Genomic DNA, 72,089 nt, shown 5'->3' with positions numbered 1-72,089 from the left:
ATCCTTTGAAACAGGAGATATTGTTAGACACAATGTGCCACTAAGAGGGGGTGAATCAATGATTTCTAAATTCTTAACCCTTTTAGCCCCAATAGAGATTACCGGTTACCAAGCTAAGGACCAAGCAAACCTACCGGTAAGATAAACCAAGACAACACAATTCCACAATACAAAGGGTACATAACATAACACCAGTATATATGAGGAAAATCCAAGATGGGAAAAACCTCAATGATAGATGTTGCTAGAGTCTACTGCTCTGATCCAACCTCACAATGAAACATTGGTTACAACATTTAGGGCACCAACCCAAGGAGCACCACCCTTTCTTTAAGGCACCAACCCAAGGAGCACCAACCCTTGATTTAGGGCACCAACCCAAGGAGCACCAACCCAAGGAGCACCAACCCCTTCACCGAGCACCAACTCAATGTTCACAATACATAACAAATTGATACAAAAGTAGTAACCCCTATTACAAGGGAATCTTATAACGACAACATACGCTTCACCCTACCGGTTTTGCACCTCCTCTGCCTCACCAGTCCACTCCTCCACCTATCACTCTTTCATTCCTTGTCTGATCTCTGCTTATTCTTTCTCTCTCTCTCTCTTCTTAGCTTGCTGCTACTACCTTACCGATTCAAACACTACCAGTTCACCTCTTCTCTAAACTCTACTTGTTTTCTGCTCTTCCAGTCTGACTCTCCTCCTGCTCTACTTATCCCTTCTCAGATCTCCTTGGAGCTGAAACTTCACTGCCACATTATCTTCTACCTCCTTGTCGATTCCAACATTACTGGTTTCTTGATTGTCTCAATCTTTGGCAACTTACTGGTTGCATCACCTATTTCGATCTATACCCAGACATCCTGCATCAATCACCTTTGTTTGACCTTCCTCGAGCCACACACCTCTGTAACACATCCCTTGATTTACGGGGTCTGCATTTAAAATCGACCAACTTTGTAACTACCTTAGTTCACACTCCATCTACCGCTTCATGCATGTTTGCCACCTCAACTCCACATGGCATTCCTATCGGTATCCATCTTAGCTTAGACCTCTATGTCGGTTCAGACAAGATCACCGACAAAACACTTAATCGGTGCACACCTATCAGTCCTCTACTCTTACTGATACATCATACTTTACCGGTTAACCTTCTTTCCATTGCCTTCTCTATCTTGCCAGTTTATCACATTTGCCCGATCATCAACCATGTCGGTCCTCATCAACTATCTAGGGTGACTCACCATGTATTGCTTCATCTGATTGGGAGCACTTCATTTTTGTTTCTCAATTTATTTAGCTGCATGTTGGTATCCTTGTTTATCAATTGGGACTCTTGATGACTTCATGATATCAACCTCGAACTACTGTGCATCTAAGGCAACACCTTTCTCCAACTGCATCCCAACAACTCCATGTGTGCAACTGCAGAGTCTCATCTTCATCTGATCGGTTCTCCTCTCAACCGGTTTGCCAAGATGGAAAACACATCGTCTCAACTCTTCCTTCTCTATCCCTGTAGTACATCATGCCTTCTCTGTTGATCCAGTACTCATCTATGATCTCAAACTCTGGAGGCTTCCTCATTATCCACTTTAGTCATTCAATCTATGCATCCAATCACTTGCCTTTGCTTACTCTGACTATCTTATCCCAGAGAGTTGTGATGTATTCCATGTATACTATGGGATAAGCAAGGTATACCACTTACCGGTGGGAAGAGTAGACAATTGCACTTGAATTGCCAAACACTGGTGGAAGAGGATCTTTGTCACTTGCCGGTATTACTGTGACATTCCTAAGGACTAGATACATCTTCAACTTGACATATGTCCCTGTAGCTTTTCCATATGTCATATTTTCTCACTGAAGCAACACACTCTTTGTCAACCTTCTCTTCATCCAATGGGAGTCCTGCTAGTTGAAAACATACTAGCATACCGGTTGCAATGTTGACCCTTCGTTAGTTCATACTGCAACAAATTTTATCGGTCACAGGCTTGCTGGTTCATATCACTCACCGATCTTTTCTCTCGCAAGCTTGTTCAGTATCAACTGTCCACTCTATAGGTTGATAACACTGACAACTATACCGGTGAACACCAAATACACCACAATGTCGGTTGACATCAATGACAACATATCAACTACTCTCTCATACCAACTATCTTTCTATACCAGTAACATGCTATACCGATTGACATCAATGACAACACAATCCCAACATATATATTATGAGAGGGATCAAAGGCATAGAGTGACATATGTAGGGATAAGTCACCATCACAAGCATGAAAAGGAACATCATTAGCACTTTGAATAAAGCTAGAAACTAAGTTAATAAAAGAAGGTAACATATGCATTTTGAAATTAATAAACTTAAACTTAAGAAAGAATGCATAAACACGTCGGCCAAAGGCTAACGAATCATTAAAAAAAAAATTAAAAGGGGAAAGATTTAGAATTGTCCTTTTTTTTCGGGGGGGGATATTGAATGATGGAGGGAATGATAAAGAATGCTCTAAGAATATTACAAAAGAAGTGTTCACAATGGGTTCACCAAAATGTAGAGGTAGGGATTTGTTACCTCTAAGATGATGAATCTCAGAGAACAAACTATCTATCGCTACCTCACTTAAACTAGTGCTAAGGGTGAGTCAGGGGATACAAGATATATAACTAAGCTAATACAAGACATACAAACATTCTAGAAAGTTTTGGTAGTTCTCTGTGATGAGGATGAACGTGTGAAACTAGGACTCTAGTGCGACGTGCTACCATCCTATATAGATAGAGATAGAGAACCATACATAGAAGGGACTGACAGTTGTGTAGATAAATGAAATAAGTATGATAATATAAAAATACATACAACAGGAAAATAAAGTGAAATAAGAGAAAAGGGAAGAAAATAGACGAACAATAGGTCCATGCCATGAAGCCTCCAGCCAGAAAGGAAAAATGTTTGGGGCTGCTTGGGGACTTTCCTCAGTCAAATGCTTGTCTTGGTGTTTCCACCTCCACGAACAATCAAATAGATTGATAGAATAAAAGATAAATGCAAGATAAGATAAATGACAAATGATAAATGATAGAAGAGGGATGTGATAAATCCCAAGATGCTCAAAGATAGAATAAATAGATAGATATTGCCAAATAGGCTTGACAAAAGCCAAGTTAGATGCAAAGAGATTACCCTGAGAGCTTTAAAGTAATGTAGCAAATAAAATATTGGTGTAGCGAGAGAGAGAGAGAGAGAGAGAGAGAGAGAGAGAGAGAGAGAGAGAGAGAGAGAGAGAGAGAGAGAGAGAGAGAGAGAGAGAGAGAGAGAGAGAGAGAGAGAGAACAAATATAATGCATGTAGGAACTAGAGAGATTGAAAGGAGAGAAAAGATAAATTTAAAATGAGAGAATAGGAGGGAAAGAAGAAGCCAACAAGCCGTTTAGAAGATTCGAAGTCATTTCCACTTACATGTGTAGGTGACAAGTGGAAAGGTGCACTCAGAACCGACATTCGAATGTTGAGATCTCGCAAGATGAATATGCAGTGCGTGGACATCTGCATAGTGCGCTAGTATCCAAATGAATCACGCTCGAAAATGACATGAGACAAGGGAGACACGCGACTAACAAGACTAACGCCATGAGGGAGTTGCCAGAAAGGAAAGTCTTGAGCATCCTGAGAAGAAAAAGGTTGATGCAAGGGATGAAGTGAGCCTACTCAGGTGCTAGGAGAATGGACACCAATGTGATCACAAAAGATGTAGGTCAAATTACAAAGGGGTATGCAATTTTTGACACTACAGTGGAATACTTCTTTAAATCATTTATCATACTCATTAACTAATTCTCTTTTCCTTTGTAATAATTACCTCTTCTTGCTTACACCCTCATATGGTACATTTAGAGTGTCAAAATTTGATAGAAAGTCTTTATTTACCTTTTCCTAGTCGGGCTATCATGTTTAGGATATATCTTCTTATACCAATCCAATGAATCATTTCTCAAGAATTGGTGCAGGAGCACCTACAGGCTCAAGAGGATCATAGTCTTTTGTTTTTGTGTTGTTTCATGTTTTTGTGATGTAATAAGGTCCATTGGACCATTTCCTGATGTTTTTTACAATGATGAAGGTATTCATGCCATTTGATGCTTTGTAACCTACCAGGACCTATTTGGTCAGCTAGTGGTCAATGGTCACCCAAGTGTGTAAAAATGGGTGAGATCAATGTATTAGTAATATTTGATCCATATGTGGCCTTTTTTTCATGCTTGAAATGTGTCTAGGTGAGTTTGATAGGTTAGAGTACAATATTGTCAATGTTGCAAAAAGTGCATGACAACTTTTGCATTTTTGTTGACAACTTTTGCAAAATTTGTATTTCAACGGCCTTATGGTTCAAAAGGTGGTTATGTCTGGTTGGTAAGTTGTAATTGGTCTATATAAGCCTCTCTTTGATTGAGGTAATGGTTGTTAATGCATATTTTGGAGGATTGGCAATAAAAACTATCATTGTTTTCCCTGCAATTCGTTGCAAATCATGTGTTCCAGACCTCTATGCCTTCTTGTACAGATTGGTGGATGGAAAATATGTGTGTGGGATGTTAGATAATTGAAATAAATTTCATTCCCAACCATTTTGAGGAGTTTTAGTGCAGATTTGAAGGAGCTCCAATCAATTTTGTCTTATCGGGTCAAGAAAACCCCTAAACCTAGGGTTTTGAACCAAAATGCTAATAACTTGACATTCCCCTATCCAAAATTCATGTCAATTGGGTGAATGTTAGGGATACATGTGTAATATAAGATTCTAAAGGTTATAGGGATGGCCATGAAGGGAGGAGTGAGATCCAAGCAGTTTTAACTTGGCATCTCTATGTGACAGGTTATCATTTGGCTGCAAATTTGTAGAGTGGACAAAAAATTGAAGGGGTGGACCCCAAATATTGTGGAATTCGGTGGTTTGGAGGTGTTACAATAGGTGGTTAGGTTATTTGATCAAATTGGAGGGTAGTCCCTTTGTAAAATAGGCCTAATTGGGGCTCTAGGCCTAATAGGACAGTCTTCATTTTAAGGGTCTATTCAAGGTGTCAAGGTCTGAGGTTGTAACATGTTTTATGCCTTGTTAAAAAAATTCATTCCATGTATGTAATTTGGGCTCATGCACCTTGTGGTTGTGTGTGTTGGTGTTGTCCTACATTGAAGGCTACTAGGCCTAGAGGTGGTCTACAAGGTGTCAAAGTTTAGATTGGAGGTTGTGACCAAACCAAACCTATTTGGGGTCTACAAAATTCATTTCCAACATGATCCAAGGTTCTTGGATGTCCACCCAAGGTATTCCACATCATACTCAAGTTTGTCTTGTGATTGAGTATTGAAGCCTAGAGGAGATTAGGCTTGGTATTGCATGATAAGTTGTCCATCATACTTGGTATGTCGTCACTGATGTTTAGGGCCTTGTGAGAGGTATGTGGTCTATTGAGAGTCTGATCCAAGTGGATCCAATCAAGTTTTGAATTTGTGTCCAAAGATTGTCTTGTCTTACTCAACCCTCTCAAGGCTCTGCATCAAACAAAGTCCAATAGTTTTGATCTTATCTTCATTAATGTATTTTCTCTGCCATAGTGATTCAAGGAGGATTATGTGTTTTGTAGGCTCAATATTGTCTAATTCAAACACTAGTAGCTTGATTGATGATTCCATTTTGTATTTGTCTTTCTCCTATTTTGGTTTGCAAAGGGGTTGAGTCTCTTTCTTCTCTTTCTTGGTACTTATTACTATAGCTAGTTTATTTTCTTTACTCTTGTCTCTTGATAATTTAGTGTCAAAGTACTCTTTGCCCAAAATCTCTTAACAATATTATATAACTTTATCTTGTGGACTCTTTTCTTTTTCTCACAATATCTCTTCAACTAACATTCACCTTGTTTTAAAGGGCATAAGGGATGAGTTATGTTCTAGGGGTTGCAACTCTTCATAACCCTATTTCATTTTGGTTGATGCTTTCTTAGTTTTAGATAACATTTTGTTATATAGTGGCAACATTTCTTTCCCCAAATTAAACATGGCTTTGTTATCTTTTTCTATCTCCTCTCTCTATAACTTCCTCGCATTTTTATTGGCCAACTCTTCCAAATAATATTCTTTGATAGATATAATCTTTTCTAGAGTTTGTAGATATTCAAGAAATTGATCATCTAATTGATTGTAATGCTAGACAAATCTAGTCTGATTACTAGGCTTTTAGAGAGATACAGTAGGCATGGAGCCTCATTGCTTCTATAGTCCTCTATTAATCTCATCTTAGATTCTCCATATTCCTCCATGATCTTTTCCAAATTTGTTAACATTTCTTTTGCTTTTTCCCAATGTAAGGTTCATTGTTTCAGACTTAGTCATCGCGTTTGCCGAATTTTTTACTTCAAACTCAAAATTCGGCGAATTTACAAAAAACTGTATGAAATTCGCCTTGCTGATAGTTGACTAGTCAATAATTGACATTCGGAGGCAGGCCTGGAATTTGATAGGCAAAATGGTCATTCTTTCAATTTTGAACCGTATTTGACAGCTTAAAAAATTTGTAGAACGTATGCATTGACATGCTATTTTTTTCTAAAACCGTATAGATGACACTTCAAATTATAAATCAACTGTTAAAAAATATAGTAGGTAATATATATAATAGTTTAGAATGTTTATTATAGAAAATACAATTTTATTTAAAATATTTTGAAATGGAAGGATTTAGAATATGGAAGGATGTAGTTGTTTCTAATTTTATAATTTTTTAATATGATTTTTTAGAATAGTTCTATTTTTTCATATGAATTTAGAAACTTGTCATAATTGAAATGATAGAATATAATTGATAAAATATTTTAATATGAATTTTTACAATATATTCTATTTTTTTATATTTGAATTTAGAAACTTAGTCAATTTAATTTTTTAAATATATTTAATAAGATTGTTATAGAAACTTGTCATAATATATATAATTTATGTTAATATATAATATATATTAGTGTATTAATTTAGAAACTTATTTAGTAAATTTAAGATTTTTGCATATATTACTAATTTATCATTATTTTCTCACTAAGTAATGATTTTCATTTCTTCCCAAGAAAGATGTGCATTGATTTTCATTGCTTCAATCTTCTACTTTTATATTTTTTGACAGTTAATATTTTTCTTAAAACGTCAAATGAAAGGCATTGAAATGACTAAACCGTCATAAAAAATTCATATCACAGGTAGGGGTGACCATCAAATTCCAAGCCTGTTCGGAGGTATGATGGTTGTCATTGAAGTCTTTTCAGGTTGCAAGTTGATGCAATGTTGTCGGTAGGGTTTGTGATGGACATGTCGGGAAAGGGTGATGCTACTATGTTTTAATTTTTAACTACTTTTCCAAAAATACATTGTCCTATTAATTTTTACGAAGCTTTTCTAAAAATATACAAACATAAATTATATTATTTTTTTTGTAGCTTTCCCAAAATTGCATTATTCTTAATACCTTATATTAATTGTTTAATATATTATATTAACAAATATTTTTCTTTAATTTTTTAGATTTACATTTAATATATTAAAAAGTTATTTTTTTAAAATATTGAATTCATATTTTTATTATTAATATATAAAATTTAACAAATTTAAATTAAATTAAATTAATTTAATATTATTTATTTTAGTAATTTTGTAGATATATCATTTATATTTTCTAAAAAATCAAATTTATATAAAGAAAATTTAATAACAAATTTTTTTCTCCTGTCAAATTTCATCTAAAATTTTGGTGTATTTGAACTTGAACTTGAATGCAATGACTTAGGTTTCAGAGTTTTCCAAGCTTTCTTTCCAATCTCATTCCCTTTTTTTTGTAGCACCTACCTTAGCTCTTTTAGCAACACCCACATTAGCACACTCACTCATTTTTTCAACATTCTCTAGCCTTTTGTAGTGTCTTTCTTCCCTTTCAACATTTTGTCTATATCTTCTTTCTTTGCCAATTGGGCTTGTCATGTCAACTCTATTTGTCACTTCAATTTCTTCTTTAATCCCTCTTCATTTCTTATTGTCTCCTTTTTTCTATGAATGTTTTTGGTTCTGTGTCACATTACTCCTTTTATTTCATCCCATGGTAGTTATTTTTTAAATTCTTCTCATGGGTAACATCTCTTCAAGGATTCCTTTCGAAGACCCCCCTCATTTTCTTTCTACATCCCTTTAATGCCTAATCCTCTCTCACAAGGTTGACACCAAGGATATGATACCATATATTATAACAAATCTCTATTTCGAAGTCTCCTTATCTCTATCAAAATTTAAGTTTCCCTCTTAATCTTCTATATACTACCTAACTAGGGTTGTGATAATGAAACCAATATTATCAAGAAAAGTGAGTAGTCACATGCCAAAATTATGAGCCCCAATTATTCTCTTTTTGTTGTATTTATACCCCCAGACTCAGTAGTAAAAGAGAGAAATGAGGTTAACATAGATTATAGAATAGATAGGTTAACAAGATAATAATAAACAAAAAGTAAACAATCTTCTTATCATGGTACATATAATACAAAACTATATATGTTCATTTGGATATCAATATCTATTCATCATATGCATATGTACAATTCTCTTTTCTAGTATATTATCTCCTTTTAAAAGTTATGGTTCCTAACATTTTCTCCTCTCTACTAATTCTATGACTTCCTATGTTATATAATATTATATCTTATACATATACATATCTAGTGGGATGTGTCCAGGTTACAATCTATTACACGTATGGGAGGTGTATATTCATTTAGGACCTCCACAACCTCCTTGCAATGGTTTGTGGTAGGATTTATGTTGCTCTACCATTAGTGGATTCCTTTCTTAATAGACCACATTAAAAAATCTCATTGTTAAGAAAGATGAGTTAAGGGGTCACCAGTTAAAGAATGAATTCACGAGGTTAAGTCCTAGAAATTTTGACACTATACTAGGACTTCCTCATAAAATTGGAAGCCATCAGATTTCAATTGGAACAATGTGAAATACAGAAGGGTGATAAGAAATTGATCTTGATTATTCTTTCTAAGTATGGTCCTAGTATTTCATATTTTTTTACATTCTATGCTACAAAATGTTCCCTATATTCCACCTACAAGATACCTAGATGACTTTGTCACAAAATTCACCATCTAGAGAAACATAAACTAGTTATAATGGGTACAATTAAACCTTTTAAGTTGCATGCATTGGCTATAAAATATAGCACAAAAGAAAAGAAAAGAAAAGTCTAGAAAAGAGTATCAGACACAAAAGAACTAGGGAGAGAAGAAGGAAGATAGAAACCTACTATGTCAACAGAAGATAATCGGACCTCTTCATAAAAAAGGTGAACAACCTAAGAAGGAGAAGGTCAACTATTCCTATTGTAAGAGGCTTGACCACGATGAATACAATTGTTTAAAGATGCAAATTGATAACCTTTCCATCTTCTTGAAAAAAAATATTAAGGTGTTTGACTCAAACGAAGTTTGTCAAAGGGCTTTTTAAGGACATATACAAAAATAAGGGAAAAGGAAAGGGAAAAACTCTAGTTGTTGTCGCTTCACAACCTAACACATAAATTATTGACTCGAGTGTTTCACACCATGTGGCTTCTTCACAGAATGATTTTAACTCCTTAAATCCATATGTTATGCTTATCATGCTAATGGTGTTGGCAAAATGGTCAGCGCTCCCCTCGAGATTCACGACAAGGGACTAACTACCTCTCGTGCGATCCATATCTCTACAATTTGTATCGGGTGTTGATAGATTGGTCTTTTGACACAACGATAAATTGTGCCAACAAATGGTATCAAAGCGTTGGGTCATGGGTTTGAATCCCCTCGGGTAACGCTGAGGGGGAGATTGTTGGAAAAATGGTCAGTTCTCCCCTTGGGATTCATGACAAGGGACTAACCACCTCCCATGTGATCCATATCTCTCCAGTTTGTATCAGTCGTTGATAGATCGGTCTTTTGACACAACAACAAATTGGGCCAACAAATGGGTGATGACACTCCCATTGAAGTGCATGGGAGAGGGTTTGTTGACATGGGTGAAGAAACATTTCATAATTTTGTTTGTGTTTCACATTTGTCAACTAATCTCTTATTTATTTATTTATCATTTCACTCTCATTGGCTTTATAAAACAAGTTGGTTCACACTATATATAGTGGTAATCATTGAAATCCATAATGAGTTTACAACTTTTGTGGTAAAAGTTTGAAACCTATGATTTTTCTTTTATTTTAGGCTTGGAAACTCAATCCTCAATCATAAACCAACAAGTATAATGCCATGAAAACAACAACAGAAAAACTACTTTAGCAATATGGTTGATGATTTTTTTATACGAAATTAAAACCCATTATAGATGATGATGACTAGTTTTTAACTATGTAATTTTTTTAATGATTAAACATGTTTTTCTATATAAAAAAATCTTTGAAGAAAGTGGTTCACAAGCCTGAAATGTCATGTATTAGTTTTTTTAGTAGGTTTTTTTTTTTTTTTTTAAGTTCTTTGAAAAATTATATGTGATAAATCTAAGCATCATTCTTTACATAATGAAAAATATGTTGGTTGTACATGAGGGGTTTTCAAAAATAACAATTCGGACTAATATAAAATTAATTAAAAAATGTTTAGAAAAAATAATAATAGAATATTGATCAAACATCACCCTAATACACATCTTTCCTTAGAAGGAATTAGAAATATACTTTTATTTAGGTTAAATTATGCTCTATTGGTGCATGTTTTGGTGTAAAAAATATTTTATGTACATCCTATACAAAATTAACTAGTATCATCAATGTATTAGAATAAATTACATATTTAAAAATTAGACTCAAAAACCTTCATTTCATATTACTAGACCTTGTTAAGATTTTGTGTAAGTGCTTGGAATTTCGGTTCCAACTATGATAAAAATTTATTTTCAGAAATACACTACCACTTTTTGACCAAAAAGTGAATCCACTATCTTGCTCTTACCCATGTGTGTCCTACAATTTAAACCAAATGGGATAGTGAAATCAACATTTTAAACTAAATTTTCACCCTATATTACCTATAGCAACTAAATAGCCAAAAAAACAAATTATTCTTCAAACTTTGTGTAAAGTCTAGATTTTTAATTTTTTTTAAATTTAGAAATATTTTTTAATTATTATACAATTTTTAATAATTTTTTATTTTAATAATAAACAATATTTTAAAAGTGACATTTATTCCATAATGAATGTTTTTTTACAAAAAAGATAAATTATAAATTTTTAAACATCCACTTGTAACATCAATATCTCATGTGCACATGTTATTTCATAATATTATTGCATATTTTTTATTTTTTATTAATTTTTGATGTGAGATTAATTATAATTTAGACATCGTTTTAATATCAATATCTAATGTGCACATATTATTTCATAATATTTATTGTATATTTTATTTATTAATAATTTTTGATGTAAGATTAATTATAATTTGGACAATTTTATTTCATAGTTTTCTTTTTGTCAAAACAAGGACATCAATAAATAATAGATATTTTGGGGTTCACCCCACAGTGCAGTGGTAGCTGCAAGGCCATGTTGATACACAACCTGTGTTTGAGTCCCTGCAGGTCTTCTCGACAGTCGTTGGTTAGCATTCATGGTCCCACCTTCGATGCAATGACGTTGATGTCCATGCAAGCTGGTGCTTCAAAGACGTGGAATTGGTACCTGCGAAATATGCCAGGGTGGACTTGATGACCGAATGGAGTGATAAGGAGATCAACGCGGAGAGATAAGGAGTTTGATTGGAGGGTGGCATGTGGAGTGAAGGAGCAAGAGATTTTAGGTGAGTAGAGAGATAAGGAGTGATGCACATGGAGCGATAAGGATGATGGTGCTTGGAGTGATAAGCACAGGTGGTAGATAAGAGGTTGACCTACAACAACACGAGATAAATCCACAGAGGTGTTAATACCTCAAGTTGTAATCTCAGGGAAGGGGTCCCTCATTACTATGATCCCCACTAGTTCAAGTTCCAGTCAAAAGCAATTACTGACCAAAAAAATAATAAATAATAGAATTTTTAAAAAATTCTCTTATTTTATATTATTTTATTTGTCCAATTGAGACTTTGACATTTAGTGAAAAATCTTTATTCACTAGTAAATAGAAAATAAATATAATCAAATTATTTAATAGATATGAAATTATATTTTTTGAAAGCTTATTTCCAAGGCTACAATCATGCAAATTTTGTTGCCATGTTGACTTGATTTGCTTGTCCAACCCAAGGTTTAAAATATAAATAATTGAGGATAATCTAAGTACTAAGGTGGAAAGGCCTATCCAAGGATCCTCATTTAAATGATCTTAGTTCAAAGGTAACTTTGTTCAAAAGTTCCCTTTTTCATGACTTAAAAACATTAAAATAATAAAAATTTGAGGGACATTCAAAGGTGATTTTTGAGTCACCATCGAATGAAGGCATCTTCATAAAAAAATCTTCGAATGAAGTTGTTTGCTAGTTTTTTCCTCACTATCCATGTAAATTTCTAGTGCCCCACAAGTGGGACACACAATTGTGCATCTATTTATATCCCACTTGCTTTCATGAAATTTGATTGAATTGACCTCCCTAGTGAAACTAACCTTCCTCAAGTGAGAGGATCACACAAAGGCTACACAATGCCAAAAGAGTAGGTCATTTTTTTTTAAATCTTTTATATTTGTGTCTATCTTTGCAATTGCTCGATTGTGCAAATATTCCCGAATAATTTGATTAATGTTATATTAAATTTATTTTTATCTTTTTGTTGTACTATTATATTCTCAACTTTAACTTTCTTTTAAAATATTGAATGAGATTGTTTTAATTTTTCTTAACAATTTATGACCCCAAGATCAAGATGCTATTTTTGGGATATTTTTGTCTTAACAATTTACAACCTCAAGATCAAAATGCTATTTTTGGAGATATTTCTTTTGTTTATCCATTTCATGGAATTATATCAATTACAATAAAAACATAGTAAATTATGTAGAGAGGTTTTGTGCACAAGCTATTCCATCTCTCTACACTCTACTTAAATATCAAATGCTTTAATTGTCAAATAGTCAATATCAATTTTATACTTCGTCCCTTCCAAAAAGTTAATGAATTTCATTTCTATCATAAAATATTGAATGAATTGGCATTCACTATACTAAAACAAATTATTGAACATATAAAGTATATATTCAACCCCAAGAACTTTTGGAATGTATGTATGCCCATGTATAAGAGTTATTTGAATCAATTTAGGCATTGCTACTTAGATTTTAATTTTACGTGATTTATTGTGACATTGTAATAAGGATTGTATTTGTTTCTACAAGTAATTATAGGTTCATTTATGTGAATATTGCAAACACTTTCACCAAACAAAAACAAATAAAGTGTATATTCAGTCCCAAGAGTTAGGAATGTATGTACACCCATGTACAAGAGTTATTTGAATCAATTTAGGTATTGTTACTTAGATTTTAATTTTGAATGATTTGTTGTGACATTGTAATAATGATTATATTTTTTCTACAAGGAATTATAGGTTCATTTATGTGAATATTGCATATGCTCATATTCAAACTTACTTACTTCTTGTAGCTAATGTGATTTTCCACAATTGAACCACGTGTCATTTCACGATGAAAATTTAAAACAAATAAAGTGTATATTCAGTCCCAAGAGTTTGGAATGTATGTACATCCATGTACAAGAGTTATTTGAATCAGTTTAGGCATTGTTACTTAGATTTTAATTTTAACTGATTTGTTGTGACATTGTAATAAGGATTCTATTTGTTTCTACAAGGAGTTACAGGTTCATTTTTGTGAATATTGCATATGCTCATATTCAAACTTAGTTACTCCTTGTACCTAATGTGATTTTCCACAACTAAACCACTTTTCATTTCACAATGGAAATTATGTAGAGAGGTTTTGTGCGCAAGCTATTCTATCTCTCTACACTCTACTTAAACATCACACTCTTCAATGGTCAAATAGTCAATATCAATTTTATACTTCATCCCTACCAAAAAGTTAATGAAATTTATTTCTATCCTAAATATTGAATGAATTAATGTCCACTAAACTAAAATAAATAAAGTATATATTCAGTCCCAAGAGTTTGGAATGTATGTGCATCCATGTACAAGATTTATTTGAAACATTTTAGGCATTGTTACTTATATTTTTATTTTTATTGATTTATTGTGACATTGTAATAAGGATTTTATTTTTTTCTATAAGGAATTATAGGTTCACTTGTGTCAATATTGAAACTTAGTTTTTTTTTTTTTTTCAATAAAAGTGGTCATGCCACTAAACTAATTTTTATTAGTATAATCAATTTTTTTTTTACAACAGGTTCAACAGGGCATACCAGCAGGAAAGAACCCGCAAGAAAACCTCCGGTCGCAGCCCTAAAAAGCAGAAACTAAAATAACTTGAATACCCCATATAAGAGATCAGTCTAAACCCACCTGTTACATAGCTTTAGAGATGTACAAATCATGTGTCCGGATTCCTTCCAAAAATCAGAGATATACAAACAACCCCATAGGGCAAGATACCACAAAATTTGAAACTGTACATGAGCAACCTCATAATGAATAACTAGGCTGCACCAATTCTTCTCAAGATCCCAAAAAATTCGAACAGTTCATGAGATGTAATCTGCATCAAAAAGAGAGATGAAACCAAAAAATACCTACTGTAGACACCCAAAATTGTCCAGTCTAATTAAATAAATATTTTATTTATTTAATTATCTAAGCTTAATTCTTCTATTAATTAAATAAATCTTTATTTATTTAATTAATTCATTTATCCTCTTCTAGCCTTATTTCTCATTTAAATAAATACATTTATTTATTTAAATTATCCTTTTCTTAAATTAAATAAATATCTTATTTATTTAATTGATCCCACTTCTTCTATTAATTAAATAAATCTTTATTTATTTAATTAATTCATTAACCTTTTCTACCCATGACACATGTCATTCATCTCTTAATTCATACACTACCTACCCCTTTCATTATTTTATTATTTCTTTTACCTACCCTCTAATCATAGCCGACCTCCTTTTACACCTCTCAATCTTATCCCTCCATTTCATATAGTGTCTTCTATATAAGAGGATACTTCCTTCATTATCAACCCTGGCTAATCAATTTATGCACTTGACTACACTACGCTTTTGACATATACGATCCTACTTGCAACCACATTTCGTTCTTTGTTGAGCTCTTGTGCACATAAAATCTAAGAGCAAATACATCAAACAAGATCAATGGAGATAGGAAGAATGGAGATTCAAACCCTATTGGACATGTAATGGTATAATCTTTGTGATTTTGTTTGATTTGCATTGTCTTAGGTAATCTTCATATGTTATGGTGGATCTTTGTTGTTGTTAGGTTAGGGTTTTTGTGGTTGAATTCATTTAGCTTTTCAATATCGTTATTATTGTTATCCATTTTCACCATAAACACCTGCATTATATAATCAAGTCAAAAAACCAAGAGCTTGAGCTCTCATCTGGAGGTTCCCTGCCCTCTCTTAAAGGAGGGACAATCTGTAAGGGGAATTCCAATCTTGGAGGTGCTAAAACCAAAAAACAAAGTGAGAGCAGTGAATTTAAAGCCATAAACGAGTCCAAAGCCTTATCCACAATCTGAGGTGAACCCAATTTAGCAAGCTTTCAAATGATTTCAAAGTATCTCCCATTCTATCATAGATTAAACCCATTCTCATTTCAAATAGTAATTCCCCACACCACCCATTACCTAGTAGGTTAGAATGAGGAAGAAAGCCACCATAGTAAAAAGACCCCAGCTCAAAATGATAGTTATCCAGTGCAGGCCTAACAAGCTCCCAAGTGCATACCGAAGGAAGTAGGAACGTGGAAAGCAAGAATTGGAGCAAATCCTCTTCATACAAAATGTCATAACAAACAGTAAGAAATTGAGACAAAATCTCAGAGCTAGAAAATTAGAACCAATCTGCAACCAGAGACTTCCAACCAACCTACGTACCTCATAATCCACCTGAGGAGAAAACAAATTAAAATTTTTACCAAGCATCTCAAAATTATCTCTCATATCCTCATTTGAGACCGCGGTTTGACAATCTATTATAACCATGTATCTTAATAGAGCAGAAACATTTGACATTTGCGCACCTGAGAAAGAACCAATAAAAACCTGATGCAAAATACAATATTGTTGTCGCCTTTTAAAGACATCTTCAAAAAAAAAAGTGAGTAAAAAGTGCCAACACAATTTATGATTACAATTGAAGCCAACATCAGTTTTAAAGCTCATAAGAGATATCTTCATAATTAAGACAATAATAGCATAATACCTTCCACAGTACTAGTGGCAGAAGAACATTACATGAAACACCTCATCAGATGCAAAGAAAAGATGCTTACCCAATCATGATCAAAACACAAGTACCTTGACAGATAACTTCAGATAGATCACAACAGATATGTCATATCACGACACTACGCACACCAAGAAATGATAATCAAGAAATGAGATGAAATGAATGATTACCCTACCGTGTATACTTCAAACACAAGGAAAAGTGCCAAAACAAATATCTTCCTCTTATTCAAGAGATATAAGGTACCCGCCCAGAGAATGAATAAGCACGCACCCCAGTGAAGAGATTACTCATCTGAGCATACTATCAAAAGAAGGCAACTCCTCCTTATTAACACTTAAATGATTAACATGAACATCAATAGCAAGATTAGCCAAAAAATCCGCCACCTTATTGATTTCTCTAAAAAAATGAGAAAGCAGATAATAATCAAAGAACTCTAACTGTTTTAAAATATGATCCAGAACATATTGCAAATGCCAACAATGTGATTTTTGCTTCAAGACACATTGGAAAGTAACCATAGAATCCCCCTCAATGATTAAACGCTTGATGCCTAGGCTAATAGCCATATCCAAGCCAAAGGATAATGCATGCAACTCAACATAATTGTTAGTTTTCAAACCCAAAGCATGACTTTGTGCAAGGATTAGATTAGCATCATGATTAAAAATTGCCATGCCAGTTCTAGCTAGACCAGGATTTCCTCTCGAAGCACCATCATAATTAAGTTTTAAAAGGCCACAAGGAGGGGGTTTCCAAACAGCTGTCGTTCTCTTGTTTGTAGTAGAATATTTCTGAGAGACATAACCCTGAGAAGGTATTACTGACAAACCCTTCCAAAACTTAGAGATTTTACTATCCCATTTAGAGAAGGAATTTAGATTATCCAAGTTTGTAAAAAATATACGACAAGGATACCTTAGTCATAGAACACTCAATCCTCTCCATGATTTGCAACCAAGAAGAACTCTCCTTCCAAAAAATTTGCCTGTTTCTTTCTAACCATATGTTCCAAATAACAATCGATGGGGAAATAACCCAGAGGCACGCAAAGAAGGATGAAGAGAAAAGGAGAGGCTAGGAGCTAAACTGAGAACTCAAGTCTTTACATATAACCGAGGATATGCCCAGCTTACCAAATAACCAATACCAACAATCTGATGCAAACTCACAATGCAAAAAAAGGTGGGATGATGACTCAAGGTGATTATTGCAAAAGATACAAGGAAAACCCACAGTAATCCCCAATCTATCTAGCCTTAACCCTGTGAGAACCCTATCCTGTACCGCTAGCCAAGCAAAAGTCCCAGCTTTGGGAAGACAAGCAACATGCCAAAATAGTTTATATGGCCAAAAGGGGGCAGAAATAGCAGACCTAAGTGAATTATACCCATCCTTAGCCATATACTGCCCAGAGGAATTCTTAGTCCAAATTAGCTCATACTCCAGATCTGAGAAAATTACAACCCTGTGTTTTAAAGAAAGCTCATACTCCCTCTTAATAGCTTGGTCAATATCCAAAAAATTAATAGACTTCCATTTAGCAGTCTTGAGGGGTCCATTTGACATAATTTCAAAATAATCAGCTACATGCACACCCCATAGAGAAACAAGGAGAGGTCTCAGAGGTGGCCAATCCCTTATATCAATCGTAGGGCTAAAACCATTCCACATCTCCTCCCAGAATCTCACTTTCTGGCCATTATGAACCACCCAAGCAAGGTGAGGCAAAATGACACTCCTATATTTACAAAGAAAATTCCAAATAGAGGAGCCCGAGGGCAAATTTGAAATAGTAAAAATACTTTCCCTAGGCCCATTATTCAAATATTTTGCAAACATAATTCTGGCCCATAGAGAATTTGACTTGTCATATAGCTTCCAAACCAACTTAGCCCCTAGAGCTAAATTCTGATGCTCAAGATTTTGAATCCCTACCCCACCAAGTTCTTTAGGTTGACACACATTCTCCCATACCAAGAGAGGAATCTTTTTTTTACCATCCTTGTTACCATCCTAGAGAAAATCTCTAAGGGTGGACTAGAGATCAACAATTACTGCCCTAGGAGTTTTTAGGACTGACATAAGATATATAGAAACAACATTCAATATTGATTTAATGAGAAGGATTTTCCCTACCAAAGTCAACCATTTATGGTTCCAAGACATAATTCTTTTAGAAACTGTAGATACAACTTGGTCCCCAAAACCCGATTTTTCCTGGCCCACAAAAAAGGGAACCCCGAGATAACTACAAGGAAGAACCCCCACTTGAAAGCCCCAAAAAATCTGTAACCTTTGTTGAACCAAGAGGGAGGTATTCAAAAAGAAAATTTTAGACTTAGCCCCATTCACTTTTTGACCAGAAAAGGTTGAATAATTATCAATAATTTTCTTAATTACCTTAGCTTCTGCCAATGAAACATGCCCAAAGAGAAAAGTGTCATCTGCAAAAAGACAATGGGAGATAGGGTGAGGCACATTGGGAATCCTAACCCCTCTCTAAGACCCATTTAAAGCAGCAACCCTTATGGCCCAACTAAATGCTTTAGCCAACAAGATGAAAAGAAAAGGAGACAAGGGGTCCCCTTGCCTTAAACCCCTAGAAGAAGAGAAGAAACCACAAGGAGAACCATTTATTATGATAGAGAATCATGCAGAGGAAACACATGTATAAATCCACTTAACCCATGAACTAGAGAAACCCAGTTTGATTAAAACACTCTTTAATGCACCCCCATTCTACTCTATCATACACTTTCATCATATCTAGCTTAAGTACCATGGTAGGTATCACTTGGGAGGAAATCGAGTGCAAAACCTCATGAGCCACAATATCTCCCTCAACAGTCTCCTTCCTGGGGACAAAACCTCCTTGTTTTGATAAAATTATTTTAGGTAAAATTTTGGCCAATCTCATAGAAATTGCTTTGGTAAATTTTTTGTATAAAGTATTACGAAGGGAGATAGGTCAAAAATCTACAAAAGTCTTAGTAACCTCTATTTTAGGAATAATGGCAATCATAGTATTATTTAACTCTTTGAGAATTGTTCTATTCCTTCTTGCTTCTTCCAGGGCCAATAGAACATCCATACCAACAAACTCCCAACATTTTTGAAAAAACAGTGGAGTAAATCCATCTAGTCTGGGAGCCTTATCCGAATCCATAGAAAAAATGGAAACCTTGATTTCCTCAAGTGAAAATAGAGACATGAGCATCTTATTAGCCATCTCATAAACTAAAGGAGGAATATGGGAAATAAAGTCATCCTCAAAATCCTCTTTTTTTTAAGATAGCAATGATTTAAAAAACCCCACAGCTTCTGAAGATATGTCTTCTACCTCTGTAAGAAGATCCTCATTAGATTTATAAATACAAGAAATCCTATTACGCTACCTTTTTATCTTGGTAGAGGTATGAATTTTTTTTGTGTTCCTATCCCCATCAGAGAGCCAAAGTTCTTTGGATTTCTGTCGCCAATAGACCTCTTCCCTAGCAAGAACCTCTTCAAGTTGTGATTTCATCTCCTTAAGCTCATCAAATACTGAAGGAGTCATACCACATTGAAGCACCTAATTGTTCAAACCTTCAATCAAACCCTGGATTCTTGCCTTTTCAAGGAAGATATTCTTAAAATGTGAAGCATTCCAAACTGATATTTTGTTTGAGAAACAACAATTTTTTAACAATCTGAAACATGCAGGAACCAAAATAGAAGGGGGCAGAACACCACAATTTTCTTAGAAGAGGCAAAAAAGAAGGGTCCATAAACCACATGGGTTCAAATTTAAAAGAAGTCATCTGTGGGGCTTTGTCTTCCAGAATAGTCAATGAAATTGGAAAATGATTCGACCTTGGATTGAGCAACACCATAGAAAAGAAATCCATATCTGATTCAACCCAATTTTTAGAAAGCAAGAACCGATCAAGTCTCTCTGCAATCTGAGAGAAATCCCTTCTCATATTGGTCCAGGTAAAAGGACCATTTTGAGTTTTACAGTCATAAAGGTTCATATTATCAACAAAATCTCCAAAATCCTCCATAATTCTTTTATTAGGGCATATACCCCCACTCTTTTCATCCATATCCCTTATGGCATTAAAATCACCTCCAAAGATTAAGAAGGAATCCTTTCTTAAGGGAGTTGAAACCCTCATGAACTCACTCCACAACACACACTTATCCTGAATACCTGAGGGCCCATAAATGTTGAAAATCCAAAACTTAACCCTAGAGGACCTACTATGTATCCAAACCAACATCCAATTCAGCGAGGAGGCAACAAGCTACAAATCAATATTATATTCATTCCATAAAATCACAAGACCACCTGAAGCACCTACAACAAGAGAAGACACAAACTTCCACCTTTTCCAAGAACTAAAAATTGAACACGTTGCATCCAAAGACAACTTTATTTCTTGAAGCATAAAGATATCACCCTTAATTAAATCCATCTGGGATCTAATCAAATGTTGCTTGTTAGAGGCATATAAACCCCTAACATTCTAGGATATAACCCTCGTTGTCCTCGAGGGGAGACCGAAGCTCCCCTCTTCTCTTGGGATGGAGAAACTTTCTTTTCTCCAAAAGATTGTTGCAAATTTCTCTTAACTGCTACTGACCTTGTAACCCACGAACTAGTCCATAGGGATCTTTTTTTCTTAACTGAGACTGAAGCAGCATGAAACTTCCCCCAAGCCTTCCCCTGAGAAGATATAGGAGTCCCCTTTTTACAACTGGGTGACAACGTCCCTTGAATCCCCGCATCAATCTCTTGTTGGGTCTTCACACTTCTAGGCGGTCTTCCCCTCCTCTTAGGCGAAATAACTGATGGGGTCAAGGTAGACTTAATTTGAAAATTTGCAACCCACTGGCAGATTTTGGGGTACCCATAGAAGGTGACACAAATGGATTAGATTGGGCTTTGACAAAGTCTATAATTGACTTAGGAGAAGCCAAACCTCTTGTCATCTCATCTGATCCAAGTTCCTCTGTAGCCAGGATGTCAAAAGGATTTTTAGAGGCAAAGATTGGAAGGGTTTTCTGAATACCACTCAGATCATTCTCAATTGAACACACGACTCGTTCAGTAATCCCCTCATCTAGTTGACATGATTTATTATTAAGTAAATTATTAACTTGTTGGACCACATTGACCTTAGGTATGATGACATGAAACTCCTGATTAAAGGTACTTCTCTCTAAAGAAAAATCTTTGTCATCCATGTTGTTATACAGTAGGCCCCTAACTTGTTGAATCGGAGAATCCTCTACCGAAACACTGTCCAAATTATTATAAGAAACCCCTCTATTACCCTCCGAGGCAACAGGAATTGGATGACAATTGTTCACAATGTTATCCTCTGAAACAATAGTGTTTGTTTTTTCAACCACATTACGTCCATTAGACATTTTAGGATTATTACCATCAAAGCGTGATTTCATATTATGAGACACAACATGATCCTATCGCCTCCCATCAACCCTCTTAACTTGGTTAACCTCAGAAATAGTGGGAGATTTTACTGTGGACCCAAGCACCATCATAGGCACCGTTCTAGCAGATAAGAGATTATCCTTGCTACCTAAATGAGGTTCCGACCCATCTAAAATAGGATGTTTCAAAAAATCCATAAGAAAAGGAGCATCCAAAAGAAAAGAAGTTTTGACAAGGTCATTTTGTAACTTATCAATTTGTTGCCTCCAAATACCCTCGTGGGATTTGATAATACAGGAACGGGGACAAACTTTATTAGGGTTAATCAAAACACATATTTTTACCAAAACCTCCCCCTCCACAAAATCAAATGTAGATGTTAAGTAAGACCCACAAGTATTACCAATTTGTTCGAAAACCTCTGGATCCATAAATTCAAACGGTAATTTAGGCAAACCGAACCAGAAAGGAACCAATTCTGTCTTTAACCAAGAAGAAACAAAAAATGGCTTCCATGCCGAAATAGACACCAAATTTTTACCAAACCAGTGATGCGAAGATTTTAAAACTTCATCCCTAACAGAAGAAGAATCAAAGACAATAATAAACACATTTGCAGAAAGCAATTGAAAATAACGCATATTCGACCATCTTTTCTGCAGTTTATGATGAAATTTAGACAAGCTAGTTGACTCCCCCCATATTTCCCCAACAATGGCATTTGTATTTAAGCAGCGTGCCTTCATATCCACAAAGGAGCCAAGTATATCAATACAAGGAATAGGAGCCCATACCTGAGACGAAGAACCACCCACTGGAATAGAACTAATGGAAATTTCACTTACCTTATCCCCCTTCTATTGTGACAAAGGTGGCTCCACCAAGATACCCTTCTTTGGTTGCTCCATCGATTTGTCTTCAACGTGTTGCATAGGTACTGACTCCTTAACCCCCTCCATCTTCATCACACTCGAAGCTTTCACAACTTTAGCAAACGAACCCTTGCCTCCCATAATTGTAGATCGCTATCCCTGAAACTCCCGGGACCAATTGCATAAAAACCCTTGATTTGGACCCTGCCCAAGATGCCTACGATAAAAATATACTCTATGATCCTCTCCATTTTTATCCAACCTCCTCCAATTTCCCTTATCCCTGCCTCTGAAAAAACCATGAAAATACTTGGAAATCGGCCTAAAACCCCTTACATTCTCCTTCCTTGTGTTATGCACCGCCATATCCACCCATTTACCATTCACATAGACCAGTTGCAGCACATGTGGCGGGTCTTCCCAACCCACGTCTGCCCATGCACCAAAAACCCTATTTTCACCCATATTGAGCGAAAAATTGCAGAGCTATAATATTGAAACTTAGTTAATGCTTGTAGCTAGTGTGATTTTTCATAAATGAACCATTTGTCATTTTGTAATGGAAACTTTTAAATTTTATCAAAATATATATTTAAATTCTAGACAAGATAAAATTGCAACTATAACAATATATTTTATGTGATTTTCTATGTAATAAAAAAATTGAATATAAAAAAAATAATTCTCTATAACAAAATTTTATTATTTAAATAATTTTCTATCAAGATGTTTATGGAATCTAGGAATCCAATTGTCAATATTATATTATTATAATTAATAAAATAATACCATATAAATATAATCTGAATTTGACATAATATATATGTCATATCAATAAAATAAATTGAAAGTAGTACAACTAGCAATTGCACCTTGGTGTGAAATGGGTATGCCGACAAGGCATGGATAAGGAGAAATTTTGGTCTATTTCTTGCATACATTTATGTAGTACATGAGATCAGTCAATAGTGAATTTAGTAAGTGATGATGTTTGTGCAACAAAGGTCTAAATGGAGAAGTGATTTTGTCAACTATGCATTCACGTATAGGAGTCCAAGCATGATTGAAAGAAAACCTTTGAATTAGGAAGATAATAAGCCTCCATTACCAATAGGCTCATGTTATGTTTGCAATAGGGAGAGACAAAGAGAGAGAGTGGGAGGAGAGATAGGAATTGAAAGAGGGAGCTAGATAAAGGGGAGGGGGAAAGAGAGAGAGGGAGGGATAAAGAGTTTGAGATAGGGGATAGAGATAGTGAAGAAGATAGAGATATATTTGGAGATGGAGATGGAGATAGAGATGGATGATAGGGATATGGAGAGAGAGAGAGAGAGAGAGAGAGAGAGAGAGAGAGAGAGAGAGAGAGAGAGAGAGAGAGAGAGAGAGAGAGATGCAGGAGCATCCCCAGTTCGTGGCAATCTTCCATCAACCAAAATATTTCCTTTTTGTTTTGCTCTCTGTTTGCAGTTTCAACATTTCTTTTTGTGTTTCCCAGATTTGGCTCACTAGATCGTGTGGAGTTGGATTTTTCTTGAAGACCTGATCATCTTCCTTATTCCCAAATCGCAAAGCATTTGGATCATTTTCCGGCAAGTTAGCGCTACTGGTTTCCGAGACAATTTTCTATTATCGGTTGCCTGGACCTATTTGCATTGGTGATCTACCAAATCCTTTCCATAGCTTGCAGAGCCCTGAGTGTTGATTTTGTTGTTCCTTGGCCTATGGTCGACCTTCCCTTTGATTATCACTTTGTCCTTTGGTTCCGGAGGATTTTCTTTGTCAGAAGCCGACCTTGTTGGTTTTTACATGTTAGGTCTTGTTCTTCGGGTTTTGATCCCTTTTGGGATGACCAGATCCCCTTGGATCATATAAATCATTGTAATAGAGCATTAGAATGTATCTAGAGAGTTAAACAAAACATAGAAGCGAAATTTTAAGTTTGAGGTCCCGATTGTGACCTATTCTGCATTTTGAGCATGTTTTAGCAGGCCTGTGAGCCGGTTACTGTAACCTGGTTGTTACAGATTGGTTGTAATCAGTTTTCATGATATAATTCAATCTATTCTGCATTGCCTCCATCATTTCCTTATGTTTCCATTGTGTTTACTCTTGCTGACCGGTTTGGACTGATCTCTTTGAGGTCCCTCCTTATCGGTGACTACACCAAGTGGTATTAGAGGGAGCTTTCATTCCAGATATTGTGTTGTCCTGAGAGATTTTTGTTGTAGGGTGGTAGACTGTGGATCCGACCTATAGCTACAAAGGACTAGCATAAAGATGACACGAAGAGGAAATAGGAATGGTGGAGCGCGTGGGAATGCAAACCCTGTTGTGATGGAAATGTTGCTAGGAATAGCAGCCCGGTTCGAAGACATTGAGCAACCCAGAGAAGAGGCTGACATATTGAAGATATGGGTGAAGATGAATGAGAAGAAGCACCGACATAACAAGTCAATCCACTGATGATTGACCTGGATGAAGAAAGGTTTTTGAGGGTTTTGAGTAGGGCGAATACTAAACCTCATTTTACCCCACTAGAATATGATGGAAAGTTGGATTCAAATGAATTGATGGATTGGATCTCGGAGATAGAGAAATATTTTGATTTTGAAAACGTTGTAGAAGAAAGGAAGGTGAAATATACATGTACCCGGTTGAAAGGTCATGCATCTCTTTGGTGGGAGCATTTGCAGGTTGATAGACATAAAAGAGGTAAAGAGAAGATCAAGACATGGGATCAGATGGTTGCTAAGTTGAAATCAAAATTTATGCCAGCTGATTATCAAGTAAATCTATTTAGGAAGTTGCAGAATTTGAGACAAAAGGAATCTAGCATGGAGTACACCGAGGCATTTTACAAGTTGAATATCAAATCCAGAGATGTTGATAATGAAGTTGAACAAGTTGAAAGATATTTGAATGGATTGTGGGTGTCTATACAAGATGAACTCAGTTTGATTAAATTGCAGAGTGTCGAAGAAGCTTACCGGTATGCCTTGAAAGTAGAAGAGAAGCTAAACAAAAGACATGAGCAGAGACAGAGAGGAAAAGGTGGAAGGTTTTCCGAAGGAAGATTTCAAGGAGGAAGAGGATATACCGGAGGTAGAGGAACCTGTACAGATTAGAACAAGGACAAGGAAGTGAGCAAAGAAGGACTAGAAAGATGATAGAAATTTCTACCGAAGGAGAGAACTGAATGGCTACCGAAATGAGAATTTTGGAAAAGATGACGAGAGACAAGACAAGAGAGTGTTTAGAGTAACTTTATATAAATGTGGAGGAGGACATCATGCTTTCGAGTGTAAGAAGATAGAGAATACCGGAAGAACAATAGTGGTGGAATAAATCCCCACCAGATCAGCTAATAAACTGGAAGATGGAGAACTGTTGATGACGAGGAGATATTTGTGTCATATTGGAGGAGATGAAGAGCCCTTACAGAGGAAGAATTTGTTCAAGACTAGATGTAAGGTATTCGATAAGTGCTATAAAGTTGTCATTGATAGTGGTAGTTCAGATAATCTTGTTTCAGAAGAGATGGTGAATAAGTTGAATTTGGAAATATTGAAACACCCTAAGCCTTATCAGATAGCATGGATTCAGGATGATCATAAGTTGTTAGTAAGTGAGCAATGTTTTGTGAAATTGAAAATTAGGAATTATCATGATGAAGTCTTGTGTGATATTATGCCTATGGATATTTGTCACCTTTTGTTGGGTAGACCTTGGTAGTTTGATAGACAAGCAATACATGATGGGAGGAAGAATACATACACTATTGTGGCCAATGGGATGAAGCAAACCTTGTTACCCTTGGAGGAACCTTTGAAGAGTGAAGTTTGCAAGAATGATAGAATCTGTTTGGTGGATGGAAGGAATATCCTAGATGGATTGAGACATGAGAATGTGTGTTTTGCCTTAGTTCCTAAGAAGACTGAGAATCCAGAGCATGAAGAAGAACAACCGGAAGAGATATAAGATTTGTTGACAGAGTATGAAGACAACATTTCAGATAATGTGCCTGATGGATTACCACCTGTGAGAAGTATCAATCATTGCATGGACCTGATTCTTGGAGCTAGTTTGCCTAACAAAGCTGCACACCGGATGACACCGACATAGAATGAAGAGTTGAATAGACAAGTGCAGGAGTTGTTGAAGAAAGTTTTGATCAGAGAAAGTCTGAGCCCTTGTGTAGTACCGACAGTATTAGCACCTAAGAAGAATGGAGAATGGAGAATGTGTACCAATTCCAGAGTAATAAACAAGATCATAGTGAAATACCGGTTTCCTTTGCCTAGGATGGATGACATAATGGACTGTTTGAGCGGAGCCAAATACTTTACAAAGATAGACTTGAAGAGTGGATGTCATCAGACCAGGATCAGAGAAGGAGATGAATGGAAGACAACATTCAAGACAAATGAAGGACTGCATGAATGGTTGTTGATGCCTTTTGGGTTAACTAATGCACTGAGTACTTTCATGAGGCTAATGAATGAGGTATTGAAGAGATTCTTGGGTAAGTTTGTTATTGTATATTCGGATGACATTCCGATTTTCAGTAAGACAAAATAGGATCATTTGTTGCATTTGAGACAAGTTTTGCATAGGTTGAGAGAAGAAAAGTTGTTGATAAATCTTAAGAAGTGTACTTTCATGAAGGAAGAATTAGTCTATTTGGGATTTGTGATATCTGAGGATGGTTTGAAGATGGACCCTGAGAAAGTAAAAGCAATTGTTGAGTGGCCTACACTGGAAAGCATTGAAAAGGTAAGATCATTTCATGGATTGGTTAGTTTCTACCGGAAGTTCATAAATTTATGTTCAGTTTATAACCCTGTGACTGAGACAATGAGGGGAGATTGAAAGGAATTCAAGTGGACCACTGGAGAAAACAAAATTTTTGAACTGTTGAAGCAGAAAGTGACCGAGCAACCTATGTTAGCTAAACTGGATTTTAATAAAGTATTTCAAGTGGATTGTGATGCAAGTGGAACAACGATAGGAGCAGTCTTGAGTTAGGAAGGGAGAGCAGTAGCTTATTTCAGTGAGAAATTGAATGATGCCTGGAGGAGATATTCAATGTATGATCAAGAATTTTATGCCATAGTTCAAGCCTTGAAGAAGTGGAGACATTACCTGTTGCCTAAGGATTTTGTGTTGTATACAGATCATCAAATTTTGCAGTATTTGAATAGTCAGAGTAAGTTGAATCAAAGACATATGAGATGGGTAGAATTTTTGCAGAGTTACACCTTTGTGTTGAAGCATAGAAGTGGGAAATCTTACAAAGTTGCTAAGGTATTGAGTAGGAGAAGGAATTTGTTGACAAAGATGAGAGTAACAGTATTAGGATTTGAGGAATTGAAGACCTTGTATGATGATGACCCAGATTTTGTAGAACCTTGGAGAGCATGTAGAGAACTGATTATGATAGATAGAAGAAAGTGGTTGGATTACTTCATTCGGGATGGGATGTTATTAAAAGGAGTTCAGTTGTGCATACCTAAGAGTTCTATGAGGGAGAATCTAATAAAAGAGAAACATAGTGGAGTATTAGCCGAACACTTTGGTGTTGACAAAACAATAGCATTGGTGAGAGCATTACTTTTGGCCCCAAATTCATAAGGATGTTAGGAAATATGTGCAAATTTGTAGAGTTTGTCAAGTTGCAAAGGGTAGTAGTCAGAATGTGAGATTGTATAAACCATTGACAGTACCGGTAAGACCTTGGGAGGATATAAGCATAGATTTCATACTTGGATTGCCTAAAACACAAAGAGGGAATGATTCTATATTTGTGGTAGTGGATAGATTCTCGAAGATTGCTCATTTCATGCCTTGTAAGAAGACATCAAATGCATTACATGTAGCAGACCTATTTTTCAAGGAAGTAGTGAGATTGCATGGATTACCTAAGAGCATAGTTTCAGATAGAGACACTAAGTTTGTTGGTTATTTTTGGAGAACACTTTGGAAGAAGATGAAGCTAAATTTGAATTTTAGTTCTACTTTTCACCCACAGACTGATGGACAGATAGAAGTAGTTACCGGAGCTTGGGAAATTTGTTAAGATGTTTAGTTGGAGACAAAACCGGAAGTTGGGATTTGATTCTTGCACAAGCAGACTTTGCTTACAATAATTCAGTAAACAAGAGTATTGGAAGGGCACCTTTTGATATTGTTACCAGAGCACACCCTAGAGGTATATCATAATTAAGAGATATTCACAGTGAAAATTGGAGAAGTTAAGAAGCAGAAGAATTTGCAAATCACATGAAGGACTTACATATTCAAGATATGCAACATTTGGAGGACATGAACAACAAGTATAAGGAGAAAGCATATGAGAAGAGGAGACATAAGGAATTTGAAGTTGGTGATGAAGTGATGGTGTATCTGAGAAAAGAAAGATTCACGGCTGGAACTTATAACAAGTTGCAGATGAGAAAGTTTGGACCTTGCAAGATTTTGAGAAAGTCCAGTTCTGGAAATGCATATGAAGTGGAGTTACCAGATAGTCTGAGTATTTTACCTGTGTTTAATATTGCAGATCTTCATTAGTATCATGAACCAAAATTCAGTGAGGATAGTATTGCAGACTTGGAGAAACAGTTGCCCTAGAAGGAATCGGATCAGATTGAAGACATTTTGGACAATAGGATTGGGCGCAGTACCCAAAGCAGTCAGTATAAGGAGTTTCTTGTGAAGTGGAAGGACAGACCAATTGAAGATTCATCTTGGATTTCTCAGGCAGAGGTAGACCCCCTTGGTTTTCCTCTGACCCCAACAAAGTGAGAGACTCACTTTTTTAACAACCCCAAATGTCTGATGCAGGAGCATCCCCAGTTCATGGCAATCTTGCATCAACCAAAAATATTTCCTTTCTGTTTGCAGTTTCAACATTTCTTTCTATGTTTACCGGAGTTGGCTCACTGGATCGTGTGGAGTTGGATTTTGCTTGAAGACCTGATCATCTTCCTTATTCCCAAATCATGGAGCATTTGGATCATTTTCCGGCAAGTTATCGCTATTGATTTCTGAGACAGTTATTTGTTACCGGTTGCCTAGACCTATTTGCATTGATGATTTACCAGATCCTTTCTGTAGCTTGCGGAGCCTTGAGCGTTGATTTCATTGTTCCTTGGCATGTGGCTGACCTTCCCTTTGATTCTCACTTCGTCCTTTGGATTTTTCGGAGGATTTTCTTTGTCGGAGGCCAACCTTGTTGGTTTTTACACGTTAGGTCTTGTTCTTCGAGTTTTGATCCATTTTGGGCCGATCAGATCCCCTTGGATCGTATAAATCATTGTAATAGAGCATTAGAATGTATCTAAGGAGTTAGATAGAACATAGAAGCGAAATCTTAATTTGAGGTCCCGGTTGTGACATGTTCTCTATTTTGAGCATGTTTTAGCAGGCCTGTGAGCCGGTTATTATAACCCGATTGTTACCGGTTGGTTGTAATCAGTTTTCATGATATAATTCAATCTGTTATGCATTGCCTCTATCATGTCCTTGTGTTTTCATTGTGTTTACTCTTATTGATCGGTCTGGACTGATCTCTTTGAGGTCCCTCCTAACCGACGACTTCACCAGAGAGAGAGAGAGAGAGAGAGAGAGAGAGAGAGAGAGAGAGAGAGAGAGAGAGAGAGAAGAAACATGGAGAGAGGAAGGTTGAGGTAGAGATGAGGATATATGGAAAGAGAAGTGAAGAAATAGATTGAGAAGACAAATAGAGATGGAGAGAGGGAGAGAGAGAAAGAGAGAGAAAAATAGGGAGATAGAAAGAGAGAAAAATAGGGAGAGATAAAGATATATGGGAAAAGAGAGAGATCATTAATTATAAAGATTAAAATTATATGTATAAGTTTCCTATCATTTATTTTGTAGATATTGATGTGATCCAATGGAAACATTAATATCAAGTTTTGTTATTGCCAATAGAGTGTTGCTTTTCTCAGAAATTTTTTTGGTTGCAAGTATAATTTTCTTGATGTGCATCATCACTTGTTGCATTTCATCAATATGTGAGTTTACAATTAGAGAGGTTCGTGATGGTTATTCATATTATTTTATAACCCTAAAATTATAAATTATAATTGGCTAAGCTTAATGAAAAAATATTCAATTAAATTTTTTGAAATAATTATTAATTAAGACGACAATAATGTAATAATTGATTAAAATATTTATGAGTATTTTGTAATTATTTTGAATTTAGAAATAAAAAATGATAAATTAGAAAAATATTATATGTATTAAAACTCTAAAATTGAATAATTATATAATATTAATATTAATTCTAACTTAATAATCCTTTTAATTTATAGAATTAAATATTGCTTAAAGTAATTAAACATATTCTAATTAATTCTAATCTAACTAAAAATTTATATAATAATAACTTAATCTAGATAATTATAATTTTAATAATAAAATATAATAAAAATTTAATTTTAAACCTAACTTTTTACTATTATTATTTTTTAAATTAAATTATTTTATTTAAATTTATATGATATTAGTTATAGCTCATCATTAAACTTATTGTAAATATAATATTAAACTTAATCTTAAATCTAATTCTTAAATATAATATTTTAAACTTACACTTAAATTTATCAATTTTAAATTAAAAAATTATAATAATATAAATAATTATGATTTATTTTAATATTTTTATAAATATTTAATTAAATATAATTTTGATTATAAAAAAAATAAAAATTTAACAATAAAACCTAATGTGCTTACCATTGAAATGAGCAGGAGTTCGAGGGTTTTTTCTGCAGATGGAGATGATGCAAGGGATGAAGATGGCGATGGCGACACTTTTTTATTTCGCCCTGTACTTCCCCATGCCTTGGCTCTTGCAGAGCTTGCTTCCTGGTTTGTGGCGGTGTCTGGATTTATCGACTATAGATGGTGGGGGGGGGGGGGCGAGACCTCGGTGCTTCGAGATGCGCCTCAGCTTGCTCGCTTCTGTGTTGTTCTTTCTACGGTTCATGGGTTTCTTCCCTGGTTTTCCACTGCTCTTCTCAGTGGGTTTGGAGGTTTGTGGTCGCTCTCCTTGGGTGGTGGTTTTTCTATTTGGTCGCTCTTGCCCTCTTTACTCTCTCCCATGGGGAGTTGTTTCTGTTTAATGGTTGCTGCTCTTGTGGAGATGCTTGTGGCTAAGGAAAGGGGTGTTGGGAAAGGGGTCTTGCTTGGTTGCAGTAGGGATATTTGGGATCCTTGGATTCCAACATTTCTGTTCTCCTTTTGGTTCGTGATTGGGGGGCTCTTCCTCCTTCTTGGTTTTGGGATGTGGGGCTGCAGGGGGCCTTATGCCCCATTTCTATTTCTTCCATGTTTGCCCTCCTGCTCCTATTTTTGTCACTCTTTTCTTAGCCATCTGGTTTATTTTCAACATTTCCTTTTGAGGTGGTCCCGTCTTATATTGAGGTTGAGATGATGGGTATTGGAAATATGCAGTTTCCTATTGAGGTGGAGACGGTGGTTGTGATTCTTGTTGGCAGAAGTTGGAGGGAGGCCTTGGAGCTTCTAGCTCATGTTTGGCTTGGATCTGAGTGTGGGCTCATTGTTCTTTTCTCCCCTTTGATCCTTATTGAGGTGGTGATGTTGGGGGACAATGTTTTCTCAAATCCAGGTGCTTCCTCTTCTGTTTTGGAGGATCTTTCTCTTGAGGCAGGTGATTTTCTGGTTGCTGGATCTTTGCTTTCAAGCTCTTTTCTGTCTTCTCCTATAGAGGTGGAGAGTGTGATGGTGCTTGCTTGTCTGGATGCTATCTTGATAAGGCCTTTGTTTCAGCTCAAGGTGGTTGAGGGTACCACTTCAAAACCCTTTGATGTGGTTCTAGGAGTCATTTCAAAACCCAGTTTTAAGGTTAGGGAAGCCATTCAAAATCCCTCTATTTCTAGTTAACTTGTTTTATTCGCCTCGTCTTAGCTTATCTGGCTGGTAGCTGATAGTTTTCAAGGGCCCAATTCAGATTGTGGCTATTTTTGGCTATGGGCTAGTCATGCTTTTTGTTGTCTAAAGTCTTTATCTTAGGTGAAGGGAGTCGGGAACTTCCCTGTTGTTTGGCTGAGGGTGCCTGCTAACCCTCGTCATTTGCTCTTAAGTTTTAGGCTATAGCCTAGTTGGTGTGGCCAACATGATTTGTATTGATTATATCTTAAGTGTTTGGTTGGTTCTTTCTGCCTGTGGCAGTGCGGGTGTTTGGCTGGCTTTTGTCAGCTTAGCTATGTTTGGGCTACTAGTTTTCTTGGTTTATTCTCTATGGCAGTGATGTATTGTGGGTTTCGAATCCTGGCAAAATTTGAGGGTTTTGGGTCCCTCCAAAACCTGTTGTAAGGGGTTTTGGGTCCCCTCAAAACCTGTTTTTTCCATAATAAAAAACAATTAAACCAAAATTTTGATATAATTCTAATAAATGGAGACAAAGTTTACTTCTTGATAAAATAGCAAACTAAAGTAATTAATAACCTGAAAATGAATGAATGAATGAAAGATTTTAATTACGTCCACGAGACCGAACAACCTATGGGACTGAAGATAGCATCCTTAATTAATCTTCAGATTCATTTCGATGTCCAATCTTCTACTATTGATTTTGACTAGAAGGTTGGCAGTCTGGTTAATTCTATCTTATTCAAATAACTGAGTGCAGATGTCCTCATAAGCCGTGCACTCCATGATAAAGTGTCATTCTGTTTCCACAACCCCTTTATTGCAGAATATGCAAGCTCTTTCCTCCCATGCTTCTTTGTGTATCTTACACCTACCGGTCTCGCATCTAAGGTGGTGTGACCCAGTTCTCAGTTGTGCAATTAGCATTCACACTTTACCTTTAATAGCCCCTAAATATGTTTTTTCACCATGGTCCTTTGTTGGGTTAAGCTCTTTGATGCAGTATGCTTTTTGCCACCCAATTTGATTTGTCCACATGGTAATACACAAATTTTCAATAACATAACTTTTTATTTCACGGTTGGTGTTAGGACACTCATGCAAATCGATATTCCACTTGTTCAACCAATTGTTGTTCTGCTTCATCCAGGTTTTATTCCTCTGGTTTGGCATCTATTCCACAACCATTTTAGGCTAGCGATGCTTATCCATGTTCGCAACTTTCTTTAAATAACATATCAATCGGGTTATAGCCGAAGCCTCCAAAGGAAAATTACTTGCTTCGGCTAACAAAATTTCATACGGGACTGTGCTTTTAACTTTGAGATTGCTTGTTATTAAATGCTTTTGGATTCTTTCTAGTTGCCTCCAAATGCAGTTTGACATACTGCTACCCCATACTTCAAAACCATAGAGAACAACCGATGTGTCTAGAAGACCAAAAAGGGTTTTCTTGGTTTTTCGGTCCCAAAGTTCCGCTTTTCTGCACTTATTTTGAAGTAAGTATGAGGCTTTCCAACCTCCTTGTGTCCTTTTTGTTCTACAAGTCTCCCAACTGAGCTTGTAGTGAAATTCAATCCCAAGGTACTTGTTTTCTTTCACTACTTCTAATGGGTTGCCTTCAAAAAGAAAGGTAATTTGTTTGTCTTTTGTTTTTAACGAGAAAATCATGGTTTTGATCTTGGAGATATTCACTTGCATCCCAACCTCCTAACAAAAGTCTTCTAAAGCTTTCAAATGTTCTCTTAACCCATGAGATGTTTTTGAAATTAGGATAAGAACGTCAAAATATAAAAGGAGTTTCACCACATAACCTGCCAACTAAACACCCTCACCCTTTGTCTTGCTTAACCAAGCTTCTAACTTGTCAATGTATAGCCCAAAAAGCATGGGAGATAGAGGGCAACCTTGTTTAACTCCAATGTATCTGCCTAAAATATCTGACATGCCTTCACTTGTTTTGATTTTAGCTCTAACCTTCTCATATAGTCTATGGACTGCGGCTCTATACCCATCCGGTATGCCTAGCTCTTCCATTCTGTGCCATAGTTTATCCCTATGTATCGTGTCAAAAGCTTTCTTAAAGTCCACAAAACATCAATAAGCTTCCTCACCTTGAGTGTTCCAGATTTTTTCTATCAAGTGTTGAAGAGTGATGCAATGATCAATGGTAGAATGCCTTGCCCTAAAACCTGCCTGCCTTTTTGCCCTTTTACCTTCTTTCTCTGCCCAACTATTGATCCTATGTTCTAACATGCTCCCAAAAAGCTTGTCAAAGAGAGGATTGACCATAATGAGTGATAGTTAGAAGGGTTATTGATATCCCCATTTTTAAAGAGAGGGATGACCACACTAGCTGTCCATTCCACCGAGAAACCTTTCCGAATGATGTTATTGAAAATTCTCCTTATATGAGGGGCAAGAACTTCGCTTCCCCATTTTAAGAATTCAGCCTGTAACCCATCTATGTCCTATGCTTTACCACTTCCTAAATTCTTTATGCCTTGGTGAATATCATTCATTGTGAAAAGTTTTATTGAAGTGTTAATAGTAGGTGGATAGTTTTTCTCATGAGTGCGTTCATAAGGATCTTGGCATATTCCAACCATTGTGCGTCTGTAATGCTATTTTCAGTCTTCTTTTTCTTTTGCTGCAACTCCTTCCAAAAACCCAACTATCATTCATTTAAAATCAGTTTTCAAATGATGCCATTGTACTATTGCTATTAAATGCAAGTATTGTGAATCGTGGCGAGCGGAAAAACCGGAAGTGGGAAACCACTAGAAAACAATGAAACTAATCGACGGTTGCAATCTTTTGAATTGTCTTGCATCGACAGAGGTGTCCTATCAGTCATGGATGCACTTTTAAAGGTTGTCCATCTCATATATGAAACACCTTTGATCTAAAAATGCCTTCGATGTAATTATCATTTTTTTTATGAATAGGCATTTTCTATTAAAAAATAATATTAAAGTACATATTCACAAAAAAAGGCTGGGGGATACGAGACCCCCCTGCGAGAGTCACACGACAAGAAGTTGGAGCCATAAAACAAAACTATTCATAAAAAAAACCACCTCAAATAGCCAAAGCAATGGCAGTCGAGGGGGGAGGATCTTGATCATCTTTCTTGTCCCATACATCAACGGGGCCAGGGGTTGGGTCCGACATGGACCACCCATTTTCTTCTTCTTCTTCTTCTTCTCCTTCCTCCCTCTTGGGAGGCGAAATAACTAGAGCCAGGCGAGGAAATTTAGAGGTGCTGGCAGCAGGCCACCCATAATCATCACCGACAGTAGGAGCCAAAGTAATAGGAGCAGCAGAAGACCACCTCAAGGTAGAGCCACAACGCGGAGGAGAAGCCGAGCGGTGCCTCCACGCATCGCCTCCCCCACCAGAGGAGCGACAAGGGACTTGGGACCGCGAGGTCTAAGAGCAGTAGGCAGAGGAGCTTCGACCACGACAACGACTCTAGGGCGGAGTGCGGTCGGCAGAAACAGAATCTGGCAACACTCTGGAAATCGAACAGGGGGCATTCCCCCAATGCTGAAGGAGCTCCTGTAAGTGGCCTACCTCGAGAGCCACTTTATTTTCTTGCACCTGAATATGCATTAAAATATTATTACAAATGCACGTTTTAGCATAAAGCGAGACATTAATATCCAAAGAGCTGTGAGTGAAAAGAACAACATTTCTATCTTTCCAAAGAGTAAATAGGATCTCCATTCTTAGAGCATGCCATATATGGGAAAACTTGAAGGGGATTCTAGGTGAATCACCTAGAAGAGCCATATGCCAAGAAAAGGGCTCAGGCCGAAATGGCCAAAAGAAATCATGGATCCAGCTCCAATACTGTTGAGCTCTTCTACAAAACCAAAAAATATGCATAAATGTTTCTGGGTGCCCACAAAAAGGGCACTAGGGGTCAGGAACCCCCAAATGTTTAAGTTTGGAACCCAAAGGCAACCCCTGAAAAAGAACACACCAAGCAAAGTGTGCAATCTTGGGTTCAGTGGTGGAAGACCACACAGAAAGAAACCTAAGTCTCCAGGATTTCTGAGAAGACTGCAAATGCCACTGCTGGTTAAGAATATTAACCATGGGCAAGTGTGGCACCAACTAGAGATAACCCATTTTGCGTTTGTAACTGGAAAGATGAGTCCAAGGATACCACTTCCAATCCTTCCACCAAGGTCTGATAGACTGAATGTCAAGCTAATGCAACATGTGTGAGGGCAAGGCCAACACCAGGAGGTTAGATGTCTGTCGATCTGGTCGAGACAGACGAAACTGGACCTGGAGGTCATCCCATGACCAAATACTCATAGAAACTTTGGAAAACAAGTCCTTAGGTGTTCGAATGTTGTGTTTGTGAAAACACAAAGCACTAACACCCTGGATTTTAGCCAACGTGAACCCTTGTACATGAAAAAGAGGCGACCGCCAGAGGTTGTGTTGATTCATGGAAATCCCATCACAAAAACCATCACCAGCCCACCGAAGCAAAGGCTTAATAGCTTCCCAAGCTTGCCAGATACTTTTAACAACAAAAGTACCTTGGATCCGAACTGGGTCTTTCATAATGAGAAGGGTTTGAAAACCAATCCCCTTCCAGGCCGTCCTATTGGCAGGAAAACCAGAAGAAATACAATACCAAAGAAGGATTTTCCAAGCCTCATCACCAAATAAGGCTCTGATGATCCATTTAGCACATAAAGAAAGACCTTGCTTCTAGGTAGAAAGAAGGCTGAGCCCTCCAAACTCCTTGGGAAGGCAACAATATTCCCAAGCGACTGTGAAAAATTTGATGGTCGGAACCAAAGGCCCAAAGAAAAGCCCGCAAAAGTCTTTCCAATGTCATGTAAGAGGCCTTGGAAGGAGCCTAACATGAAGAGTAGCAGACATGAGTGGCAACCAAAACCTTCGAGGAAATTTGAAATTTGTCAGCCAGAGAGAGAGGCTTGGTTATCCCGTAGGCTAATTTCTTCTCAATCCTGGCGAAAACAACAATCCAAAGATCCACAGGAAAAGCTTGAAAGGCAAAATGAATGCCTAGAAAGTGAAAGATTTCACCGTGATGAAGCCATTTCCAGCCATATTGAAGCATCCAAGGCGGGGCGGGAAGGAAAGATTGCCTATAACATTGCATCTTGTGCCATTGAATGGCAAAGTCGAAAGCCAAGCAAAAAATGTCAAGACATTGAAGAGCAGCTTGAACATTTTCCTCTTCCTCAATGAGAGTGAGAAAGGAGTCGTCCGCAAAATGGTCATTGACAAGTTGAGAAGGTGACTTAGGCAAGGAAATTTGATGGACACGACCAACAGAAATGGCGTTAGCAAGCAAGTACCCAAAACCCTCCGCCGCAAGAATGTATAAGGCAGGAGCCAGAGGACAACCCTGACAAATTGATCTGAAAAGGCCAAAAGCCTCAGATTGGCGGCCATTGATGGTGATGCAGGCCAAGGCATCTCCGAATAACATCTGGACAGACTGAATGAACCTGGGGCTGAAGCCAAGAGCTTTGAGAATAGCCAAAATAAACGGCCACTCAATGCGATCATAAACGGCCACTCAATGCGATCATACGCCTTAGCGAAGTCAATCTTAAGAAATATTGCCAATTGCTTGGAGTGTCAAGCCCATTCCATCCCTTCCCAAACAACAATAATATTATCGAGAATAAACCTGGACTTGATAAATCCAGTCTACTCTAGTTGAACAATCAATGACAAGAGATGACGAATCTTGAGAGCTAAGGCTTTGGCAATGATCTTGTACAAGACATTGAGCAAGGTAATAGGCCTCCAATTGAAAATGTCCTCTGGATCCTCAGCCTTAGGGATAAACTTAATGTTGCCTTTGTAATAATCTTTCCCAGGGACTGGGAATGAAAAGCTTCACGATAGACTTAATGAAGGTCGGGACCAACTTAAGGCCAAAAGGCTTTGTAAAACTCACAAGGGAAGCCATCACACCCTGGGGCTTTATCATCCACCACAGAGAAAACAACGTCCTTGAGGTCATCAATGGTCAACAATTGATCGCAAAAGGTCTGCTGAGCCTCTGAAAGCCTTTTGGGTACAACAACTAAGCAATCTTGCAAAGCTTGGTCTCTGGCTAGAGAATTTCCCTATGCTGTGAACACCTTCTCATAATGTTGGACAAAAGCTTGAAGAATATCAGACAACTCGATGGTTCAACTAAGCAATCTTGCAAAGCTTGGTCTCTAGCCGAAGAATTTCCCTATGCTGTGAACAACTTCTCATAATGTCGAACAAAAGCTTGAAGAATATCAGGCAGCTCGATGAGAACATCATGACCCTCTTTGATTTTCTTAATCCCCACAGAGGTATGACAAGCACGCAAAGCCAAAAAAAATTCTTTGGAGGCTTTGTCGCCCACCTTAAGCCAATGCAATCTGGATTTGATTTGAGCTCCTCTGGTAGAGTAATTATTTGCAACTTGTTTCTGATGGCGGAGCTGGGCTAACCAAAGTTGCGGGTTAGAATCGAAAGGATTCGAAGCCAAAGCTTATGTGGCAACACAAAGGTCTTTGGTGATTGCATCATACGAGCGCTTGCAGTACATGGCACACTGTCTGCCATATATGCGCAGAAACCTCGCAGAGCGGGTAATGGCGTCATTCCACCACGCAATCCAACCAGTGTGATGATGTGACCTGGGTTCCAAATTCCGAACCCTTTGAAAGTGGGCCATCGTGGTCTGATGATGCAAGAGAGATGTGTTGAGGTAGAACTGCGTCTTGGAAGGACGCGTCCTAGCTAGCTGCCATTCAATGCTAAACTTTATGGGGAAGTGATCGGACAACGTCACATCAACAAGTGGAGAGATGGGCAAATCTTGATCTTTAGAAAAAGAAAAAATAGACTGCGCTGTTATCATGACACAATCAAGCCTTTTAAAAATTCTATTAGAGCTAGCTCTGATATTAAGTGTGTTAGACCCCACCTGGGCGACGACGGTTGGTATTGGGATCGAAAAGACCTAATTTATTACGCATATAGTACCAGATTTCTCTCTCGCCAGCTGTCCATCGAAAAGGCAAAATTCCATCCTTATTCGACGCCACCTCAACCATATTGAAATCTGTTACAGGTGGTAGAACATCCGCAATCCAACACCATAAATGGGATCTTTCGACCGCATCATTGAAAGCATAAACATTAACTATACCAACGGAAAATTATCATTTAAAATATAATATTTAAAGTGAAATAAATTCTATTGTGACGCTATTTCAAAGACAACCAGTTCATAGCATGTCCCACCAGAACTAATAATCCAAAGATATTACTGTGCAAAACGATGGGCAACTATGCTGTTCCGGTGCTTTCCCTGAGAACACCAAAAACATACCCCACAGGCCGCTTTCTCTGTCCCATCAAGAAGACTTTGCCCATTTTTATATCTTTCTCAGAAGGTTCCGTCATATTTGTAGATGGTCATGATTACTAAATATTCGAATCAATCTGCTGATGAATTGGACAACTGGAGTCATATGAATTCAGTATCCAGTATATGCTTGAAATATTCGAGTAGATATCTCACAGTAGATCCACGAAGTGAGCTGCTACCTAGTTGGATACAGTGAGATCCACACAAAAATCTTATTTAATTCGTTCACACGATTTCCATATGCATAGACCTGTTTATGTACAAATATCCATTTTCCCTGCCTTGCCACGTATATGAGCACGGGTGGGTCACAAAGCTTATGAGTAATGGCTGCTCTATATTTGCAGACCTCCTTTATAATCATTTGCATTATATGTCGGGTGGTTTCATCGGCAGCGACACCATTGCCGCTCAGGTTTAAAAGAAATGGGAAGTTCAAAATTTTACAGGTAAATCATTTTCATTCCCTGCCTTCCATGCTTAAATAGTTTAAGAAATGAATTAAAAGCTCCATGCTTGCACTTGCAGGTTGCAGACATGCATTATGCAGATGGGAAAAGCACAAAGTGTTTGGATGTGTTGCCCTCTCAGTACCCCTCCTGTTCTGACCTCAACACCACTGCTTTTGTTAATCGAATGATTGAAGCAGAGAAGCCGGATCTTGTTGTTTTTACAGGTATTTAGATGAACACCCAACTCACTTGTTCTTTTCTGTTCAATGGGGGAAGATGCTATAATTTGTATTGGTGTTGTGATGAGTAGGAGATAATATCTTTGGGCTGGATACAACAAATGCTGCGGCTTCTATCAAGGCAGCCTTTGGAGCAGCAGTAGCAGCGAAACTTCCATGGGCGGCTGTTTTGGGGAATCATGACCAGGAATCAGCTACTTTAAATCGGGAAGGAGTGATGAAGCATATTGTGTCTATGGATTACACTCTTTCCAAGCTCAACCCTAAAACTAATAAAAAAATTGATGGGTTTGGAAATTATAATTTGGAAGTAATGGGAGTGGCAGGTTCAGCTCTGAAGGGCAAAAGTGTTCTCAATCTGTATTTTGTAGACAGTGGAGACTACTCAACTGATCCCAATATAAGTGGCTATGGTTGGATTAAGCCTTCTCAACAAGCCTGGTTCAAAGAAACCTCCGCCAAATTACGGGTATTCTTCTCCCAAAAGAATTATGTATTTACTGCAGTCTGGAATCTGGTGTTTCAGTTTCTTCTAGTTATTGCTGTAAACTTTGAATTTGGTACTTGTGGAATTACTGAATTTGCTTTTAAAAGACAACAAAATCCAAGGTTGAAGAAATTTACAGAAAAGAAGAGTTTACCTGTACCAAAAGGACATATATACTGTTAACTTGGGTATTTAGTGTGTTGAAACGGGCGCTATTAATGTTAGTCTCTAAAAAGGTATATGTACTGCTAGCTGGGGTGTTTTATGTGTTGAAACTGGGGCTTTTATGTTAGCAGCTCTGTTCTCCTAATTAGCCATTCCTGCACTTGAGCTGGGACGACCATAAGAAGTTGGTATAGGCTCTTACACAAGGACAAGATCTTCCTGGCCTAGCTTCCTTTAGCAGAACATCCACTGTCCAACATACAAACCCTAACCAAGGATTTTTCCAACCAAGACGAAAATGAAATTTAATGTTGCAGAGGAATTTGTCCTCTTCACCCTTCTTCCACAGGTCTGTTTGTCTTTTTTAATGATCCATTATCGATTCTAGGTCCGATCTAGGCCTGATTTATCCTCAATGGAGAAAATTGAACATAGTCATTTAGTAGATAGAGGTCCATCGAAAGGAATTTCTTCTTTTGTTCCTAGGAAACTCTTAGTAGCAGCCAATAGATGACATGTTCCTTCTATTTGGTGTAAATAAGCCACTTCTCTGTACATGCAGGTCCACAAAGCGAGACAAACCCTATATTTTGGAGTAAATGTGCCCATGCATCTGCTTTTTATAAAGCGAAAGTTGTCTATTGCTAAGTTTTAGTGTTCCGTGGGGATGCGTCTCACCGCTCCAAATCCCCTTGTTTCTAGGACAGGAATTTGGAGGAGATGTCCACCTGCTGTCCCAATCACTGCTGCTCAACACTTGGGGACGTTTATGGGACCTCCCTCTTGTTTGGGGACAGCTTGGAGACTCCATGATGGCCCTCAGATTTCTAGGGGACTCCAAGGAGTCTCCAAGAATGGCAGGAAAATGGAATAGTCAATATTAAAAAAAAAATCAAAAAGTTAATGCTATCAGATTTGCACAATCTATGTTATTATTCACTTATTGCTTCTGGATTCGATTGTGTATGCAAATTTTTATCATCCAGAAACAACAAATGAATCAATCAAAAAGTGCTTTCAATTTGCATGCTATAAACCTTTAACCCTAATGGTTTGTGGGCTCTACCCAAACCCTAAGCATTCAAAAAAAAAACTTTCAAATATATCTAACTTCTAGGCCTCATTTCAAATCTCTCCCAAGTTTTAGAATCAGTAAGGAGCGTGTATTGCTTAAAAAAAAGTAGAAAATTCTAAAGAATAACATTCACCATGAAGGTTTCCATGGTTTGAAACACTTAATTTATGGTTGGTGGTACTGGTGGAGACTCTAGCTCTTGACCCCATCCTGGGCTCTGCCCACAAATCTCATGAAGGGTTCTGCCCCTTGACCTTGCTGGGGGCTTTACCCCCATACCCCTATGAGGGGTGCTTCCCCCCAACCATGCTAGGACTCCATGCCCAAACCTCAACCTGCCATTGTTAATGTTCAATGTAATCATTGCAATTTTTTTCATGCTTAGTAGTTTAAACTTTAAACCAGTGAACCACGGGGACGCGTCCCCCCCATTTTTGGGCGCGTCCCCCCGTCAGAGACGTCTCGGGGACGCGGGGACGGGGACGCGACGTCCCCCGCCGTCCCGCCACCGCCACCCAAACTCCGCCGGGACGTGGAGACGTCCCCGATGCGGAGACGTCTGGGCGTCTCTTGGGGGACGTCTAGGCGTCTCCGTGGGAGACGCCTGGGCGTCTCCCTGTCCCTCAAGAGACGTCCAGGCGTCTCTCGAGGGACGGGGAGACGCCCAGGCGTCTCCTGTCGCCCCCACTTATATGCAATGTTTAAAATTAAAATTTTTTAAAAAAGTGAGTTTTTAAGTTTTTGGAGGGTTAAGGGGTAACTCTAATTGGACGTGGGCCAATAGAAAAATAACACCCGACGCCTTTAGAAAATAATAAAAGTATTTTTGGCCTCGCGGGGCGCTGCCCCTCGACCCCGCCCTGTATCGCGAAACGCGCAAGGGGCGCTGCCCCTTGACCCCGCAAGGGGCGATGCCCCTTGACCCCAACTTGGGGGCGCTGCCCCCAAACCCCCGTTGAAAAATATAGGGGGAAACCGCGCCGATAGAAGTAGGGAAAATCTAACCTCCGAGTTTGATTAGGCTCCATATAACAACACAACTTAGAAATCTTGGTATTTAGATTTAGTATTTCAAATTTCCTATAGTCTCATTTCAAATGTAATTCTTACACTGTAATACTGTCATACATCTTTTCAAAACTAGTTTTTCAAGTACTATATGTATATGTACAAGTACATGAGCACCACCACCCCGCCACCCCCCCCCGCCGCCGTCCCCCCGCCGTCCCCCCCGCCGTCCCCAAATTTAGGCCCTTGGTCCCCCCGTCCCGGAAACGCGTCCCCCCCGTCCCCCCGTCCCCCCGTCCCCAACGCCCGTGGAACACTGCTTTAAACTTTATTTAGTATGCCAAAGTTAAATTTGAAATTCTTTTGCTTATTGCTTATACATCTTTTTATAACTAAATTTGCAATTATTATAAATTTATATGTATTTGTGCTGCCCTCCCTCACTGCCCCCCACTTCCATGGGAACGCATCCCCCCAAAAAACTGTGTGTCCCTGGTAGGGGGACATTTCTGAGACTTGGGGACTTGGGGGAAATGTCCCCCCACAGCACCACCATCTTCGCCACCTCCGTTGGGGATGCCGCTAGGTCACTTGCTATATGGTACATGCCATTACATACTTGTTGCAACCTTTAACTTCGTGAAAACTAGTTTACCTTTCATGGGGCACTCACAAAGATGTTATATTGCAAATTTTTTCTTGAAGATTTCAATTCACCTCAATTTGTATATAAGTGTGGCCCCTCATCGATGTCCCCTCGCTGTCCCCAAATTTAAACCTTTGATCCCCCAGTTCCCGAAACCTATCCCCACATCTCCTTGTCAGGAAACTCCGTGGAACCATGCTGCCACCTGCCATCCCCAAACTTAGGTGCTTGGTCCCCATACCCAAAACCTGGTCCCCCATCCACCACCCTTAAGGAAACTTCATGGAACACATTTAATCTGTTACCCGTCCCCCCTTTAGGAAGCTCCATGGAACATAGCGTGGTTTTAGACGGCAAGGGAAATTTGAGTCATTTTTTTTGAGTGTGGAGTGTTTACATACAGTATTTCTTATCATCTCCAAACCAGGCCATTTGTTTATTGATTTGCTTATAACATTTGCAAAAATCTCCAAATTGGCTTCAGCATTAGCCAGAAGACCAGCTAGCTAGTTTAAGGAAACAGATTCGAAGGAAGAAGCCATCCTTTGTGCCTCCTTTAGAATGTTGTTTATTTCTAGTCGCCTTTGATTTGTAAAGAATCACCTTCAATGATGATGTTCTGGATGTCATGAGAGTGGGCTAGTGCAAGATCTTCAATAGGTGCTACTGCTTCACCCTAATTGTTGCAGCACAAGCTTTCATGTGCCACTGTGGCATGTACAAAATCACTTTCTTCATTACTGGTTAGACAATCAATCCCAGCCTTGCAAAGATTGCCTCTTATTGCCCCATCAAAATTCATTTTCCAACAATTCACTTGGAGTTTCTCCTCCTATCCAAGGTTGTTCTTTTACCTTTAATAGGAGAAAATTACACATATTTTAGATCCAAGAATGATAAGCAAGTTGCAGTAGCGACTACCTAATTTTTAAGGTCTAGGCATGTCCAAATTGCAATTTAAATATTGTTAATGTCTATTATTGATAAAAATAAATAAATGGGATTAAGTTCATAGTTAACAGAATAGTTCATACGAGCACCAGACAAAACATGACGATTATGTGAGAAAATAGGACACAGCATATAAGTGCAAGAGTATTAAAATACTAAAGAGTAATACAAACTCAAAGCATGTTTTACCCTGTAGCGTAGTTGCAGTATTATTTTTTGGTATTCGAAGTGGTAAGAATTTTGAAATCAGTAGCAGTACCAATTGGTCAAGAATTCCTGCTACCGATGAAGCTAGTAAGATCAAATATATGTAGAATCCATTGTTACCATTTAGCGTATATAAATATAGAATCAGAGTTCAAAATATCCAATAATATATAGGTTACTCCACGCATCATAGCGTCCAAAATCTATATTATAGAATCAGATTTCAAAATAACCTATGCTATTCAGATTACTCCCAAATATCATATCCTTCAATTTATGTGGTCAACAATGACTGTGAACTTTGATTGTGAACTAGAATGCATTGTTACCATTTAGCATATATAATATAGAATCAGAGTTCAAAATATCCAATAATATATAGGTTACTCCACACATCATAGCGTCCAAAATCTATATTATAGAATCAGATTTCAAGATAACCCATGCTATTCAGATTACTCCCAAATATCATATCCTTCAATTTATGTGGTCAACAATGATTGTGAAGTATTCCACACATCATAGCGTCCAAAATCTATATTACAGAATCAGATTTCAGAATAACCTATGCTATTCTGATTACTCCCAAATATCATATCCTTCAATTTATGTGGTCAACAATGATTGTGAACTATCATTGGCATGCTTTTTGCTAAATTTTAAAAGATGAAAGTCATTTCAACAGTTAAAGACAGAATGCCAACATACTCAGCTGCTTGTTAAGAACTGTTCTCTTTTCCATTGCAATACCTAGTTATATCATATATCTGTTATGAAAGAGAAATTAAGCAATCGACATAAATGCATTTTTCCACTGTAATAAACTGTTGAAAATTTGTCTTAGAAACTACTAGTGGGAGAAAAATAATGGGTATTAATGATATTTTGAGTGCATAAATGCAGAAAAGGTATACAAGTACTCCACCAGCACAATCTGAACCTGCTCCAGGACTGGTATATTTTCACATTCCTCTTCCAGAAGTAAATGAACTGGACAGTTCTAACATCACAGGCATAAAAAAAGAGGCCATCAGCTGTCCTTTACATAATTCTGGATTTATGAAAACAATGGTGAAAACAGGGGATATTAAGGCTGCATTCACAGGCCATGATCATCTGAATGATTTTTGTGGGAAGGTAAAGGGAATTGAATTGTGTTATTCAGGTGGATTTGGATACCATGCTTATGGGAAAGCAGGATGGTCAAGGAGAAGCAGAGTCGTTGTTGCATCTCTAGAGAAAGACAGAAATGGAGGCTGGAAAGGTGTCAAATCTTTAACTACTTGGAAGCGATTAGATGATAAACATCTCTCAAAAATTGATGTTCAGACCTTGTGGGCTAAGCGCACGGATGAATAATCTCTTTAACATACCAATGTTAAGAATCGATGGAGCCATCTTTAACTTATGTCAGAGATTTAGGATAGAGATATATTATAGTCCCTTGAGTCTATGTTCTTGGTCATACCTTACTGTAATGTAATTTATATACCTGAATGTTTCTTGAAGGACAATTTAGAGAAATATTAATTTTGAACCGTGATTTTGTCATCTGTGTTATCCTACGTAAATTTAATAAAATACAAGTACAATTTTCATTCTTTTATTCGGTAGTGAAAACTCTACTTCAAACTATCTTGACATGGAGTACAATATTTGGATGATATTGGGAAGGTACATTCCTTAATGCATTGAACTATTCTTTATTTAATATATCATTTTTTATTTGTTCTTAAGGTTTAGATTAAACTCAGAATTGTGCTATCTGATATGGAAGTATTGAGTCATAAACTGAACCTCTCCGATTAAGAACTAATGACTGATGGATATCCATTCTGCAATATACCATATTTCAATAAACAATACATCATGATAGCACGAAGGAATCTGTTCTAAAAACATATAATAAGAAAATTGCAATAATTTGCATCCTAATGTATGTTAGAATTACAAGACCCAGGCTAGAAACTTTTCATCAAATATATCTTCAGGTACTTAATATAGTATTTTAATGGAATCATTTGTGGAATTAATTATTTTTTTGAATAGATATGATCTTAAATGATGACAAGCATGGGGCTATAAATTTGCATTCATGAAAACTGGGAAGTTGAGCAACTTTCTTTTCAATAACTCCAATAGAAATCCTTAGTCTAACCTTAGTCTAAATTTGTTTCCTTTCCAATCAAAATGTATTTTTGCAATTTCTAAGAGTATCGATACATGCAGTTTATTTACACATGTCAAATTCTTGTTTCTTTTTTCTTCAAATTTTTTATGGGGAAGGTGTTTTTCACTTCATACATAAAGTACAGTAGTGGCATTGTTTCAAAATAGTGCGTTTGGAGATGGAATATTTTTTCTGGATGGTTGTTTTGTATAATATTCAAAACCCATTTAATATGGATGGTACATTGGAGAAATGTATTTAATCTTGGGGTGCATATGACTTAATGGTTGGGCAAATGTATTTAGCGTGGGAGGCATGTTGGAGAAAAGTATTTAATTATTAGATATTTTATATAGAAATATTTAGGGCAAGGTCAAATGAGACAAGCCATACTGGATGCTTGAATTGGAAAGAACATTTGAACTGTATTGAAAGTTGTAAGGATTTTATCTAAATTCTCCCATATACCTTCAACAAAAATAAGAGTAAACATCCCTCAGATTCAAGAATGATAAACAGGTTGTAATAGCCATCTCCTGATTTCAAAATGTAGGCATGTCAAATATTTAGGTTACACCCACACATCATAACTATGTATAAAATCAAGAGTTCAAATCTTCTTCAATACTCAAAAAGTCAAACAGTTCAAAGCTATCATAGCCTTCAATTAATGTGGTCAACGATGACTGTGAGCTAGCTATCATTAGACGTGGCTTTTACTAAATTTTGAAGGATGAAAGTCATTTCAACAATTGAAAGCAAAATGCCAACATTTTCAGCTTCTTGTTGGTAACTGTTTTCCTTTTCCATTGCAATACCAGTTACATCATATATTTTTCGAATGCGAAATTAAGCAATTAAACATACATGCATTTTTCCATTCTAATAGGCTGTTGGAACTTTGATTTAGAAACTGCTAGTGGGAGATAAACTAAAGGCTATTAATAATCTTTCGAGTGTATAAATGCAGGAAAATTATACAAATACCCCACTAGCACAATCTGAGCCTGCTCCAGGACTGGCATATTTTCACATACCTCTTCCAGAAGTAAATGAACTGGACAGTTCTAACATCACAGGCATAAAACAAGAGGACGTAAGCTGTCCATCATATAATTCTGGATTTATGGAAACAATGGTGGAAGCAGGGGATGTTAAGGCTGCGTTCACAGGCCATGATCATTTGAATGATTTCTGTGGGAAGGTACAGGGAATCGAATTGTGTTATGCAGGTGGATTTGGATACCATGCTTATGGGAAAGCGGGATGGGCAAGGAGAAGCAGAGTAGTTCTTGCATCTCTGGAGAAGGACAGCTATGGAGGCTGGAAAGGTGTCAAATCTATAACTACTTGGAAGCGATTAGATGATAAACTTCTGACAAAAATTGATGTTCAGACCTTGTGGACTAAGCCCATGGATAAAGAATCTCTTTTTAAGATACAAAATTTAAGAATTGACAGAGCTATCTTTAATGTATCCTAGTAGTTTAGGATCAATTTGTACTATTTCCACTTGAAGTGTATGTTCAGCTCATACCGGACTGTTCTTCACCGTTCTGATTAATGAAAACATGGATTTTGAAAGGGTTCAGATCCTTTGAATAAACAGAAAGACAATAAAAGATCAACACGACAAACAACTAAGAGCAAAATTAACTCTTACAAATGACCAACCCACATCGGAGTCGTCTGATAAATCGTCTGATAAATGCTCATACTTCACTGTTATGTCATGTCTTTACCTCAATATTATCTTTGAAGGATAATATAGAGAAATATGCAATACCCTTCAACCACGATTTGTCACCTATGTTATCAAGATGCTAATGTATGTCAGATTAAGACCCGAGCTAGAAATTTTTTATCAAATTTACTTACAGGTACTGAACAGAGTATTTTCTTGAGATCATTTGTGAAATTAATTATTTCTGATATTGATATTATGATTATCATCTTAAATACTTATCAGTGTGGTGCTTTAAATATTTTGGTTTAGATGCTTTAAAACTACAATTTTTAAGCCTTAATGAAAAGTGGGAAGCCGAGCAAATCTTTTATCAGCAATTTGCACTTAAATCCTTGCTCTGACCTCTGCCCAAATTTCTTTTCTTTCCAATCATTTCCTTCAATAAACGGCTATGGTAAATTGTTTTCTGCAACTTGTCAAAAGGGTTGATAAGTGGAGTTTATTTAATTTGTCAAAATTTTATTGTCTTTTATAAATTTTTGTTGGAAGAGGTGGCATGAATATTGGATATTTTGTAAAATCATGATTCATTTAATATAGTGTACTTAAGTTTGAGGGTATAATATTCTTTCTAGGTGGTAGTAGTGTGTATTCAATATGGATGGTATATTAGAGAAATATATTAAATATTAGGGGGTCATGGTTCAGTGTGCATATGATTTAATGAGTTCATGATTTATTGTAGATGTATTAGACAAATGCAAATTAATGTGGGAGACATATTGGAGAAATATACTCAATTATTAGATGTTGCAGGATCACATTAGACAAGTCATCTTGGACATTTAGATTTGATGGATATCCTGGGTTCTAGAGTCAAACTTGGGTATCCACCTTAGAGATATATTTGGGTGTTTCAATTATTGGTGTTTAGATGTTTTGACTAAAGATGGTTATTGTTGTCTTGTCCTTAAATAGAATATTGGGATAGAGGTTGAATATCATCTTTTAGTTGTTCATCATCTTGTGCATGTTAATTGTGACTGAAGTTTTATGTATCCATTTGGAGGCTTGAATTGCTTGTTGTAACATCTTGAAAAACATGGAATGAGACTTGTAAATCTCATTTGTTCTTAGATTGGTCTCAAAGGAATGCAATAACAGTGATAGTAAGTCGTGGCACTCGTTTTGTAATGGTTTGTAATAGGTAATAAACTCGTAATACAAAATAGATTACAATTTTGGAATCTACAACTAGAAAAAAAGATATCATAACATTTTTATTCACAATTCTTGAGTAGTCCAACTAATGTTATTTAAAAAATAAAGTAAACCAAATAGAATTAACATTGTATGAAAATTTTTTACCGTCCTTTGTAAACCAAATTCCAAATATATAAGTACTCACCTTATATAAATTTATAATAGAATCATAACAAAATGTTTTCACTTTTACATACAATATAAACATTTAATCACTTTCGAACAATAATATAAAATCCAATTTTGAATGAGAGCACGAGCAGGATGGGTTGAGGATAAAGCAATTTGGCTCTATCAAACTGTGTGGAGAGAGCATCACTTGAGTGCTTTACCTCCATCTACAAATCAAAGGTCCTTCGCAAACCTTTCAACTAGAAGTGGCCCTACCCTTTACAAGTATGATGGATCGTGGTAGTTGCCATTGTACCATAGCATTTTGAAAATTTAAGTGTATAAGTAGTACACTATTACATACAATTAGATACCATTTGGCTATATGAAATTTGATTGATATGCAAACTAATAGATACTTGTCAATTGACAATGCATTAATTTGGCCAAAGTTTTCAATATAATTTCATTTCACATGGATATGTGTGTCATATTTTTAGACATTACTATCTCTTGCTTGACTCAATTCATAAAAATTTATCAAAATAAATGCAATTGAAATATATTTCAAATTATCATAGTAAGTTTCATTTTGTAGTACATTTTAACTAGTTTTTAGTTCAATTGAACAAATAATATAAGATCACTATTTCTAGGTACATATAACACTTCATAAGAAGTAACATATTCTAAGTGGACAATCCCACATCAGTGTGTTCATTGAACAAGTTGATACAGACGTGGTCACTTGAAATTAAATGACAATTCATACTATAAATATCTCAAATAATGAATCATTTGGTATTCAAGTTACAACCTAAAAGCTTCTTAAATATAACTTATGGCATAATCACATAATCCCTTTGAACAATCAATTTCACAATCCGCTATCAATCTTCTATAGAATAACACTTTTCATGACATTAAATAGTTTAAATTCATATGTTTACTCACCAAATAGAATATGCAACAATGGGATGTCAATATTTAATTCAAACAAAAGATATTTATTACAATACAACAAATAGCCTATTTCAAACCATTATCTATATACACAAAAAAAGCACATAAATTTGTGCACACACACACACATACACATACATATACTTATACATATGCATATAAAAGAGGGTCATGGAGTGGTGAGTGGTTAGAGAGTTTGAGAAGGTGCATGGATTAGGTTCCTATGTTTTGAAATGTAGATTTTTTGACACACTAAATTTCAATAAAAATGCCTTAAAAGGTGCCCACCAAGATGAATAATACACAAGTGACAACCGATACCCTCGAACCAAAGAAAGTGGCTTCATTATCTAACATAATGTTTCAATCTTTTTCCCTATTGAATTTTGCAACACAAACACCTACAAGATCAAACGACAAATTAAGAACACATTCCACAAACAAGAGTAGCAAAACAAGCTATATTTCTCAAAAGAAAAGATTAGAGAATGAAAATTACAATTGTACAATGAATTGCTTATAAAGAAAGCACAAAGATTCCTTAAGCTAAATTTAGAACTAAAGTTCAAGCATGAAGAGCTAAAAAATGGCTCAACTCTAGCAAAAATAGATGCACAAAAGAAAAACTAGATGAAAAATTAAAGAAACTAGAAGCACAAAAGCACAACTAAGTGAACTTAAGCAAAAAAAAAAAGCATAACTAGTTGTTAAAATGCTCTAACACCCTGTTGGTTCCCAAATCAATGAATTGTCAAACCCTAAAGATATGCCAAGTCTTAAGATTAGGTTCGACATTGGATTTGACCAAAAATCCAATGAACGAGAATCAATCTTGGAAATGATTGACTTCTCTCGCACTTTTGGTTTTGCTATATCGAGGTGGGTGAATCTATATCATCATCATGTGATATCTCTCCAAGATTAATGATATTCAAGCAGATTATACCTCACACAGTTTTTAGAGGTTTATTTGATCAAAACTTCAATTCACCTATCCCCTTTTATTCTATTTCACACTAGCATGAGATGGAAAATAGAAAACTAAAAACCTAACATTTACTCCTAAAACTGATTTTTTTTTTTTTGAATTTTATTGGTTTTGGAATAGAACAGTGCCTTGGTAATAGAGTCAAATTGATTTTTTAGCTCATCTAATAGCTGAAAATTTTAACTGTTCAACACTATTTCTTGCTTATACATTGTATAAATGTGCAAGTATATCAATCATGAACCCTACTTGTTAATCCAAGTAAGTTTCCTCAAATCACTGTAATTCATCCAACAAAATTTTAATCCTTACTTGAAGGAACCCATTAAATAAATTGCATAGAAGGTTTAAAACTTTGACAAATTAGAAGCATACTTGATACATCAATTCGTATGACAAGAAGAAAGAGAATTGGAGGTGACCAAATGATCTGTTTTCATTAAATCCAATAAACAACTAAAACCATTTTTACAACAAAAGCCTTTATAAAAATTCAAAATGGTTCCTCCTGCTCTGCCCAACGGCTCCTCCCCTATGGCTGCTACTTTGCCCAACGGTTCCTCCCTTGCGGCTATTGCTCGATGTTCCTCTGCTGTGTTGGGGCCTCAGTCTGTTGTTGGTGGGGTCGATGTTTCCCCCACTCGTGGTTGCTGCTTCTGCTTCTGGTGCTGGTGTTGTGGCTTCTCTGTCTGCTGCATTTGGTGTTTCTATGGATGCAGAAGGTCCTCCTAGGGTTTTGGGTTCTGATGTTGAGGGTTTGGGTGCCAAGATCCCTGTTGGTGATTTTGTTCCTCCCAAACTTGGTGTCTCTGATCTAGTTCTGGATTTGGATGCCCTTGAGGTTGCTGCTGCTGTTAGTGTTGTTGATGGCCTTCCCGCAGGAGATTTTGCTCTGCCCAAACCCTTTGCTGGGAAGCACAACTTTTTTCGTGTGGCTAGATCTATTGTCCAACCTTCTAAGGGGGTTCGTCCTCTTCCTTATGGTAAGACCTCTCTTATTGTGGTATGTGGCTAGGAGGTTGTGGAGAAGGTTGATTTCTACCAACACAACGCTTTGGTCTTCAGATTTGTTGGGTTTTGGCCTTCTCTTCCAAACCTTCATCGTTGGGTGAGTGATTCTTAGAAGCCTCTTGTTGCTCATGGCATTGAGATTTTCCCTTGTGCTAAAGGATTTTTCGTTGCTTCCTATACCTCTTCTCATGATCATGATTTGATTTTGGGAAAGCTATAGACTTGGGGGATCACTCTCTCTTTATTAAGTCTTGGACTCCTTCCTTCAACCCCCTTACTGAATCTCTCACTGTTCGTCCAGTTTGGGTTCACTTCCCAATCTCCCTCTCCATTTTTGGGAGCCCTCTTGTTTTGAAGCCATCGGTAACTTCATTGGCAACTTCTTGAAGGTTGATGATGCCATGTTCTCCATGGGTCATTCTACCTTTGCTCACCTATTAATTGATGTTGACATATCTCTGGCCCTCCCCAGGGATGTGGTTCTAATGGTTGGGGATAGGCCTTGGCCTCAACCACTAGATTATGAGGGCCTCCCCTTTCGCTATCGAAGGTGCTTCTCAACTGGTCACCTTGCTTCAGACTATTCTCTCTCTCGTTGCAGAGGTGCTACTACTTGGTGGAAGGATGCTATGAAATGTCACTTGACAATTAATGCTTCAAACTGTTTCAGTTGAATCCTCTCAAGATGAGGTGCTCCTTACTGCTGATGAATTTTTTTTGATGATACTACTGATTTGGACTCTTCCGCCCCCTTGGCTCCTTCTTTTGTTGATCTTGCTCCTATTCCACACCTTCGCTCTTCTCCTGGTGATTCTTCTCTTGTTGATGTTCTACAACAACAACCTATTATTGTTCTGCAACAACAGTCTGGCAGTGACTCTGTCCCTAATGATAGTGTTGCCTAGACGGTTGTTTGTCATAGGTGAAAGGGAAATTCTACCCCCTTTCCCAACCCCCCCTTTGTCAAGTTTTGGGTATTTCTCCCCACTCTTGAGTTGGGTTGGGTTATTGCTGGTTTGACAGGTTTGTTTGCCATGTTTGACTTTGTTCTTTTGGGGTTTGCACCCCTGCTTGTTCTGTTTAAATTTAATAGTCTCTGACTATGTAAAGGGTTGACACCCTAGTTAATGCTGCTTTTTTAATAAAAAACAAAAGCCTTTATGCACATTCTCCTCTAAATTTTTAAAAAATATTCACAATAATAATTCTGTTTTAATCCCCCTCTTCACGCGGTCTTGATTTTCCTTTTATAATATCAAGGGAGCACTACTATTCACTTATGGCCCAAAACCAAAAGTCAAAATAATTAATTATTTCATTAACAAACTGTTGGTCTTCATCTCATAAACTTTTTTCTATTTTGTTCTTCCTTTCACATTCAAATGGATAATATTTCTCATATGATAAAGAGATTATCATAGTGTATATCATGATTGAAAATAAAATCTCTTCACAAAATTCCCATATGAAAATTACTTCCTAAAAAGTATCACTCTCTAGTATTCACAAAATTTCCATATGATCCCTACCAAAAAGCTATAGCGACAAGATCTCTGCTATTGATGAAACTTATGATCCAAAGAAGTTTACTAGAGAATATATTATACTTTGTCTGCATTCGAGATAAGGAAGTTTGTAAAAGACAAAGCTAAATCTAAGTCTTCTTTTAAAGCCTCTAAGGAAGATTCAGAAGATGAAAGTTTAGATGAGATGGAAACAAAATTTGTAAGGAAATTGAAGAAAGACACTGGCAAATACAAATGTATGTTACCTCTTAAATGCTTTAGATATGGAAATATTGGTCATATAGCTACTAGGTGTTCGAAAAAAGGATCAAGACAAAAGTTTAGAGAAGGTAAAGGGAAGTTTAATAAGAGAACTTACTATGTTAAAGATGATGTTGGGATTTCAGATGATGAATCAAACTTTGAAGATGGTGATTGTTTGTTTTGGTAGAAAAGGATGTACCTAAGATTGATATTCCTAAGACTGTTGCTATTCCCTTACATGCTAGGAGAGATAGAAATGAATGGCTAATTGATAGTGGATGCTCAAATTGTATGACTGGTGATAAAAGTAAGTTTGTAAAACTTAAAAAGTATGATAGAGGTTCTGTTAGGTTCAGAGATGATCAGACAACACAAATTGTGGGAATTGGTTCTATTTCTTTTGATGGAAAGCATAATACTGACAATGTTTACTATGTGAAGGATTTGCATCATAATCTCTTGAGTGTTGGGCAAATGTGCAAAAAATGGTTACAATGTTGTTTTTCAAGATGATGGTTGTGAGATTTGGAAGGGATCCAATATTGTTATTGCAATAAGGAAAAGGACAGGTGAAAACATGTATTTGCTAGAAGGAGCTACAAAACACTATTTGTTATCTTAGATCAATGATAGTTGGTTCTAGCATTGGAGGATGTATCATATCAACTTTGACAATTTGATAAAGATCAGTTCATCAAGTTCAATGAGAGATTTACCGAGGTTGACCAAACCAGATAACAATATTTGCAAGGAATGTCATGTTGGAAAGCAAACAAAAGGAACATACAAAGGAAAGGAACAATCATCCACCAGATTGTTGGAATTAGTGCATACTGACTTATGCGGTCCTACAAGAACAAGGAGTATACAAGGTGAGAAGTATTTCATATTGTTGATTGATGATTATTCTAGAATGTCATGGGTTGCATTTTTAAGAGAAGAGTCAGAAGCATTAGAAAAATTCAAGATATTCAAGGCCAGAGTTGAAAATGAAGTTGATAGAAAGATTAAGTGTTTGAGGTCGAACAGAGGAGGAGAATTTACTTATGATGAGTTTAAATTTTTTTGTGAGAAATATGGTATTAGTAGGTAATTGTCTGTCCCTAGGACACCACAATAGAATGGTGTAGTGGAAAGGATGAATCGAACTATACAAGAGGCAACTAGAACAATGACCAAAGGAGCTGACCTCCCAGAAGTCTATTGGAGAGAAGCAATTCACACAACAATCTACACTCTTAACAAAATTATATACTGAAAAAGACATGGAAAGACATCATATGAATTATGGCATGGTAGAAATCTGATAGTGAAATGTTTTAAGGTGTTTGGAAGTAAGTGTTATATCCGGAGAGATGAAGATAATATTGAAAAAATTGATAGTAAAGCTGATGCAAGTTAGTACAAATCAATGATTGGAGGACTGTTATATTTGACTGCTACCAGATTGGATATCATGTATGTAATTTACTTGGCGGCTAGATTTCAACAAGAACCAAAAGAATCACATGTTGTGGTGGTAAAAAGAATTTTGAGATGTTTGAAAGGCATTGAAGACTTTGGTTTGTAGTATTTTAGAAATTCAGATTTTACTCTAACAACTTATACAAATGTAGATTGGGTTGAAAGTGTTTATGATAGGAAAAGTACAAGTGGTGGAGCATTCTTTCTTGGGTCTCAGTTAGTTGCTTGGTCAAGCAAGAAGCAAAATTTTGTGTCTTTATCTACAACTGAAGCATAGAATACTGCATCATCCTCATGTTGCACATAGATATTCTGGATGAAGTAGGCATTTAAGGATATCATTGTAATGTTCAATGAACCCATCTTGATTATGTGTGATAACACTAGTGCAATAAAAATTTATAAGAATTTAGTACAATATTCCAGAACAAAGCATATATCTATTCGAAATCATTTATAGAGGGAAAAGGTGTTGCATAATAAAGTAAAGCTTGAGTTTGTACCTACAAAAGAGAAAATTGTGTTGTGTAAAGATACTTTTGAGTATCTCCGAAAAAAGCTAGGGGTATTACCCCTTCCTAATTTGAACTAATGTACATGTGTATTGGTCCAACGAACTGCTTATATATTCTTATCTGGACTAGTTCTTGGGTGCTTCCTCTTAGGGGGAATAGGAGCGAGTTACATAGGGAAAATTAGGCCTGCCTTTGCCCTTGATGTCAAAGGGGGAGAGATGTAGAGATGTGCAGAGATGATCATGATGCAAAGAGAGTTATGTGTTTGTTGTTGATAGATGTTGCCATCAGTGAAAAAGTAGGAGATTGTTGCAAATGTGATGTTGATGGTTGTCATTGATGTCAACATATGGTTTTGCAGTTGGTGATTCAGAAGTTGCGTTCTCAGAACCTTTGGTGCTCTGGAAGATGTGTTACAGTTGATATTCTGTCTATTTGTATTGCAGTGATCCAAATTTCTCTTTACTAGATATGGTGTTGATTGATTATATTCATGAGTATTTTGGTTTCATTCTTACTTTTGCTAAGTTGGGTAGTGTTGTTTTGGGTCCGTATTAAGTCTGGAATTCAAGGAAGAGTTACGACATTTGTGTAGCGTATGAGTCATTATTTGGGTCAGAAATTTGTAATGGATGTAACGTGTTGATTTGACCGATGATATGTGTTGTGGTATGATCTACTTCTCATTCCTTACCACCACCTGAATGTTTAGTGTTGACCTATTTCAAAAATCTGTCATGGCCAACTTAGAAGATTATGTTTCTCAAAGACAACATAAATAAGATGATGAATTGAATGATGAATATATGAAAGATGTGCGAGATTGAAAAGGAAAAATATGATTGTTGATGATATGTGAAGTGTGTTGGTGTTGAGGCATCAAAAATAGTTTCGGTATTGAAGATTGTGTAACAGTGGTGGATTCTCTTTCTTTCTTTCTTCTTCCTTTGACAGTGAGCATTTTTCTGGGTAGTGATCCCACCTATAGTGAGCATTCTTGCAGTGAGCATTCTTTTGTAAAAATCACCTTAACCGGTGTCACCTTAACCAGTGTTATATATTGAGAAGTAACATTCTCTTTGGTTTTTCCCTTCTTAGGTTTTCCACGTCATATCTGGTGTTCATTGTGTGATCTATATTGTGTATGTGCTTTCATGTTATGTTTGCATTATTTAATTATGTTGGTTACTCTAGATGTGTAATGAACTGAAGAAATAGTTTAAGTTGACAACTGATTCACCCCCCTCTCAGTTGCCCGAATATTTAACACAATTTTTTTTTGCCGAATGAGAGTTCATAGAAATGCCAAAATATGGTGGACCCCATGCAAACCACATCATTGTGAAGAAGGGGGCCTTTGGGAAATCCTACATGGTTATTTAGTGATATTATAAAAAAATTATACTAGAAGAATGAATGGATAAGGTGAGTCTACACATACAAAAGGAATAAGAGCAAATGATCTTTACCAACTTCTATAAATTTTGGCAAGAGATTCACCATATTACCATATTTGATTACAATAGAGATCTCTTATTGAGAATGGATATGTGCACCTTCACTTCCAAACATCTTATTTACATGGGTGCCTATAGAAAATCACTTCTCAAACTATACTACAAAGTATACACATCATTTTTACATTTTTTTTGTTATAAATTTATTATATAATGATCTCATGGTTGTGTGTCTTTACAACAACTTAAATAGTAGAGATAGGAAGGTTACATTAGAGAAAAGTTGGATGGTTGATAACCTCTTTAATTTGTGATTATGTTTTTGTTTTTACCAACAAATAAGTGCCTCAATTTTTTTCATTATTTTTTTTATTGTCTTTGCAAGAGGTGAAAGGATTTAAAATGTAGTTGAAGTGTAAGTATGGTGGAATGGGGATGATGCTTGGTAGAGATAATTTTTTAATCAATGTTTTGAGTTTGACTTCAATTAGGCTTTGGTGATTTGGGTCTACTTTAGTGGAAGTGTCAAGATTGAAACAAAACCTCAATAGTAATGGTTACCAATGTAGAATCGAGCTCTCAAACCAAAACTCCTACTCACATGGAACAAGTACTCATTTTGATTTTTTAAAACAAAATCTCAATAGTAATGGTTACTAGTGTAGAATTGATCTCTCAAACCCAAAATCCTACTTCCATGAAACAAGTACTCATTTTGATTTTTTACATGGATACATGTTTTGAAATAAAACAAGTACTCATTTTGATTTTTAAAATAGGCACTTGTTTCTAGTTACATCATATACCCATTCCTTATTAGAATAGGTACATGTTTTGGAGTAGGTACACAACTCATAATGTTTTCAGTTTGAAACATGTGATTTTTCTTTTATTTTATGCTTGGAAACCCAACCCGTAGCCTTGGACTTACAAGTATAATGCCATGCAAACAAAAAGAGAAAAACTAAATTTAGCAATATGAATTAAAAAAATAAAAATTGATAAAAAATAAAATTTATTATAGCTATGATGTCTAGTTTTAAATGTGTAATTCTTTTAATGATTGAATACGTTTTTCATTTATTAATTAATTTTTAAAGAAAGAGGTTCATAAAGTTGAAATGTCATGCATTAGTTTTTCAAAACCTTTATTTTTTCAAGTTTTTTTATTTTTTCTATATGTGATAAATCTAGACACAATTTTTACATAATAAAATATATGTTGGCCCATAACAATTAAAACCAATAAAAAATTAATTGAAAATATTTAGGAAAAAATTATTCAAAAAATCATAATCAAACTTCATCATAATAGACATATTTTCTTAAAAGGAATTGGAAACATATTTATATTTAGTATAAATTACATATTTGAAAATTAATTCAAAATAGTACATTTCATATTACTAGACCTTGTTAAATTTATTTATTTATTTTTCTAATTGAAACAAAGCAGAATTACAAAGAATAACAACTACCTAATTTGTAGCTGAAAGAAAGAATACATTACACTAAAACACACGAGTAATAGATAGACCCTACAATTTAAGAAACAGATACAATAGGCGAGCACAAGGCAAGGATTGAAGAAACATAATAGGACACCTACACACTAAGAATAATTACAATGAAGAGACATGGCGAAACACTTTGCTCAAGTTCACATTGCAGCTACTCTGAAGTTGTCCCATAGATGAAACATTTTGCACCTTAGATAAATCTGGAAGTTGTGACAACAAAAAGGCAACCTGAAAAACTATGTCAGAGTAAAGCATTAGAATACCAGTTTCCTAAAAAATAATTGCTTGAAAACACTGCAATACACCTGGCTTTCCAAATGTGTCTCAAAATAATGTCTAACAAAACTAGCTATGACATCATCATGCAAACCAAAGCCAAAAAGAGTAGTTCCACTTATGGCGAAAAATAACATAGAAATTATTGAAGACAACATTCCATTGTTTTTTAATGAAGGGGCATCCCCAAAATATATGCTTCATTGATTCAATACCCCCGCAAAAAGGGCACATAACTGGCTGAACTGTAATATATTGTAATTTGTCTCCCACAAGCAACTTAAAATGTAGGACTTTCCAAGCTAGCAATTGAGTTTCAACATCAGTTTTAGATTTCCATATTTGTGGACTCATTTTGATCCATCTTTTAGCATTAAATCCGCACTTCCATTTTTTATTAAGACGAGGAAGGATTTCCCAAGGAGGTAAGGAGTTTAGATAAATTCTCTTAAGTGGAGGATGATTAAAGTGAGATGAGGAAAACCACTTCCAGTCTTTGAAGAAATTGCAATTTTCTGAAGTACAAATTTTAATAGAAAGCTCATTTGGAACTAATGACTACACAAAAATAATAAATGCTTTATACTTTTCATTTACTCCATACTATATCTTGATATTCAACCATGAGACCCATTCAAAATTATTAAAATCCCAAATATCTTTAAAATGTCGAACACCTTTCTTATACAAATAAAATGCATGTTTAGGAAAACAAATTGCCAACGACTAGTCATGGTATTTAACAAGTTTATTCCACCATATTGAAGATGAAACAAAGTTGAAACCATGTTGCAAGGAGAAGTCATTCGACTAAAGAAATTGAAAAACATGTTGCCAAGCCTTCTAAATGGATTGAAAGGAAAAGGAGGCCTTGATTTTGAAGAAAGGAGCCATAATGATTTTATCAAACCAATTGACAAATTGCCATTTTTTATTTGTTGCAACTTGCAAAATTCGATTTCAAACCAAAATTTTCCATGGTTCATCCCCTTTAGTAGCTCTAATAATTTATTTAGCTGCAAGACATAGAACTTGAGTTTTAGGATCAATGATTCCCAACCCACCCTTATGCCTTGGTTGGATGCAATGAGACCACAAAGCAACAATAAAAACAATATTACCATCCCATTTTGCCTAAATAGTTTTTTTGATTAATTTATTCAAATCTTTATACTTGTTCTTAGATGGCATCCAACAAGAGGAAAAATACACATGGGTAGAAACAATTTTTTTATTTGCCACTATTTTTCTATCCAAAGATAAAAATTTATTTCTCTAGTTGAATAGCATAATTTTTCAATCTAATAAGAAACTAGCCCAACATGTTAGAAAGAGAGACTTCTACCCCAAAGGAAATGCCAAGATACTTGGCGATCTCATCATGCTTAATTTGCCTCCACTCCTTTGGAATCCAATTAGGAGTAGATTCAACTTGGGACAACAAAAAATTAGTCTTATTGTGGGCCAACTAAGAACTAGAGATAGCACAATAAAGATTCAAGATCTCCAATATATTTTTTAACTCCTCTTTAGTATTTTGTAAAAACAACAAACTATCATATGCAAAGTACGAGTTAATCACAACCTTATTTTGAGGAGTACTGATTCCTTTGATAAGTTTTTTATGATTATCTACTTCAAGAAGATAACCCAAAGCATCAACTATGAGAACATATCATAATGGTGATAAAGGGCAACCTTTTCTAATTGATCGTTGTAGTTCAAATAGAGATGTCAAGGAATTATTGATTACAAGTTGAGCATTGGCATCTTTAAATAGCATACATACATGTCTTTGTAATTTAAGCACAAACCCCAACCAATGAAGCATCTTGAGAATGAAATCCTAGCAAATTCTATCATAAGCTTTGTCAAAGTCAAGCTTAACCAACAAATCATTTTGGCCCAACTGTTGGGCCCATTCAGGAGTCTCCCAAGCTAACATTATGTTGTCCAAAATAAATCTACCTTTAATAAATCTATTTACTTCAGTCTCACAATTCCTTGGACGACGGGTTTAATCCGTATAGCCAATGCTTTTGCTATAATTTTATAAGAAGTGTTCAATAAAGTGACTGGTCTCCAGCCATCAATGGTATTCTCATTCTTCCCTTCAGGAATCAGCTTGATTAACCTTTATTAATGTCGGGTCCTAAATAATCCTTATGAAAGGCTTCCAAATATAGCATATAGAAATCCTCTTTAATGTGTTTCCACATAATCTGATAGAACTCAGCATAGAGACTATCAACACTTGGGATTTTATGAGGTTTCATAGAAAAAAGACCCCTTTCAATATCTTCTAAAGAAAGAATACAATCTAGATAAAGGTTATAACCAGGATCAATTTTACTAGGAATGTACTCCTTAACGTTTTCCTCCAAAGTTTGTTGCACATTAGTCCAATTCTTCTCTTCTTTGAAAATATTTTCATAGAAGTTATGGAATAGCATATAAATATTAGCAGGATCAATATGTAATCCTAGCTCATCTGATATGGCACCAATTCATTCTTTCTTATACTTATAATTAAGGTATTTGAAGAATAATTTAGACCCTCTATTTCCTTCCTTCATTGAATGAAGTCTAGCTCTAATCTTGGCACCTTGGCCTTTATAATTGTCTAATTTTTGTAATTGCAATTCAATGATAGCAATAGAGGCTTGAATTTTTTCATCATCGGGGTTGACATTTAGCACTTTCCTAGCATGCTCCAACTTACCATGTAAATATTATTGTTTCCATTTTTGTCTCCAAGCCATTCTACGTCCAAAAGACAAGAGAATTTACACACTAATTTAAGACAAGGCACCACCATTGAATCCGGGAGTCCCCTTCTTGAGGTTTAGGAATAGATTTGCAAATTCCCACTAGAGCAACCACACATTAAAGGTTGTTCAGATGGGAGGTATTTTAACTTTGTATGGGAGTTAAGATGAAGAACTTGAATAATGAGAACTAGAGACAGAGCATATAATGGGAAAGTGATTAGAAAGGGTAGTAGAGTAATCCACTAACACAACATCCTAAGAGGAAGATTTTTCCAAATGGAGATTATGTGAAAGGTAAAACCTATCCAATCTGCTCATCTTCCTATCAACACCAAATCTATAATTTGACTATGTACACCATTGTATATGCTTAAAATCATCATTGCAAAATAGGAAATAAGGAAAATCATGAATTCCTTATTTATTCAAGCAATCCCAAACATAAATTAATGGAATAGATGCATAATTGAATCAATTTAAATAATATAAAACTCCCTATTTTGCATCATAGCTTCCATTGTTCTTCTCGTCTTTGTGGTATGGTGGCTCTCAGATATTGCGTTGGTAACCTGCAAGTGACACAAAGATTCAAAGTTCGTGATTGTTGAAAATCGATAATTGATCCCGAATTTATAGAATTTTGGGTGACATTGATTGAGAAGTGGAACAAAATGATTAAGAGGTGGAACTCAGGTGAGCTCACATGCTGATTGATAGTTGAACTACTGATTTGGAGGTGGAACATAATAGACTAAATAGTTAATTGAGTTAACTGATTGAGAAAAAATTTGATTGAGAGATGAAAAAATAATGATTGGAAGAGAATTAAAGGATGATGTAATTAATCAATTAATTGAAATAATCAATTAAAATGGATTGAATAGTTAATTGAAGATGACTGATTGAAAGCTTTTTGGAAAAAAGTAAAGTGGAAGATAGAAATAGAGATTGGAAAGATAATTGATTTAATTAATTGAATTGATTAATTTAGCATATGTTTGAACTTTAATTTTGACCTTCAATTTAATCTTTGCATGAGAATTGATTCAAATATTGAATTTATTTTAAGTTCATTTTGTTATTTGAATATATTTAGAGCTTGACTTTGAAATTCATTTTGATTTTTGAAATCATGCACATGTATTTGAAATTAGATTAAATTAGGAGAATATGAATTTGAATTTGAATTTGAATTTGGAGAATTAATGAAATTAAACAAAATGAGAATTTGGGGATTTGGAATTTGAATTAGAAGAATTAATTAGCTACTTAAATAATTTAAAGAAACTATTTAATTTTTTAGAAGTTGAATTTAATTAAATAATAAAAATTATTTAAATTAAAAGAATTAAATCATAATTAATTAAATAATTAATATTTAATTAATATTAAGAAAAGGGTTAAATGATTAATTGATTAGAAATAGAAATAGAATAATTATTAAGATGATGAATAAATATGAATTTAGAAGAATAAGATTAATTAACTTAATTAAATAATTATTTAACTAATTGGATAAATAATTAGTACATGATCAATGAGACATTTTTAGGTGTCTACATTTTCCCCCCTTTGAGACAATGTCGGAACGATGTTGTTTCAAAGAAAACGAAAAAAATTCCGCCCCAGTATGCCATAGTGATACTTAGGGTAGAATGCCCCCTCGAGAGATTGTTTATGGATTAAAGGTATGAATGATCTCTCGAATGAAGAAGAATGTGAGATAGAAGAATAGTTAGTTGATTAGAGATAGAGATAGGTGATGTGAAGATGATATTGAGATAAAATATGAGAGAATGAACCTTATAATGAAATAGAATGAAAGATGAGAATTAGAAGCAAATGAGGATGATTGATATGAGATGATGGATTGATAATGATAGATTGAAAATAAAGATGATGGTTTTCACGAACTTTTGTGCCTTTATTCATAGCACAATATATGTTCATCACCGAGCCTTATTATGTAACAATGGAGCTTTGCACATCAGGGTATAAGGAACCAAGATATAAAGATATCTCATTGAAGAAACAAACATGTAGCAGACAAGGAGCGAACACTCCATTCTAGGAATAATGCTAGGAGTCAAGGTATGTGTGGCGTTTCAAAACATGAAAGCTCTTATCATAGACACCCATAACACCTATCCCAAAACTTCATTGGTTCACACCACAAACAAAAAAGAAAGAAAAAGATAATGCCCATCATGGCTCCTCTAGTCACTTGTGGACATCCTTGAGTAGCATAGGAACATAATCTGTCGCCAAATGATAAAAGATAGAGACTAACTAGGACAAAATTCAGCAACTATACTGATATGTGCCTTTGTTCTTGATTACTTGATGTGATGGTTGATAATGTCTGATCTCAGAAAGTTTGGACCCCATTTAAGACCGACCAATCTGATTTCGAGTGTATCCATATATGTTTAAGACAAGATAATGATCACTTGATATGATTGATAAGACAGTTTGATTAGTTCATTGTAGGTGTTGATTAGATAGTTGTATCCTTTGTTAACTTCGTGTGAAGCGTTTGCTGGATATCTGCTAGGGTGTTTGAATTTTGTGAGACATTTTATTACAATTTTTTGATTAATTGATTTTTTTTTGGATTTTGTGGATCGATATTTGAATGTTTTTTATTGATTTTTTCAGGACTTTATCTGATATTTTTTGGATTTTTTTTGTTTTTTAACTGTATTTGGATGGATTTTTTCAAGACTTTATCTGATTTTTTTGGATTTTTATGTTTTTCAATGTTTTTGGAATTTTTTTAGTACTTTATCTAATTTGTTTGGGTTTTTTTAGCTATGCCCTCAGTATGCAGACCTGTCATGATATGATGATCAACATAATGCATGTGGAAATAATGAATTTTGACATGACCTATGTTAATGCAATATGCATGATGCAGATGCATTTCCTATTTAAACAAGGATGATTGTGTTTGTTGAGCATTTTGTAGTATACCAATTGAATTGGAGGTGCAAAAAATTTCATAGATAAGCGGTCAATCGATCCTCAAGATCCCTTGGAACATACAAATTAACACACTTAGTGACTAGGATTTACAAATGGAGATGCAGAAATCTTCCCCAATGATTCTCAAAACTTTGATCTTCTTTTGACCATGTGTGTGCAAGTGAGTTAATTCCTGCTCTTGTGTTCACTAAAGATCCTTGGCATCCTATATGACTAGCTACGTGGATTATTCTAACTTTAAAAGCATCCTGGATAGAGCCTCGCTGCCAACAAGCCTTTAGGGCTCTGACGAGGTTATACACTATAATCTCTTGAATATTGCTCCATTGCCAGGAGGCATCCATAGCCCTGATGGAGTTATTTACATGTTCCCATAGTCAAGCTTTTTGTCGCACTTGGATGCGTGATATTTCAGTTATATATCATTTCTCTTTTTCCTTGAGATGAATATTGGCATAACACTTTTTCTTTTTATTTTCTTGCCTTGACTTGTAAGTAATGAAGCCCACATGGGTGTGACAATTACATCGACGTTGAAGTAGAATATTGGATTTTTGGCTAGTCATATGATCAACTAGGTGTCTAGAATGAATTAGAGATTTTGTTAATGTGTTTGAGATATAGAAATTGATAGAAATTGGGTTAACAAGTCTCAAATAGTGAAATCTCTGCCCAACCAAAGGTAAATAGTTGCCACGGGGTGATGTTGAAAATGAATGACCTTAGGATCTCAAAGACTTCATGTCCGAATATCTAAGAAAGGAGATGACCCTTGTTTCTCTTGAATGCAAACAAATGATAAATTTGGACAGTTGCCTTATTTTATTGATGCTACTATATGCTAATGCAAAAACTTTGTAATTGCAATGCATTTGAAAAATAACTATATGCAATGCAGTGCTTTTGAGAAAATGATATGCAATGCAGAAAATAAAACCTAAACTAACCCAACCCTTAGATGTAGTATAGTTTAAGGTGCATGTTGTTCATAGGGTCAGGAAGTGGATCTCCCTCCATAGTACCCAAGTTATATTCTTTGTTTCCTATGACCCTTGTTATGATGAAAGGACCTAGCCAATTAGGTTCAAACTTTCCTGGCTTTTCACTTCTGCTAGGTTCCTTTGGTTTTCCTTGAGAACTAGATCTCCTATCTCAAAATTCCTTGGTCTTACTCATTTATTGTAACTCCTTAGTCTATTCTAGTTGTTAGGATTAATGACAATCCCAAAGATACTGAGAGGGGGGGGGTGAATCAGTATCCAATCGGTTTACAAAATATTTAAACTTATTAAGAACTTTGCATCCCAAAATAGTGTACCGGTAAATAAGAATTAATGCAGTAAACAGGAACAATAAAGACAACATAGAAAACACACCATAACACAAGATTTTTAACAAGGAAACCGAGTGTGGGAAAAACCTCAGTCAGATTTGTGACCCACAATATTCACTCATTGGCCAATGAATAAATATTACTTACAATGAGGGGCCTGCACATGTAGAAAGGCCAACTGCCTAGAGCACACTACTCAATAAGAGTCACACTGACTATAAAAGTGGATTATGAAATCCAATACAATTTACTGCTTCGAAATAGCATCAACTATGCCAGGTTTAGTACCGGTTTAAGCTCATTCCATTACCAAAACCTTCATTGTCAACTATATCACAATATCATCTTCTATCCCTTTCTTACAAAATGACCTATAAGATCTCATAGATATACATGAGTCTTTTACAATATGCCATGTCGACTTTACAAAAGATAATTACATTTAAATACAATAAACAAAAGTTTATTCCTTGTCGGCTGGGGTGTCGGTATGCATTGTTTCCGCTGTCGGTGAAGTGTCTGTCGGTGTATGTAGATGTCTATGTCGGTGCTGATAACTATCGGTGGCTTACCAGATGAGTGCTAGACGGTTGCTAGATGGTTGCCATCAATGACAACACCAACTATTCTCATAAGAGTGTAGAATGCCAACAATCTCCCGCTTTGGCATTGATGGCAACACTCATGAGAAAAATCCAAAAACTGTTCCAAAACTGAAGTCCAAAAAGTTACCAAAAAGATGTGCTCCCCCTAAGTAAGTGATCTTTTCTGAATAATCATTTTTCTCTGTCCACTACTCCCCCTTTGACATCAATGACAAAGGTTGTCAAAAATAGTCAAATGAGTGCAAAAAATTCACCTCAAAGTTTGTAACTGGTTGGTTACAATCTGGAATACATCTGCCAAAACCAAATTAAGACTCTGCATGAATTTGTTGTTGTCGTTCAAGGTTGCCTTAGTCTGTTGGATCGTGTCGGTGAGACGATGCATGTTCTCTTCCAGTGATCTTTCTCCTTGAAGTAATGCCTTAGAGATTTCATTTCTCAGAGAGATCAGATTGTCCAACTTAGGACCAAGTTTGTACTTAAGTTCTCTAGCATTAGCCTTAATCCTTGCCTTTTCTTTCTCAAATTTCTCCAATTTCTCCTCAAAACCTGCTATTTCCTGCTCAATAACTAATATAGGTTCGGATGAACCAATTATGTTATCAGCTATGTCATCTATTTCTTTCTATGCTCTGCTGATCTCCTTTTCTATGTCCTTTGTCAAAAGATGTGGTTTGCATGTTTCTCTGTACAGCTCTTTGTATTCCAAAATTGTAGTGTTTAGTGCCAGTAAAAGTGTATTCATGTGTTCTGTACACTTCTTTATTGTGTCCTCAAAGAATTTATCCTTCTCCTTTTCAACTTTCTCTTTGAAGGTGTCCTCGTTCACCTTATCAACCGTTATTACATTGTCAGTAATGAATTTGGACAATGTGTCCAATTTACCTAAAGAATCCTTTACATGATCTATGTTGCATTTTGGTGCAATCAATTTAAGAATTGGTATGGTGTCATCAATTGCCTTGTAGGCCAATGCATTATAGTCTGTTATCTTCTTGATTGAATCCAGGAGTACCTATGTTACATTAGTAGGTCTGAATTCACTTGATGAAGTGCCAGATGTCTAGCCTATTACCTTAATTACCTCTGTGCTTCCAACATTTGTAACCACTTTTCTTTTGTTAACCTTTGGTGGATCAATATGAGTTTGCATTTTAACTAGTTTTGTCTGATTGTTTAGGTGTCTCAGTGATTGTCAGTTTCTTTGCTTCAATATGTACCTCTGCCTCTATAGGTTTCTCTGTATGCTCAACTGTCGGTATCTCAGTCTCAGTAGGTTTCTCTATGCCAGCATCTGTACCTTCAGTATTCTTCCCAGTATTCAATGGTTGCTCTATTTGTAATGATTGCTCTGATTGGATCTCAACCTCAACTGTCTCTACCAGTTTTTCAGCAATGTTGCCACTGTCAATATTATCATCCTTAACCTCTGTAGTGTCCTTATCCACTATAATATTCACTTCCTGAGTATCCACATTCATGGTGAATAGTATTTCAGATTCAGGGTTAGTGTCATCATGTGTGATACCTTCACTGTTAGTAACCGGTGGATCAACAATATGTACCGGTGCAGTACCCAAAGGTGGTGGAAAATTGTCAGTTATCTTGATGTTCGGTATTCCACCAACTTTACCTTTCCCTTTGTCCTTATCCTTCTAATATACGTTGAATGTTTTCTTTGGCTGGTTCATTTCCTCTTGTTTTTCCTTTTCCACAAAAAAGTATCCCATTTATCAATAGTCTCCTCTGCAATCTCATTTACTCTACCTACCATCAAACTTACTTGTCGGTGACCACTAGCAAAAACGGATCTGTTAGCTTCACAAATCAGGTCATCAATTTCCTCTTTTGAGTCAACAGGATGTACAACTAGAAGTTTTTCAACTTTTAGTTTCATGTCCAATTCCATCACTGCAATCCTCTTAGCATCCAATCTTCTATATAGTTCATTAGGCAAGTCATCCACTACTTTAATTAAAACTTTCTTGTATGTATCCAGATGTAAAATTATACTGTTTTCAATGCTTTCCTTTTCTGAATCCTTGAATGTGTTATACAGTTTTCTCACATTAGCCAAATTACCATCATCAATTATTTCATTCAACAAATTATCTAATGAAGGTATAATTGGTTTCTGTTTCTTCTTGGGAGTTACTTTCTTAGCCGGTTGCCTTACTGCTTGTTGTTTCTTCCTTAAGGTCCTTGTTCTTTTGGGTGAAGGAGAGGGTACCGGTGAAGGTTTTTTCTTCCTCTCAACTATTTTGAATTCAGTTGGTATCTCACTGTCAGAAGATGTGCCAACCGGTGAAATGTGTGCCTCTGGTTGCAGTCCTTCCAGCTCACTAGCCATTATCCCAGTAAAGTTCATAACATTTTCTTTGATTTCCTATACCTTCTTTGCTGCATCCATAATATACTTTTCTCTTTTCTTCCTTTGCTTCATTGTTTTCACACCACTCTCAATAGTTTTAGCACTACCAAAAACTTGTTATGTTGGTTCTCTTGTTGGATCTAACAAGGCTTTTGCATATGTCTCAATAATGTTGAGATCTACCTCATAGCTCATTTTAGTTACCCATACAGTCCTTGGAAGTACAACTTCCATCCATGTCTCATCCTTTTTTATTACAAAACATATTTCTTTGTCATATTTGTCCACTACACTCTGCGGTAGTCTTTCTCTAGTTTTCATTTTGGCTTGAAAAGCTTTAAAGTATTCAGTTATATTGTTGTCTTTTGTAGTTCCCATGCCGGTGAAAGCTTCCTGTAATTGTTTTCCTACCGCTATGTCATATCCAAAGTCTTTTGGTTTTATACCGGGGATTTCCTTAGTGAAATACAACATTAAGCATACTAAAAGATTTCCTTACTGAAATACAACATTAAGCATACTAAAAGATTTCCAAAGCGAAATGTCCCTTTCTTATCTCCTTTAATCTTTTTCAAATTATCAATGAGATTATCTTTCAGCCATTTACACACATCAATCATTGCATTGTTGTTGACCATTTCACAAGCACTATTAATGTAAAGACTAGAAACTGAATTGAGTCGGTTTGCATGTGTAGTCTTGTAACCAAGTATAATACTTATGAATCTCACATTGATGTCTTTGATGTCATTCACTCTTAGTGATCTACTGTTTGATGTTGCTCCAGTTAGGGTCATTACTTTGTTGCTAGGAACTTTCTTTGTTTTGTCTGGTTTGCTGTCGGTTGAGGGTAAAATAGTTACTACCCTAATTGTGTGCCAGGTAAATTTGCAGACAGAATCCAACCATAGAAATTCTCCATGTGCTCTAATTAGGACAATTCTCACTACTTCTTCCAGAAATTCAGGGATATTCAATATCTCAACAAAACCTTAAGTCTCCACAATCTTGTGTTCAGGTTTGACAGTGCCATTTTTATCACAAATTACCATTCTAACATTTTCAACAATTCCTTAGAACCTAATTCTTCAATGTTACAATGAATATAAATCCTAGGGTCTTTAGCATAAGCTACACCTTTAGGAATTTTTGAAAAAGCTCCTATGGAATCATCTTGCTTAGCTACTTAGGGAATTATCTTAAACATGGGCCTAGGGTGTTTTAAGTTTTCCATGATAGTAGGGTTTGCAATAAATTCGGGAGCAGAAGAAGCCATTTGAAAAATACCTTTAGCTGCCTGACAATATCTGAATGCTTGAAAGAAGTCACTTCACACCTTCGCCTTGAATGCCTTAGCTCTTTTTTGCACTCTCTGCTGATTTTGAATGCTCAGTGAATAAAAAATGAGGGAAATCTGATGATTTATAATGACTTTTCTCTCAACA

At 36.0% G+C, this 72,089-nt stretch overlaps 1 protein-coding gene across 2 annotated transcripts; it reads left to right on the top strand.

The window, feature by feature from the left end:
• The first annotated feature begins 40,101 nt into the window (after positions 1–40,101).
• Positions 40,102–49,351, top strand: LOC131069904 (probable inactive purple acid phosphatase 29). 2 transcript variants are annotated; one of them, XM_058005451.2, is made up of 4 exons: positions 40,102–40,604; positions 40,684–40,831; positions 40,918–41,315; positions 48,526–49,351. In XM_058005451.2, the coding sequence occupies exons 1-4, from the start codon at positions 40,482–40,484 to the stop codon at positions 49,036–49,038; spliced, it is 1,182 nt and encodes a 393-aa protein (XP_057861434.2). In that variant the 5' UTR covers positions 40,102–40,481; the 3' UTR covers positions 49,039–49,351. The 2 variants fall into 2 exon arrangements, with proteins under 2 accessions (XP_057861434.2, XP_057861435.2); XM_058005452.2 differs by lacking the exon at positions 48,526–49,351 and adding an exon at positions 46,289–46,991 and having other exon boundaries at positions 40,196–40,604.
• Positions 49,352–72,089: the final 22,738 nt, after the last annotated feature.

This window comes from Cryptomeria japonica, chromosome 7, assembly GCF_030272615.1.
Source record: "Cryptomeria japonica chromosome 7, Sugi_1.0, whole genome shotgun sequence".
Taxonomy (NCBI): domain Eukaryota; kingdom Viridiplantae; phylum Streptophyta; class Pinopsida; order Cupressales; family Cupressaceae; genus Cryptomeria; species Cryptomeria japonica.
Note: the sequence above shows the minus strand (reverse complement) of the source record. Positions and strands in the feature narration are given on the sequence as shown.

What these genes read in the sequence shown, in the direction of transcription:
- LOC131069904 (XM_058005451.2), top strand. Translation starts at nt 40,482, where the DNA reads ATGGCTGCTCTATATTTGCAGACCTCCTTTATAATCATTTGCATTATA. An exon ending in GGATCTTGTTGTTTTTACAG is followed by an intron (nt 40,832 to 40,917) that starts GTATTTAGATGA and finishes TGTGATGAGTAG; the next exon opens with GAGATAATATCTTTGGGCTG. An exon ending in AAACCTCCGCCAAATTACGG is followed by an intron (nt 41,316 to 48,525) that starts GTATTCTTCTCC and finishes GTATAAATGCAG; the next exon opens with GAAAATTATACAAATACCCC.